This window comes from Pagrus major, chromosome 2 (assembly GCF_040436345.1).
Source record: "Pagrus major chromosome 2, Pma_NU_1.0".
NCBI lineage: Eukaryota > Metazoa > Chordata > Actinopteri > Spariformes > Sparidae > Pagrus > Pagrus major.
Window position 1 is genome coordinate 16,329,275 of NC_133216.1, and position 72,089 is coordinate 16,401,363.

Here is a 72,089-nt window from a genome sequence, read left to right on the forward strand (position 1 = left end):
CAAATGTACAGCTAGCAAACAACACAGATGTAGTTTATGTCACTGAAAACCAAAGCTCTTTGTATAAACACACGCACAGATGTTGCTTTCAGTTGCAGTGAACTGTGGCCTAGTCATATGTGGTGGTGGTGTTGCTCCAAAGGAAAGCCCGATGTTAGGAAAGAAACTGTTTACATGTAATGCCCGAGGTCCTTGTGAAACTTTTTTTAGTCATATCAGACAGTTAGGATTGGTTTCCATGTAATCCTAGGTTGTTGGTTTTTTTTGGTGCATGTGAAACTTTGACCAGATGTGAAAGGTATACTCAGGGAGTTGAAGTCATAACAGAGAGTTGGGGGTGAATTAAAGAGAAATGTGTTTGATTACTTTGTTTCATACAATTTATAGTAATTCATCCAAGCTTTTGCCTGCTGTCTGACATCCTGCTGCAGAACAAGCCCAAAAAGACATTTCATTTATTTTACTTCCATCATGTAAAGAGATATGTGGGAAGAAACCTGTCAGTTACATAGTTCCACACTGGTAATATTTATGTAAACTTTAATTGTCTCCAAATGTTTGGTGAAATGTTAGTTTTTTCAGTTATTTGAAGTATTGGATTTCATTGTATCGACTATGTGTACATGGACCTGCAAGACTTACTTTAATCTTCCAGATGAAGCCAGACAAAAGATCTGTGCTCTGGACTGATAGCTCCCAATTAATTTGATTTAATAGAAGGATGTTTCGGTCACAAAGAGATCTTATCAGGCAAGACGATTCAATTAAATTTATTCTGAGTTATCTGTACAGTGTGCTGATATTATGTCTGACTTCGGCAAATGTTTTTTTTTTTTTTTGATCCAGCATCTCGTTAAACTCGTTAAATTTTGAGATGTATGTTTTCTGTGGGAGAGAGGAGCTTCTGTTGGTGCTGACTTTGACCTTTTTTACTTTCAAAATCTTTTACATGCACAATAATATACATAAAACACTCAAGGACGGGGAAAAAATGTAAAAGCATAATATGTCTCCTTTAATATTTGACACAAACATACAGCACTAGATAGCCTCTGACTTGAAACAGGATGAATATCTGTGCAATCATGCAGAAGCATCTTTTGTTTCTAGCCCCTAAAATGTTACATTTCTACCTTTAGTCTATTCAAAGTCAGCGACACACACAACAACTTTCAGTAAAATCCATCAAGATGATATAATCATTGGAGTTATTGGTTTTGTTATGAATAATAAATAATTCCAAACATACTGACAAAAAAGTTATTAATTTTTTGGTGTACATGAGTGAAGAGCTTTGTGGAAGTTTTAGTATTTTCGTGTGTGACTTTGTGCGATTTTGCCTATGTTTGCCATAATGTGATACTATCAGAAATGTATTCATCTTAATATTGTGATAATAATTTCAAACATATTGTCCAGACACAACCCACAAGTGCATCATGGGATAAAGACAAGGTAGTGTTGTGAATAAATTATAAATTATTACCCCCCTCCATGAAAGGATTTGTTCCAAACTGTCATCTTCATGCGCAGACTTTATGTTGATGTTGTCATTATTATGACCACATCCTGTTTGTTATTTCAGTGCACATGGATTTCTGCAGCATTGTGCTAAAACACCTGCCGTCCTGTTGTTTTCCTATTTATATTTGACTGATATTTAATGTGCTGCTCTCATATAAGGTCTGTTTACCTGGCTGCCACTGAGAATCACCATTATATCCAAGACGGTAAAAATCTAACTGGTGTGTGCCTTAGTTATCTGAATGTACTTTCCTAATTTTTATGTTTGTTATTTGTCTTGTGCTGTACTGTAAACCCTCCAACGTGAGCGTAGGAGTTGAAGAAGGAATGAGTTTCAGCTTGGGGTTTCATGATTTGCCTTTGTAATCCCTGCGTGAAGTGAAATAAAGATGTGATGGATTGTTTGAATGCTTTGGAATAAATTTTAAACAACAAAATGTCAACTAAAACTAACGGATGAGCTGCGTTTGCATCATTAAAAGCCAGGTACTCAGATGTATTATTGAAGTGAGGGTGAAGTTACCTCAGCTGTCCACATGATGGTGTCATATCAATTATATATGAATTGCCAAGAGAGGAAACATGAGGACGGTCATTTGGTAATGATAAAATAAAGAACAAATAACACATTTGCAGCATTGTTGACAGAAAATAATGTCACATTATACTTTTAGTTTAGCAAAAGTTAATTAAAAGCTAGTTTTACTTCCCTTTTTAGCATTCATTTTAAAGTTTTAAATATATTTCCCTGCTTTGGAGCACATTAAGTTTAATGTAATATACGGTGCATATATTGTAGTATCGCACAGTATGGTGAGCTGCCAGAAATGTGAATAATGAAATAGGACTGCAATTCACAACACTGTAATACAGTTCATCATATACAGTGTATTACTTCAGTATGCTAAATACACGATCCCAAAAACAAACATAACAGAGAAGGTCGAGAGGAAGAATTGCACACGTCACTTGTACACAAGCACTGGCTATTTAAAGGTAAATAGGATTTTGACATATTCATTGTGGCAGTGCAAAAATGTGGCCTTTTAAACACTCGCCACTAACCATATCCTACATTACATCATTAGTGGAGCTGTGATCTTAAGTGCATTTTCTGCACAGTAAGTTAAAAAAACATATACTCAGTGGACCAGTAATGGAATCGATGAGTATTGATTGGATTGATTGCACTGAATATGGATCTTGGTCTTGTCTCAACTGACTCTGCACTATTTTGTAGATGAATATCTAAACTATCTATCTTATGCATTTGTGTTACGCTCACATGCAGCCACTTTAGTATGTTTTTTCTCTGTTCTTTCACGTCTCTCAAGCTTCCTCTGTGGATGAGTTTCATCAGAATAGGAGTGTCTTCTTGCGGCGGGTGGACAAACGACTGGACTGTAAGCTGTAAATAATGAACATAATGACTGTTCTCCCAGCCCCAGACCGACCACAGACAGGCAGAGAGCCATTAAAAGCATGAAATAATCATAACAACAACACACGTAATCATCAAGATGATCAACCACCTAAAGGAAAATGACTACTTATGGAAAATGCTTTAGAAAGGCTCTAGGAAAAGCAAACCTTTTGGCAGTATCTATACACTATATCAGTGAACATATTGATTAAACAGTTGATATTCTATAAAATACCAGACAGGTTTGGGAACGCCTTATTTTGTATGACCAACAGTCTAAAACAGGGATGCCCAAACCTTTTCCCTTGAAAGACCAAAGCTGAATCTTCTGATGGAACACAGGCCAAAAGCAAATACCTTTTGTGTTGCGTTGTAAGAAGGTACAATAAGGAAGCCTTGAGAGGCAGGTGAGAAAAACAATTCTGGTGATTCAGTTTCCCAAATATCAGATCCCAAATATTTCAAGGATGTTTTTACCTAACAAAAAGTAAAACAACATTAACAGCTACTCATATCATAATTTTATTTATTTATTTATTTTTTCACTAGAAACATCTGGTGGGTCAAATCTAACATTATGGCGGGTCAACTTTGGCCTGAGTGCCCCACTTTGGACAGCTGGCCAAAAAAATAAAGATACTTAATACAAAGACGTAAGAAAGAGAAACAAAAAACAGAAACAAAATCCTCTTGTTTGAGAAACTGGAACTAAAGAATATTTAGTCTTTTTGCTGGAAAATTGACTCATACTGTTGATTGTCTAAATTGCTGGTGATTCATTCTCTATCTATTGACTAATCAATTAATCGACATATAACATAACATAGGCTTGAAGAGAGAGAGAGAGGGAAAGTTATAGCCACTATTCTAAAACTGGCTATAACTAATGCCTTAGGGCTGCATCTGATAAATTTTGGGATTATTGATTAATCTATTACTTTCTTGATTAAGTCTTTGGTCTATAAAATGTCAACAAATAATTTTTAAAAAAGTCCATGAGAAGTTCCCAGGATCTAAACACAGAAGCTCTGAGGGGCAAGTGAGACATTTATTATTTTCTGGTGATCAATTTTTATAAATTCTTAAAAATAAAGTTTCATGTGTGGATTCAGAGCAGAGTGAAAAAATGTGTTTTTTCGCGAGAAACTTGCCCCTCAGGGCTTCCGTAGCTCAGGTCGTGGTCTTCAAATGTTTTATTTTGTCTGACCACCAGTCAAAAATACAAAGATATCCAGTCAAAACTAAAGTAGTAGAGGAACCAGAGATTTTTAGCTACTTTAGTCACCATTTTTTCTTGATTCCATGATTATTCAATCATCCAAACTGTTGCTGATTGATTTTTTTGTTCAATCAGCTAATCGTCGCAGGTTTAGCCTGATATAGACTATAGCATTTGTCATACTCTTTATTCTTAAACATAACCCGATACATTTACATTAAGAAAAACTCAAGAGTAAAACAAATATATTCTGCTCCTAGTACTAGTTGTATCATTGTCATTGTTGTTATTATTGTGGTGTTACTTCGCAGCAGCCCCCTCACGTTATGCTGAAACAAAACGACTTTTCCCATCTCCCGGCGGAAGTGGTTAGTGGAAGCGCTAGTGGACTGAACAGCTAGCTGGCTAGGGCGTTGCTAGCGGCAGAAAGTGGGATTTTGGGAACCTCTCCGCGAGTTATACTCCTGTACAAATGACGCCTCGCGTTGGAAAAAAATAGCGTTTGGTGTTCGCTAAAAGTTTTCAGCGCCTCGGTGTGTTTTCGTCGTTGTTTACAGAGGACTGGCGAGACTTTATGTCCCGTTAGCTGGCCACATAAGCTAGCCCGCGTCCATCCACGGGAATTCTGCCGAGAAACGACTGAATTCTGGAAACATGGAGTCAAGGAACGTCGCGCTGTGCTAACCGACTTCACTGGATTTTCTTTGCCCCAAGGAGACTTTTTGAAGGACACAACGCGGAGACATATCGGAAGCCAGACAACATTCATGCCGTGTTGTATATATATTTTCAGTCGTTGGCCGGCTCATTGTTGTGAACGGGGAGTTTGCTTAGTTTGCACTCGAAACAAGAGCATACGAAGCAAAGTTTTCTGCTGAAAGAGCTCATCTGTTTTGTTAGCGGGTAGCTGGCGAGACTCAACAGCCAGCTTGCCGTGAGAAAGGACTTCCTAAAAAACAAAAAAAAAAAAAAAAAAACCCAATGTGCTTTTTTTTAATCGACCATCTGACCATTTTTCTCGTTTTGAATCTATAACGTCTTACGCCGGTATAACATTAGCTGCGGTTGTTTTGCTAGTGTGTAACACGGGTCGTTTAAACTCGCTGTCGAGCGATTCTCATGGTCACGGGAGAGTCGTCCTCCCCACAGCCACAGACAGGCATTTCTGGGAGCAGGGAATACCAAATGGGACTGGAGGAATTTCCAGCATCTTCAACGATCATTTAGGAACCGAGGCCATTCAGCCGAGCAGGGGTGGTGGCAGACGGACTGCATCGCTGGGCCAAGGTGTCTATTACATTGGAATACAGATTGTTTACACATTTCATATCGGCGGAAAACTGGGATGTGAATGCAAAGGATTCACACACGGAGTTCATACATGCACGACAACTTGTGCCAGCTGGCGCAGTTTATTTATTGTTGTTGCCAAAATATTGTTTATTGCCGGGGTGGGATATCGTCTGACTGTACAGCTAATACGACAGAGGGCCCGATTCATTTTTAAGGTCTGCACTGTATATTCCTCCCTGCTGTTGCATTTTGACAAGGAGTATTTGCTAAAAGACAGCACACAGGTAGTATTTTTTTGCCCTCTACAGTGTTTGGACGTGCCTCGAAGAAACCCCTCAGTTAATTTATGCTCAACACCATTCTCAAAATCCTTGCCTACTTCAGACGAATGCCAGAGAAGGACGCCCCAGGAAATCGTGTCATCACACTCTGGAAAATGTTAATCGGATATAATTTGCTGCAAATCTAGAACCGGAAGCCCAATGAGTGACACACAGTCCAGCTTCACTGACAGGTACAGTGTACAACCATCTTTCTATTCCATGACAGCACTCCACTTTCATAAATTGAGTTTTCAGAGCAGTAAAATACAACATCTTGTTAAAGTTCCTTGATTGGGTTAGGATGATCTGGATGTGAAACACAAGCCACAGTCAGATGAAAATATGTTTTACATGGTCCAAGTAAAGCACTTCTTTGTGGTGATGTGCTCGGTAATAACTGTGTTATACAATCTAATTACTAAGGGAGGACATCAGAGATCTTGATGGAAACTCTGCTGATCTCAGCATGGGTAATGGAGTTCAGTGCAGACAGTAAAGTACTAGTTGTCCAAGGAGTGAGAGAAGGCCTGCCACTGTTTGTGTGCCAGGGAACAGTCGTCTGTGATCCCTGTACACCTTTCAACATCACTATTACAGCTAAGCCTTTAAAGCTAACCTTCTCCAACACCTATTAAAACAATCTCTGGATTTAGACAAAACCCTAGCTCCGTCGAGTAATCACCTTATCCGAGGCATCTGTCAACTCAAAGATTGGACACTGAGACCAGAGGGCTAAATAATGTGTCATGGCCTTAAGAGCACACTAAATGGCAGAGACGGATCATCCGTCGAGATATGAGTTGTCATGAATTCCTCTATGTTTTTGTACCTGGAGGATAAAGAGGTTTCTATTCTCAATTTGATTTGCTCTGGCAGTGAGAAGTGAAGCTGCTGCATTACATCACATCCCACCTGAATCCCACATACCTGCGAGGACAGCAGGCCAATAGACTGGAATGTGCTCGGTAGATTCAGAGCAGAGGGAAGCTTTACTGCACAGGTTGGGATCTGAAATATCCTCATGGCTAGGGCACCAGCTAGAGGCTAAAGCCCAACCCCATTTTGCATGACCCCCCTCCCCCACTGCAATGATGGCAACAGTGGCTGGCACCAACTGCTATTATGGTGCTGTTTGTTTTGTGTGTGTGTGTGTGTTGTTTGTTTTTTTTTGAAATAGTATTACCACATCATTGCACATGGCACTATTACTGGCTAAACCGGTGCAGATATCATATTATGTCTGGTTGCTTGGACAAATCGGTACATTTCTATCACCTGTATTGAATTTAAACTGCAATTCATAATCAAATAAATCACAGAGATACCCCTGATGCCATGAAGCACCTAATCTGAGGTTGCCATTGCTGTTAGACAGTGCAGTGTGTCTTATGTAATATCATACAGTCTATTTGGTCAACACAGATTTGCTGCTGCATGAGAAGTCTTGAGTCGGTGATACACAAATCTGCTTTCTATTCATCTTCCCTTTAGTCAAAGCGTGTTGATACCTCCAGAGTAAATTTGTTAATCTGTTTGTTTTGGTCCTAAAGGTCATATTTGTAACTCTACCAGTAGAGCATGATGCAGACCAGCCATTATGATAATGCAAAACAAAAAATGCAAAACAGTGTGTGTGACAGCAGTCTGTAGGCCATGCAAGCAACCTGCTCTGTCCCTCTGTTGCAGAAAAATTAAAGCGGGCCTGTGATCTGAGTTGTTGTTTATACCTCTGCAGTTCTCGAGGTTGTTTTTCCACAGTGGGTGCTGATAATGGCTTTATTGATTAGTGCTGTTGTCTTTCTCCCTCCCTCCTTAAGTCCATCTCTATATCCCTGTCTTTACGTTCCCTCCCTCTATGCATGTGGTGTTGTGCATTTTGTTTTCGCTCTGTTGGCCACGGTGGGAGCATGCATCCAGCATCTATTGGGGTTGGGCCGCCAGCCGATGGGTCAGTTTAGTGTGCTGTTAGCTCTTTGTCATAGAGTTCTGCTGATCTCCACGTTTTTCCCACCCCCCCTGAGGCCCTCCCGGGAAGTGGTGCTGGTGACATCACTAATAGTAAACAATAGCTTTCAGTGGGAGCAAACTGGCTGTCCGCTGTATGTTCCTCTCCAGGTCTGTCAGTGTAGGTCAGGTACATTCAGGGAGGCTGGTTGGAGTATGTCTTCACTGTTACCCTATTGGAGGCAAAGTGTAAGGTTATGTCTGCAACTAACAAGTTTGGCATTAATTGAGTTGATTGATTATTATTGATTCAAATGTAACTATTGAGCATATTTAATGGAAACTGTCATGCCAGAATGGCCACAACAAAACAGAGCCCACTGTGATGTCTTCAGATTGTTGAATTAAACGGAGAAAAGCAACAAATGTCAGATTCTGCATCCAGCATATGCTTGGATGAATAACTCAAAGGGTTAATCGATAAATCAGAAGTCCTCATGATCAATGTTTTCATGAGTACCTCTGACAGCTGCTTGTATGCGTCTCTTGTATTTGGCATCCCTCCCTTATAATGCAGTATGCCCCTTCTCCATCTAGTCAGCACTGATGCTGGGGAAGCTGTGTCAGCTGCTCTGAACTGTGCATTAAAATGAGTATCCAGAAGTCATTTGAAGCTCTGATCAGAACTGCAGCTCAGCATGCAGTGGAGAATGGAGGTATTCATATATTTTAACATATTTCCTGCAACTGAAAGGATGAGATAAAACTTTTGCAGTTGGGAAAAACTTAACATTGGGGTCAAAAAGGTTTGCAGCTATAAGATACCATGTCACATCCAGGTAGGGCGGGTTAGGTAGGGTACACACCTTCATAATTGTATGTATCTTATGGAAAGTAGGCAAAGCCAGTTGCTGACTAACAAAGAACTCCTGGATAATGCCATGATGTTAATTTGGGGTTATAATGCACTTTGTTGAGCTGTCTCCCGATTAATAGATTAAACATCAGTCAATCCACAGAATATTAGCCTATTTAGCAAAAACGCCAAATATGTCATCGTTCCAGCTTCTCCAATATGAAAATTTGGAAAGAGTTTGATATTCCCCGAAGGTAGGGGCAGACAAAGCATTGACTAATTTCTAACCATTCCTTAACCCTGGTTATGGTAGCCTGAAGGCCTTTCTTTTACCGTAAAATCTCAGTCACAGCATTTTTTAGGTTGTCAGCATGCCACCCAATTTAGATCTTTTTAACAGTATGGCCCTGTTGCAGTACGGTGGTTGTGTATACGAAAATGCCAAAGAAACAGTAGTCAAACAACAGCTCTGCCATAAATCTTATCTTTATAAAGAGTATCATGTTAAGAATTGGTTCAGATTGTGTCAGAGAGGTCTGGATTCAATTTCATTGTGACGTTGGAGGTTGTGGTTTTTGGTGGTGCTGTGTTATACGGAAAGGTGTTTCTTTGACTTTGCCCTCCATGGGCAAGTATGAAAGCTCGAAGAAGCCCAGATTGATCCGTTGCAAATGCATAGTTGTTAGTTGTCATAAGGTGACCTTGTTCATTATGGTATTTATAGATTATGAGTGGCTTCATGACTTTCATACGCACAGCGGAAAAGGAGAAGCAGCTTGTTGGCTAACTGGATTACAGTATTGATTTGTTATCATTTTGTACCACGGCCGGGTCTCTAATCTTGTTATGAATCTGTGTTTTTGTCACATTCAAGATTAAAGTTATAAGTTATTGTAGGTTGCATTGTGTGTCGAAGACTTGGAAGAGAATATTATTTTTACATTTAAAGAAAGAGAGAAAAAAATATGGCATTTATAAGTACAGCTACTCTAGATGTTATATCTATCCGCCATCACCACAGCCATCCACAGAAATTCAGGCATTAATCACTGGTTAAAAGGGAAGCTAGTTGATCCATAACACTGGTGCTCTGACTTCTTTCCATAATCAGTCGCTTCCTCCTGCAGCGGCGGAGCTGTGTCCTGTCTTATGTCTCACCTGACACATTTATTCCATCTTCTCACTAATGTGAATTATAGTTTTAAACGCCAGTACTAATTAAGTGCTGCGTCATCCTACTATGTTGTGATCTCACCTTATGCCACTCTGGAGTTATTCTCCTGTTGCAATTACAGTTGTCAGTGATGCATTGAACACGATGCCCTGGAACTAGGTTTTGGTATTGATGACATGGTCACATTTTAGTCAAGGTGGGCAGTTTTATATTCAATCAATATCAAGTTATCCTTTTGGTTGAAACCTATTGACAGTCTGCCCCAGATGACTGGCCAGATTTTTAGATTTCTTTATTTATTGGATGTAAATGAGGACCTTATGAAGACTCTGCTCACACCTGGACGTCACTTTGGCAGGCACACACCAACTCTCACCATACTCTGGTCCCATTTCACTATGTTTCACACTCTCTCTCAATCCCATCCATCTTTTATTCCAGTCTTTACTTCAGTCATTCCCTTTCTACCATCATCTCCACATTTTTATTATGCCTCCAAGGTAGGGAGAATTTACAGCTACAACAAATTTGCCTTCATCAATTTCAAATTGGACAGGTGGAAATGGTTTGACCTGGGTCTCTTTTGTGTGTCTTTTTGGGGGTCTTAATAATTCTTCTTTTCTTATCTGAGTTACATCCAGCCTGGCGAAAAGGAAAGAAATGGACACTGGGATAGAAGAAGAGATAGAGATGGCAGAGAGGAAAAGAAATAGGCGATGCCCCAGGGGTGGTGATGTTGGAGAGTTGGTGAAGTCTGGGCATTAGCTGGGGCTCTGAGTGCTGGGGGAGTTGGGGGGTCTATCACCCATCCCTGTGATGCTGATGCTTGTGGACACCCTCTACAATCCTGCCCTGTTTAGCCAAGAGAGCTTCAGGGCCTAAACATTACTTTCACTTCACAAAAGACAGGATGACTACAATAGAGAAAAAGGGGACAAGGGCAGAGAGCTGTCTTACCCGAGTGTCACGTCCTCACATGTCCATGTAAGGGGTTTGTTGCACTGAACTGGGCTAGTGCCTTCAAGCTAACTGTGGCACTTGTGAAGCCATGATATTCTGCAGACTGCTCAGTGGCCCAAGACATGGGAGGCTGGAGATATATCTGATATTTCTTGCTGTTAAACTCCTTATTTCACTCCACGTTGATTCTCTAAATATACATATTTTATAAGTGCACATGTACAGCATGCTCAGTCTTTGTCTGATATACCAGGCAGTAGATAGTTGACGTTAAAAAGCAGCATCTCCGCTGTAGATGATTGGATGTGATTTATGTGACATGTTGAGACTCCCCTTCCCTGGGTCTCAGAATGGGGATGCTCTAATTGAATGTTGTCTCTGCATGCTCGGAGAGGCTGTATCGTCGAGAGAGAGACGGGCAACCTGCTGCTGCACTGTGATTAATCTTACTGCCTGTTTCTGCTGATTCAGGGGTGACTAGACAGACTAACACACCCCTACACTTTCTCTACAAGAACACACTTCAGATCACTTTCTGTCACCAAACTGCAGTCAAGCTAAGTGGAAGACGCAGCTCTCTGAATGACTTCAATCCGCTTTGATAGCATGAAGGCGAGGAAGAAAAAGTGAATGTACTATAAATCGTTGCACCTTTCACAATCTCAGAATATTCTTGCGAATGTCCAATGTTTTCCTTCAGTGATGAATCACTCAGTATCATCTTGCAGATTTTTTTAATGAGAGTAGTGTAGTAGATGGAACATTTTGTAGCTTTGGAGAGAATGAGGCATCAGTAATGTGCTTTTACCACAGGTTGCATCAGCTTGGATATCATCTTAGGTCTGCATTTGACAGACATTAAAACATTTTGAGATCATTGCAGGATACCAAATCATACCCACAAAGTCTGTCATTCCAGGGGTCCATGTGCAGCTGGCAGAGGTACCCTACCCACATATCCTATAGTGTATGACTAAAGTTAACAGCTAAATTGATCAACAGGTTTATATTTTGATCATAGATTGTTGTTGTGTTCTAAACTTATTTAAACTTATTTTTACACAGATTTTAATGAGTCATAGTCATGTCCTTCCTTTCAAGATTTTAACTCCATAACTGTTCTGCTTTCTGGCAGTTCGGCCTTTTGCCAGTTTATGGCTATTTTACATTGGAATGATGTTCTCAGTTCATGTCGTATTCTCTGAAACTGTTACCACAATGCAGTGAATCAGGGCTCTAGAGTTTTTATTCTTCTTGCACTGTTGAGTATTTAGGTGCACCAGCACATAATTTAGATGCACCCAATAAGACATTTTAATGTAAAAGAAATGCAAAAGAAACAGGAATAAAGTTACAAATGCATGCGTTTTTTCACTTAAATCACTGCACAAGAAATGGTGATAACTTTAAACTGTTAGCCCGAGCAGATATTTACTCAGACTCGGTGACGTATATACTTATACTTACATATCTGAACAAATATTTCAAGTGTTCCCTTTATAATGATACCTTGATTATTCAAATACACCTTGTAGTTGCAGAGGTACACTCTGCTAATTATGGCCATGTCATTTTCGAGGAGAGACCCAAAATGGAGGCTTCTTAACAGGTTAAGGGTATTTTGTATTCTTCAGTTAGACAGATATCATGATGTTGATCGTTGGATGAGTTTCTTGCAGTGTATCGATTATTGCAGAATCGTTGTATCGTGATACTATTGTTATCATGCATCGTAGCGTTTGTTGCTCTGTTATTCCCACTTCTATTAAAGTGAACTTAATTTGAACTTATCAGACAGTTCTACTTGTTTTAATGCTTGCCTTTATTGACTTAGCCATTATATCTACATAGCTGATGATTATTTATCAAAATCTCATTGTGTCATATTGTCACAATATTGATATAGAGATTTTTTTTTTCAAAAATATTTTGATATTTGATTATCACCCAGTCTTAGCATTTATGAATAGCTTTTGAGAAGGTTTCAAAATATTGAGATGTATACTGTGTATCGCAATATACCCTAAAGACCTCGCAATATTATTTTAAAGCCATGCCGCCCAGTTCTCAACAGGACAACCCTTTTGAAGATCAACCTGAACTAAAAAGGATTAGTAAAGTTCCCAGGTTTAGTTGCAGGGCTCATGACCGGCAGCAGTGTGGACAGTGTAGCATGTTGAACCACCTCTTTTCCTTTCCCAGTACTGGAGGACAGCAGACAGCATAGCGTGAAGAAATGTCTATCCCCCGGACCTCATGTCAGGAATCCTGATGAGGTTTATTGGGGCAGAAAGGGCACTGTTTTCCCCCTGAGGCTGTAGCTTGAGCTCCAGAGCTATTGCTCTTGTCTCTCAACACGCCACACCTCTCTCTCTCTCTCTCTCTCTCTCTCTCTGTCTCTCTCTCTGTCTCTGTCTGTCTGTCTCTCTCTCTGTCATACACTCACTTAATGCTACCTTTCTTTAAAATCAATATCACAACATAAACAATGGTACATGGATACACTGCTAAGGTCACACGTTGAGAGTGACACAAGTGTTTTGATATTAGAGTGTAATACAGAAGGGTGTTTAAAGGAGTATCACTGTGTGGGTGTAGACTACTTCTTTCTCAGTTGCAGGGAGTGGAAAGCGATGACGTCATGCTGGCTGTGTGTTTGTGTGTGCACCCACATTGTGTGACTCAGGTATATAGATTAGATAACAAGCACAATGTCTGTGTGTGTGCTCTCTCCCATTGGCAGGCTGCGGGCATGAATCAGGCTGCTCAAGAGACTGTATCATTACACCATTGAGATAGACTCAGAGCGGTTTTAAGGAGGTGGCATGAATGGCTGGCTGGCTGAAAAGAAAATATTACTAGTTCCATAGGGTGCTCAGCAGACCAGTGGCATGAATCAGCACAAAACCCAGCTGAAGGATGCCGTCACTACAGAATTACACTCCAGCTCTATCTCCATTTTCCGGTGTAATCTAACATCTGATGATGTTTTGCAGCGTGCAAGGTTATCTTGGAATTGAACACACCTCAGCTCAGTCAGATTTGTGCAGCCTGCAGGCAACTCCCAAAACAGTCCTCTCCCAGTTTCAGACGGGCCCCACCTCTCCCAGTCCCAACAACACCTGTGCTATGAGCTGTGTCGCTCTGCTTCTAGTAGGAAACTCCAGATTACTGCAACAACTCCATACATTACAAGTCTGACACTACTTTAGTATAGTATAACTTGGTTACGTCGGTTGTGTCCAGACAACTTTTATCCTCGTGATTAGTTTGAGGTTCTTGTTTTTGTCTTGGCTCTTTTATATATTGAATAGTAGTTGCACATAATTCAACTCAGGTTTGAACTTTAGTCATTGGTCTATATTTGCTTTTACTGATTGGAAGAGGAACTGAGAATAACTTCAAGTGCTTCCCCTGAATCTTCCATGAGTTGGTCTAGTTCCTTATTGTTCGCTGTTTTCCTTCCTCTTCAGTTTGGGGAGATCCTTTCACAGAAATGGCTGTGTGTCAGAGAGAGTCCCGCTCCCTCAGGGCTGTTTGTCCCTCCCTCCTTCGCTACTTTTTCTCGCTCTCTCTCTCTCTCCATGGTCTGGTCTGGTCCCGGGCCTCTCTCCCTGCCACTGTTGCTGCAGTTGGCCCCGCTCTGCCACAGTTTTCCATCAAAACACCAAACCTCAATGGAGCATTCAAGCCCAGGCCCGCTCCAGTACTGCCCCTCCCTCCTATCCCACCCTTTTCTGACTCTGCCTTCTTTCGCCCTTTTCTCACTCGCTGCAAGTTTAATGGCCCCGTCCAGGAAGAGGTCCCAGCTCAGACTTTTATAGCTGGATCTGAAGAATTGAATGAGCTGAGGAAAATTGATTCCTAAACGCTGTCTGTAGGTTTTCAGAACATAGTTTCCACTAGATCAACATATCATCTCTTGTCTAAAAAAGTGTAAACTTAAATTCACACAAGTAGACCAGCAGCAAGTGTTTGTAATACTCGATGTCCAAGTTTGTTTGTTTTCTTATGCATTACCAAGAAAACATTTTTAAAGTGCTGCCTGCAGCAGAGCAAAGCTTCTACAGGCTGCGTATTGATCTAGCTTGACTTAGTTATTTAAGCCTATGAATACTGTTTTACGGTTCACGTTCATGATTTAATCACATGCTTTTCAGGGGTTACATCCTGATAATCACTTTTTATTAAGCCCAAGCTGACCTGTTAAAACTGCTAGTTTGCAGATTAACAGTCCAAATCTTTAGAGTATACTGTCAAAGAAGACTGAGTAGCACTCTCTCCCATTTGAGAATGTAGGATTTTTTTTTCTTCAGCGATTAATAGATAAACAAAATTGCTTTTGAAAATTAATTTTCTGTCTGTCGCCTACCAATGAATTGACCCACCGTTTTCTCAATTATTTAGTTAAGTTGTTTATTGTTCTGTATACGGTAATAGAGTGTTAGTATGTAAGTATTAGCATCAGGGCATAGAACAATAAACTAGTGTTGTCTACTGGACAGGGAATTCACTGCCAATGTGGAGACATTGTGATAGTTCACTAGAGATACACTGTGAAGTTATGTGAGCCATGACTGAGTGTCAGTGATAACTCAAGGAAACATTGCCCTGGTTGACCAGTCAGCTTTGCAGTGACTGGATTCTGTTTCCATCCAGATACACGGCCACTGTAGCAAACTTCTCCTCTACTGTCACAAGTATACTGTTTTGTTTCCCATGGAAACTACAACGGAGTACGTACAGTACAGTTGACTGCTGTGGTGGAACGTATGACTTAACAACCTCAGCTATTAGCCTGAGCTAAGGTAAAATCCTCCCAATGAACAGTTATGAAAGTTATTCAGCCACCCTCATAGCTATGACACCAAACCTATTTTGGACAGCAATGCGTGCGGTCATAAACATGCATTGCTCAAGTAATTGAAGATTAAATGTATCGGAATGACAACTGATACATCAGGGTGAAGCCAACAGTGCTTTTGCTTGCTGCTATTATATGTTTACTGGGCTATAACAAAAAAGTTAATATCAAAATATCATGATTTTAAGATAAATTCTGATTAATCTAAAGAAATGTGTGTCTAACTTCCAGTCTCTGTGGTTGCCAGGAAATTCAAAAGGGCAGGACAGTGCATAGCAGTGTAAACAGAGAAATGCAACATGATAATTTTACTGTAAGGCATGAGTTAACATGTCGACTTTGACAAGACGAGTAAACTGTAAATGTGTATCTATGAACCCTTTCTGTATCTGAAGAGAAAGTGAAACCAAATGTGAATTCATGAGGCTTGTAAGGCTTTCCGTTTATTTGTGTTGCCACTACATAAATCAGGCGTGATGACTTGAGTTGTCATTAGCTGCTTGTTACATACAGGCGAAGAGTTGCTGCAGAGTGCTGTAGTAGACACTGAGTTTGTGGTGATACTGCCTTGAAATACAGTATGGTATTTGTGAATTTCTCATTTTCAACCAAAGAACACTTTTACTTCCTCACTGAAAGTACCTGCCTTTTTCTGATTTCCCTTTGCCATTTCAAAAAAGCTGTCATCATCTCTGTCTCAGAGAACTCTCACAGTAGCTCTGAGGAGGAGGTAAAAAGCACAGAGTTTGTCCTTGGAGACTTATTGTTAAATAACTACTGTAAGTAGGCTAATATTGTGTGCGTGTTAGTTATGAGGACCCTATTCTCTACTGTGTACAGTAGAGCCCAACCAACACTCGAGTTTGTGGGCTGATACGGATAGTAGGGAGTAAAAACATTTTCTGTCAGTATATTGGCCAATATACACTTATTCTTTGCAGTGATCCCTCAGATGTTGTTATCAAACACTTACGACAAAGATAAATGCAACCGATGTATTGGTCAGGCTTTTGTCTATAGGCACAAACAGGGATACATGATAAATGAGTTTAACTAAATTCATTTTGCATTGCTGCAAAGATGGATTATATAAGGTGGCAGCACTTGTCAACTTCCTGGATACTCGTGTTTGTCCATTACTTTTGTTTTGCTTGATTGGTTCCCACCATCTTTGTCAATCCTTTTTGTCTATGCAGTTTTTAACACAATGTTGCCCTACACAAACAATTGTATACTCTGAAGTACAGTTTCTTTTGTCCTGATGACGTTTCTTCATCTTTTTCAGACATGTTTGACTCTCACTATCAGTAAAGCTTTGTTGTGTAGCTGTGATGCCTGTTTTTTTTATTTTTCCCCCACACTCAGTTTAGCTGGTTTAGTGTGGAAATCAGTGTGACAGCAGCACTCTCATCTACCAAGGCGGAAAGTTGTTCTTAGTTAGAAGCTATATTTTTTATTTTTTATATTTATTTTAGCCCACCTTTGTCTTTATATTATTAGTGGAGAAGTGGTTGTCAACAAGGGCATCCAGACCTTTTAAAAGCGGTTAAGAGTGATCCAGATCTGGTTGCCAGGGGAAACAAGGGAACTTTTACTGTCAAGCCCTGGAGTGGTGTGTTTGTGTGTTTTCAACAACTTCTACCAGAGGCCTGGCAGTTTCAGGCTTCTCTGCAGCAGGATATTTTTGGTTTGTCATTTAGAAACGCTACCTAGTATGTGAAGAAATGTTACAGTAAATGTATTATTATGGTTTTGATATCCTTGAAATACACCCAACAGAAAGTCCTATCACGTCACAATGCAAAATTTTTCTGTTGCTCTTTTTGGCTAAACTGACATAAATGTTCAGGCTTTTCACTTAAGTACATCCTTCAGTATCATTAATGTTGTTTCTTAACATGCTTTTTCTTTCCTAATATGTGCTCTTGTTTCCGTTCACTGCTGCTATCTTTCTTCATAACCTCTCTTTAGGCCTGACATGTGTCTTAGGCAGGTCATTTCATGGTCCCATGGTTATTTGGGATATATACCGCATGATATAATTGGAATCAAAATGCCTTCTCAGTTCTCTTTGAACTGTTCTGCTCTCTTTTAACAGTGACAAAACACTACTACATTATTTTTGAGAGCATGATTCATAAGTAGGGTTCAGCATAGACATTATAGACAGCCTGATGCATCATCCACGTCTTAGAACTCAATTTGCCTGTCATGTTTTCAGTTGTTCCTGTACGATCAACCAAGAACAACATCGGCCTACTCAGTTTTGCCATCCCCGGGCTTGTGCGTACACATGTCCCAGTTCAGTGTGTGTGTTTATGTGCTGACTTTTCCATCTCTCCAAGTCAGAGGTTTCTTAGGGAGTGGGCTCCTTAAAGCTAGTCTTTTTTTTCTGCTGTAGGCTCTGGAACTTATTACAGTCTGAGGCACTTTCATAAACGGGCCATTCAGCTGCCCCTGCATGGCTCTGAATGGGACACACTGTCGCCAGGAGAAAGAGAGTTAATGTGGGCTAGTTAGCCGTGAGACCTCCCTATTACGGAAGATCGGTGTTCTAAAATGTGGAGTTAATTCTTACTAGTGTTTTGTAGTATAACACTAACTGTGTTTCGATTTTAAAGAAGAGCAGTTCAGAGTTACATCCCATTCCTTATTGCCTTTGTCTATTTTACATTTTCAAGCATTTTGTAGACTTATTCAGAAAGTTTTATGGCGTCAAACCTTACTTGAAATGAACCGTTGTCCCGACTAGCAAATAAGATGTGGGCTTTACAATAAAGTATGAAAAGGTATTTGTTTTGTAGGGTTTCCTGGCTGAGACATCAACCTTTTCCATGCTTTCTACTTCATCACAATAAAAAAATAATAAAACTGAATCTAAATTTAGGCTTTATGGTATCTATGCAGCTATATAACTTTTAGCCCAGTTGAAGTGGTTTTTCATACTACATGAAGAAGAATGGCAAAACATGGCTCACTCTGTCTGTAGCTGAGGGGCCACAGAGATAGTTGGCACTAACTTTATGAGTGCTCAGTAGATTTTCCTTTCAGTGGAAAGTGCATTACTGATAAAATATATGATTAATATTGCATTGGAATAGATTTCCATAAGGTCCCTCAGTTAGTTACGGTTAACCTAGAACATAGAGGGGCTTATTACAGATTTTAACGTGTGGCATAAGTCCGATTTATTGTTCATGGATTACTGGAGTCAAAATTGTTTCTTAAGTAAGAATTGCCCGGTCCAGCAGGGTCAGGTTTTGTGACATGCTCACTCCTACTGATGCTTATTTGCACTCTCTTTTCAGTCCACTGCACTTCTACGTTAGGTCTTAAATGTAGAATTTAAGTTAAGAACTTTCTGTGTATAAAAAATTCACTCTGAGCTAACTTGGACTCCATAAGGCTCTAGCCTTAAAGATGAGATCAAACACGTACTGCGAGAATTAAATCTACAGTGCAGTATCTGCCGTCTGCCAAACAGCAAGTCAATACACAAATCTTTAACACTTCCTGGAAAACATCACCTTTTTCTAACCCTTTCTTTCTGCTGACGGTAGCCCAAAGTTATTTCATCACTACATCTCTCTGCGGCAGTAATCAGTCTTGGGGCATGCTGCCTCGAAGGAAACAGGCCATGGATGTGATTCGGATATGATTATTACAGTCAAGTCCTGATGTCTGTCAGGAACTAAATCACGGCGCACAACTACACACACACACACTCACACAAATGTGCACACAGCTGAGATCTGAGAGGCGGAGGACATTTGACCTGGAAAAGGCTTTAATCTGCAGCTGAAGAACTCTGATGCTTGATCAGGATTATAATGTTTACCAGTATATGGGCCTCAGGAGAAGCTGTCAGCTTGGCATCTTGTTTTTCATAAACAGCTCTGCTTTTCTTGACTTTATTATAGTAATAGTTTGTCAGGTCACTTCTGTCAGATATTGATAGTTGTTCTGTTTTATTTTGCAGGTTTCCCAAGAAAGCAAACAGGTAAGAATCTCTATTTTCTTATATTCTGCTTATGTGTAGGTAATCCTGTGGCCACACACACATACACTCCAGTGCTCCAGATGAGGCAGGTTTTACTCAGACTGGTGTGCTGCAACACAGAAGTCTTCAGAGTTTGGACCAAACATACCCTCTCCACTCCCCCATCTCACTCATGTACACACACACATACACACACAGTGTTAGGGACAAAGGGGTCCCTCTTCTGAGGGCGGCCCATCACTGCCTTTCACTGTGAACAGAACAGTGGCCTTTCACAGTTGGGGCCGGTATATGCAGAGGCAGCCATACATAGCCTCCCGAGGTTCAAGCCGGAGTCTGGCCTCGTAGCACCTCCTCTGAGGAGCGTCCTTTCTCTGGCCTTGCTCCCTGGGTGCTCAGCAGAGCGGCTCCACATCCTCTCTGGCTGTCACATTATACAGTAGACACACTCAGCATGATTCATACACTAGGAGGTCCTCTAGCCACATTATTCTCAATGCTGAAGTGAACAATTGTTGGGTCTGTGTGTTGGTGTAATTCCTCCTGAACCTTCACTTGCCTGCAGCTTGTGCATATGCAGGCAGGCAGAACAGAGTGATGCAGTGATACTGCCTTTGAAAAAAAAATCCTTCTCATAAAGACGACAGGTTTATGTAGGGCTGCAGTTAACGATGATTTCCATAATCGATGAAACTGCTAGTTATTTTTATGGTTAATCATTAAGTCTATAAAATGTAAAAAAACAAAAAACAAAACACGAAGCTGAAGATTCTCATCCCATTTGGGATTGCTTCTTTTATTCGACCAACTGTCCAAAACTACCCCAAACGTTAGTTTTATATGACAGCATATCCTGGACACAGGATTGTTTGTGGTGGGTTTACCTGTTTCTCATGGGTGCTTCTCTTCCTCTAGAACCAGCAGCATTCTCAGTAAAGACCACCCCCCGGACAAGAAACCCAAAAGTGACAAAACCTCACTTCCCTCCAATGAGTTTGACCCTACAGGTAACTTCCCATTTTTCCTCTTCAGCCTTTTACTCCTGTTCTGTTCTTCTTATTCACTCTTTTTCTTTTATTCTCTGTCACATACTCTTTCCTCTTTTCCATCCTGTCCCTGTATCTCTGTATGCATCACTTTATCTGACGGCCTCATACATTTTCTGTCTCTCTCACCCATTCTCTTTGTCTTTCTCTCCCTTTTTCTCTCTCTAACACACACACAAACAGTCTCATAAAACAATTGTGCTGATGATGGTTTGCTCAATGCACAAGGCATGCTGGGATGGTGAAAGGTGGTGTGTGTATCTTGCTCATGTTTTGTTCTCTCTTTGGCAACTTTACATTCATATTACTTGTGTGGTCTGACCTAAGACAATTGTGGAGCCTAACAACTTGTTTTGAACAGGAGTTGGAATTGTCTTTCTTTTTGAGTTATTCAACTAAAAGACAGCATAATGTGTCTTTATCGGCTAAGTCCCCATTACACTGCATTATAACAACTGGCAGAAGCTTATGTTGTGTTACGTGCTACAGATTTTAAGCCGATAAGCCCAGAAAGGTTTGATTATAGCACCTTAAAATCTGCAGCTGCATGTTTAACGTCCACACGGTTCCTGTAGTTTTGCATAAATCAGCGCACTGTGGGTTTTGTATGCTCAAAGTGGTTGGGTGGTCTCGATGCATACTTGAAGGGCACAAAAGCCACTAAGCCTGTTATGCACTCCAGTTTCCAGTTTATTGCAGTGTGAGATTGTTAGGGTTCAAAAACAGACTGGTTTGATATGGTGACACTCCCTGCGGTGTTTGTCAGCAATCAGGGCAGTGTGATTTGAGATATGACTGAAGCCTCTGTATTCAAAACAAAATAGAAAATCCTCTGCACCGCATGGTGGCTTATCTCTGTATGATGCAACAGAACATAGACACGGTATGTTCTCTCACTGGTTACACAAGACATGCATACTGTTGCGTGTTTGTGTAGCACCAGGCTAAAATCTTTCTCCATGTATTTCTCTGATGGTTTGGTCCATGTTTTGAATGAGGCAGTGATTGAAGTAGTCACAGAGAAGCAATGACGTCCTTAGATTATTATTTCTAGAAATGATTCAGATTTGAATTTATGTCCTGAACTTTTGCATGCCTGCATGTTGTTAGTCTGCTTGTTTTTCGTTTATTTTTTTGTTTTTAGTTTTCTGCAAGTTGCATGAACTCTTTAACAATCTTTTCTCAGATTTCTTCCTACTTGCACCTTTTCTGTCATGATTTCAAAGTGGTTTGGGTTTATTAGGGATGGGCAGGAGGAGTCAGATACTCACTGGCTCATGAGAGTCACATGTTTTCATAATAATAATATGTGCAGTTATTAGGTTATTAATGATCTCTGAAGGCTAAAATTATATTGGACATTAAAAAGGGTGATTATTTGTATTTGTTGGAACACAACTAGTTCCTCCTGTGTTGCTGGCAATGTCAACTCCTTTGCCACAACTTGTATAACCACCTTCTGGTGTTGATGGACAGGCTTGAAAATGCATTAAATTTAAACTGCAATTTAACCAGCTGTCTTTTCATTGTGCTATAATGATTGCAATTTCAGTTTACTATTATGAAGGTTCTGTTCTAGTTAGGAAAGCCCATTGAGGTTTTATCACAATATTTCTGGATTGGAAACCCACATATTGTGTTTATTTTATGATAGTTCTGGTACAGATTTAAACCTCAACTGCACTTAAATCACTTAAGCTTGTGATTTTAATGCAGAACACAAAGTTTGGAAAAGTGGGGCCTCTGTCATTGAAGGCACCATGGCTTGGTAGAGTGACCCCTATAGGTGTGGAGTACAAAGCTAGTTTAACTTTAGTCACAGCGCTCCTGCCTATCCAAACCATTATGTTTTATTAAACTACCTATTTGTTCATTTAATTTTTCTTCTCCCATGATTGTTTCTCCCTCATGATTTTCTCTTTCCTGTTTTGTGTTTCCTTTCCTTGTGTCGGTTCTTGTTTTGTTTGTTTGTGTGTGTGCGTACGTTTGTATGTATGTGTGTTTGCGTCTGTGCTGTCTGCGCTGTGGTCTGCGTGGTGGGGGCTGTGGGCAGAAGCTCTGGTGGTGCAGAAGAGTGGCAGCAGCAGTGTGCTAGCAGAGGGGAAGCCTGAGTCCTGTGGTAAGATGCTCCTGCTGGAATGGCTGGTGTGACAGCTGCATCTATACATGCTGCAGATCCTGGTGTGAAATTGCCACTAAATGTTTGTTTAAAGCAGAGTGATGAGAGTAGAGTTTTGTTTATTTTCAATCATGAAACTATTTGACTGCATGGTCAGAAGTCTGAGTTTTAAGCCCCTCTGAGAGTCAGCGCCAAGAGATCAACTCAACTGGTGTGTATCAACATAGGATTTACCTGACATGTGCTCCATGTTTACACTCCACTCCAACATGATTGGATGTGCTTTGACTTAAAGCTGCAACTAACGATTATTTCATTAGGGATTGATCTTCTAATTAGTTGGCCTATAGATCGTTTGAAAACAATTAATGAGCCCCATATGTGAAGACCAAGGTTTTCTTCACTTGAAAATACCAAAACTGATAATTATTTAATTCACTCTTATTTAAGACAATGAAAAGCAGAACATGGCTGTTACTCTGGAATGACTGAGAAGTCACTTAATCTCTACTTTGAGATGTCAGTGGTGGATGGGATTGTTGTTAAAATAATAATATCTTTTAGCTCAGCTGCAGAGTTTAAATCTGAGCAATACATAGTGCTCAATGTAGCCATCATAATTTAGATAATCATCTAGATAGGATGACAGAGGCTGAAGCCAGCGCTTCCCCTGATTATCCCATCCCATCAGCCCTTCTGTTTCCAATCAGCAAATCAACTTTTTGGTCTGTGTACTTGTTGATCAGTACAACTGGCTCAGGGATTACTTGACCAGGTTGTGAGATGTTTGGCTTTTAATACTTTAAAAATAAACCATACAAACTATTCAAACCACATATTTTCCATTGTCCATCTTTATGCTCAGTAAGAGTTTCTGCCAAAATACAGCTAAACACACCACTTCCATCTCAATCCATGGATGTTTTAGTAACTTTTTCCAGTAGTGAAAAATGATCAGTATTGGAATCTATTGCAGAAGACCTTAGCAGCTGTGCTCAGTACTACTTAAAAAATAGATTTTGGATTAACAGGATGCAGTTGCACAGTTTACTTGAAACCATAATCCCAAACTTGAGTCAGATTCTAATATAAATGTGAATTTACACTTCATCTAAATGTGATTTAAAAATTAAGCTTAGACAGAAAATAATGTTTCAAGGACTTACTTTCGCTCAGAGTAAAGCCAAGTGCCCACTGAACAAAGAATTAAGTGACATTAAGATTTCACATGTTAACAGGATCATTATGGAGCCTTTTCAATGGGAGAATGTCATCATAACCCTGTTCAGCTGCTCTCATTACATTGTCTGGGACATTTTTTCAGAATTTCTGTTATTGGCTGAGAGAATTTGTCAAGTAATTTGAGAATTCCAATAAAATGACCTCTAGTGGGTGCCTGAACTCACATGCAGTGAATTATCAAAAGGCTGCCGTCAGAAATGTTTCTGCTGGTGTCTAGTTTCTGACTAGGACAGAGTTTATCAAGATAATCTACTATCATATTCAACAAAGCATAGTTGTTATTCCTGTTTAAATCAGTTATCTCCTCTTTTTGTCTCGTCTTGCGCCAGTGTAGAACTAGAGACATTTACTGACGTGAATCTTTTATCACTGAACAGCATCAGAAGCTCTGAGACTTTTGGATTTAAGAAAAGTAGACAGACCTTTTGGTGTCTTGGCTTCCTTGTTTTTGTGATTGTGGGGCTAAAGGTACACTGTCAGTATTAAAGGTCAGTTTGTTGTCTTGAGTACATTCCCTCGTGTTTCAACAAAGGGTGCTGATTGCGGATCAGCTAAACCTCTGAATAATACATTAGCGTAGATGGATTAACCTGATCAGTGATCATGTCAGCACTCCCTCTCCTGATGGTCTATAAATACCAACCAAAGATCTCTGATACACTGTGAAGCCTAGAACAAGATCAACATCTAGAGGCAAATTCACACTGGCTCTTTAACCCATATGGCCTCATCTGTTTCCTTGACACCCCTGCCCTCTCCCAATTTCCCTTCCCCCTGCTCCCTCAGCTCCACCTAACCCTCTCTCTCTCTACACCCCTCCCCCCTGCCTGGGGCTTTTGCCTCCCATAACCTCTCTCCATGTATTAGCTCCTGTTCCTTCCACTCTCCAACCCCCACCCCACCACTGCCCTTATCGATTGACTCACCTCTCTGGTGGATGCTGCACTGACCGAGAAATCTGGGACACAACAAGAAATCAGTTCAAGAGTCATCTCATTCATTCTGGTTTACTTACTGTATAAAATAAGCATTATAGAGATGTTTCAGGATCTCCTGCAATTGCTGGAAAATCAACTTTTTTTCGAAGGTTAAGTTCACCCAGAAATGAAAATTCTGTCATTATCTCCTCACCGTTATGCCAATGCAAAGTTGATTGAAGTTTTGTAGTCCCCAAGACATTTCTGGAGCTTCACAGCAAAACAGCGCTGCAGCATTCTCCTAAACAACTGAAGTAGATTGTGACTTGTTTTAAAACGAAAAAAAAAGCTGAAAGACCAAAACATACAATGGCTCCGTACATCGTCCGGTGTAACCCGAGTATCCAGAAGCCCTGAGCTCCCAAATCGATTCGAAAAGATAATATTTACACCCTTGACGCAGGCGCTAATGCTTTTAGCTCAGCAGCTACAGAGAAGATTTCGGCTTTAAAAAGCGTTGAAATATTGTCTTTCCAAATTGATTTGGGATCTTCGGACTTCTGCAGACTTGGGTTCCACCAGATGTATTTAGATATTATGTTTTGTTTTTCCAGTTGTTTTTTTTTTGCGTTTTTAAAGTCCCAATCTTCTTCAGCTGTTTAGGAGAATGCTGCAACAGTGTTGTGCTGTGAAGCTCCAAAAATGTTTTGTGGAATATGAAACTTCACCTGACTTTCTATCAGCATGACAGTGGTGATTATTACCAAATTTAAATTTTTGGCTGAACATATTTTCTTTTTGAGCATTTTTGCATTCTTTGCATTGTTTTTCTTTTGTACTGTCCTGTCAGTTCAGTCATTGTCGACCAGACATTAGGTAAGCTCTTATCTCCTCTCTCCACACTAATGAAACGCTGCATAAAACAACCTGACAAGTAACATTCCTCCTTCTGGCCTGTGCAACTATAATCAAAAATATCTGGGGTGCCAGATCTGTTACAGACATCACCTCACATCAGAAGTATTTACATTTTTAAGAGGATCCTTTGTACTTTTTTGTTGTCTAGTCACCAAAGGAGTTGTTTGCCAATGTTAAAATGTCTTAATTTAAATATATATGTATATATATATATATATATATATATATATATATTATGCACAAATACATAAACTCCTCCTAAAAAATTTAAGGCTGTTTAAATGTTTAACGGTCAACCTTAGAACAAGCTCTCTTTACTGTACACATTCAAATTATAAGATCTTATCATGTTATTATGACAACAGAGTCCTAGACTCCTGGGGTGGGATTATGTGTTGATTTGTTAAACGATAGTTCACATTTTTTAAGTTGGGCCCATAATTACATGCCCATACCTACTGTACATGTAATTGTTACACTCATTGATACTGGCTACAAAGAGATTTCTCCTTAAAAGTCAGTCAGTTTTATTATATACATACACATGACATGTTAATATTATTTTAAGGGACTTTAAAAAGTGCTAACCTGTCCTTTAAATGAAAGGTCTATTCCTCTACCCATTGGTGAAACTAGGGCTGGGCGATACAGCCTTAATATAATATTGCAATATTTGTAGGCTATATCGCGTTACACAATATATACCTCAGTATTTTGAAATCTCCTCAACAGCACTTCATGAACGCCAGGACTGGGCAACAAAATCAAATATCACTATATTTCTGACCAAAATAACTTGAGAAGATTGCGAAAAAATGTTGTCGGGGTGACTATACTTTCACAATATATTAACATGAAACCCAATTTTTGCACAGCATATGTAAGGCCTCTCTCAAAAAAAATAAGTTTAAAAAGTAATGTTCATAGACTGTATCAACTGTCGCGTCCCTTCACAATTTGTTACTTATTTAAAATGTCTCCTTAGCATGAGTGAACTTTAGTTTCATTTTTCAGAAAGTTTGTAGTTAATGCACTGGCTTCAGTGAGTGAAGCACATTTCTTTAAGCGACTTCCTGGTCCTTTTGAAGACACTGTTATGTCTTTCTTTCCTGTCTGTCTCACTTACAGGTCTGGTCCAGCGATGTGTAATCATCCAGAAAGATGAAAATGGCTTTGGGCTCACTGTCAGCGGTGACAACCCAGTGTTTGTGCAGCTTGTCAAAGAAGGTAAGGAGGCGCTTCAAACTTAAAAGGAAGAAGAAAAAGATGTTAGAACAATGACAACTTCTGGTCGAGGACTGTAATAGAGACGTGGGCTCCTTTTTCATGCTCTGACACTCTGACATCAAAGTGTCATGGTAGTTTGCTCTGAACTTGCAGATATGAAGGGTAATTGGGTCTCAGCACCCACCACTACCACCACCACTCAGGCACTTACTTAGAGAAGTGAAGCCACTGACTATATGTTTCCTCCTCAGTAGTTTCACAGTAGCTTCTGCTTCTGCTTTATCTTGTTTTCTCTTAAAGAGGGGACTTTGACAGGATACTTATGTGGTATCCAGCAGTATTTTACTGTCTGTAGAGGATGATGTGAGCTGTTATCAGGTCACAGAGAACATTACACGGTCTGTACGTTAGAAGAGGAAGGAACCGATCAAGGACTTTTGTTGCACTGTCATCAGTGCTTGGCAGCCTTCAACTATCCCTGTGTGGCTCCCCATTTGTGCTTTTGTTAATGACTCAACACGGAGAGCAATCTACTTAGTAGATCGTTCATGTGAATAATTTATACAACTTATTTGATTTCATTGTGAACTGAGAAGCAAATAAAATTTCTTTCTAGTGTGTATCTGTAATATAGGTTTTAAACCTAAAAACAAGCTAGATGAAGTCTGACAAGGCTTTTGTTCATCGTGAAACAGATCAAATCCAAATATCTATTTACATATTATTACATATTATTATATTATTTCGTCACAAGTTATCAGTCATGCCTGTCTCTCTACTTGTATGTCAACTGATCACACAAGATTATGTCCTTAAAATCCCCATACTGATACAAAAATGAAGACCCAAAATGCACATCATTAGTATATTAGTAGAACTGTATTTGTTTTACAAAATACTTGAGCTGTGTGCTGCTGACTATAGAGCCAGACGTGGATCTCATAATAACCTGTCTCATGCCTAAATCCCTTTGTTTGGGGTGGAGCTGTGAAACAGGTCCTTCTCGTAATATAACCACTGTTATGGTCTTTCAAAATAGCACTCAAATAGTCACTTTGCAACATCTGCTCTGTCAAGGCTATACAGTGTATTCATTGTGCTGAAATATCAACAACTGTGCCATGAAACAAACGTGTGTCTTTTGTGTTTTCCTGCCTGTTTCTTCTCCGTCCACACCTCTTCTGTTGCTCTAATGCTCTTTTTCCTCTCTGTTTGCCAGATGGGGCTGCTATGCGGGCAGGTGTTCAGACAGGAGACAGGATCATCAAGGTATTGTGTTCATCTGCCTCTATGTCTTTAAACTGCTAACGTCACTGTTTTCCTGTCCAAGGCTGAAACAGAGGCTATATGCTGCCATCTGCTGGTCAGTCAGTATATCTGCTCTTTCCTTGCTGTACCATAAAAATGTGATGTCAAGTTGTGAAAGGATTGGATTTATTATCTGTTTATTCTCATCATAGTATCATTTCTGTTTTCCAGGTTAACGGGACCCTTGTTACACATTCTAATCACATAGAGGTGGTGAAGCTTATCAAATGTAAGTTCCTCTGTCTCTGTTCCAGCAAGCTTTCTCATTTTTAAAAACAAACCTTAAAGTGAAACTGACACTTTGCTTTGGTTTGTCCACTTTAGCGGGCTCCTATGTGGCCCTCACAGTGTTGGGGCGGCCTCCAGGGCTCGCCCAGATCCCTTTGTCTGAAGCAGAGTCTGAAATGTTGGGTGTTAGCATTTCCTCTCCAAACTCCCCAGCAGCAGAGCGCCCCTACAGTCCTCAGGACCGCTTCTCCTCCACTCTCCCATCATGGGTACAGTAGTTACTTGAAATGCCTTCTTTCAAAGTCTTGCCTCCACAAATTCCTTCTACATCATCTTTCCTCATCATCTGGGTTATCTTAAATGTGCTCTGCTCTCATTTTTGTGTTGGCTTCTCTATATCTTATCCTTTCTTACTAATTTTCTGTATGCTTAAATATTAAATGTAAGGTATATCTAAGGTCTGCTTGAATGCACCTCACCTGCAGTCTAATGCACACTTCCCCTATATGATTTTCAACTTCCTTTTTCATTTTTTCCCCACAGGATGATAATAGCAGTGTCTGCAACCAAAAGGTTGACATGTTGCAAAGGATGCTCTCCAGAGAGCAGCAGGAGCTGCAGGTTAGCATAACAATCACTGTCACTTCCTGTCTTATTTCCACTGTAACATTGTTTTACTTGCCAGGTGTTGGCAGTATTTGGGTGATTTGCACCCTTTATTGCATAGTTGTATATATATATAAACCCTGTTAAAGGAACATTCTGTTATTAACCTTGTTGAAAATAAAATAATCCGCTTTCATCAATCTTTAAATAGAACATCACTTAAGGTTGGAGACAGGTAGTGTGTAGGGGAGGAGGCAACAGCTGCCTTTCATTGTGCAATCTTGCAGTGTATAATGACTATACAGCCAAACGTTGAACCCTGATTCTACTATACAGACAACACAATACAACTAGTACTGATTTTTTGTTTTGATTTTGCTGTACAGGCCATGAAGGAGGAATACAGCAGGAACCCCTCCCCCAAACTACTGAAAGACATCCAGGAAGCTAAGAAACACATTCCTCAGCTGCAGGGTCAGCTCTTCAGGGCCACTGGGGCAACACAGGTGAAGCAAATGACCCCCGCAACTGACAAACTGCCTCCATGTACTGACATATACAATAGGGTATCCAGGGACACTGATGCACCAGCGGCATCCAGGCTGTCTTTGCATTATTTTGTGTAGTGCGTTTAGGGATCGCTCCAGACAAACATTAATCCTAATCTTATCAGAGGATTAGGCTTTCTCTGTGGGAAGCCACTCTATTGTGTCTGTGTGACAGCTTATTTTACATATACCACTCACTGAATCGGTTGTTATGTATGTCAACATAACAGTCTGCTCTCTTAATTTTACAAGTTGTATTTTATGAGATTATGCTCTTAACACAAATTTTCATATGTTAATTAGTAACAAGTCTTGCGTTCACTTGAATCCATAGGAGGCTGTTCCAGGCGGTGATGCAGATGATGGTAGCATGTTTGAGACAGACCACACTCCTGCCTTGAAGGGAGACAACAGTACGGACCTGTCCTGGACCAGCCCTCCTGTAAGTTGTCTACTATCAGCATTACTAACCAAGATAATTAAAATGTCCCTCTGATCTTCATATTAAGGCTGGTTTCAGACCAAATTTGGTGGTGCGGTGAAAATGCAGGTTTTCCCAAGAGGGCAGTCCGTTTGGCTGCGGCAGTGCCAGTTGTAAGGGGTTCTGCAGAAAAATGCAGCCAGCTGCGGGCAAAAAGTTGAGACAAACTAAACTTTTGAAGATACGCAGCCCGACGTCAACATCGCAGTGGCCAATCATATACGCTGGTGATCAGAATGGCAGCATGAATGACTGAAACCACAGTGGATTGTAATGTAATGTGTCATGTGTATTCACTCAGTTTGGCATTGTGCACGAGTTTAAAACATATCTGTGGATGCCGATGATCACTATAGCACTGGCATGCTTAACCTACCGTGGCAGAGGCTTGACCGGAGATCAGAGGCAGAGTAGAACGGGTCAGTAGCTGGGCTTGTTACATAGCATAGCTAAATGCTACAGAGGGAACCCAATGGTCATTTCTTTGTGTAGTGCTATGTTATACCTGTGATCACTCGGATTGGTCTTGTGCCTCCGTCTAAAACACGTAGTAATGATCTGCCTCGCATCCTGGTTGTTTACCATTAATTTTAACCCGTCAATGTGGACAAACGCTAGTAAAACCAGCATTCTAATAGCATAACAAGATAGCAGTCTCGCCTTTCAGCAAACTGATCAGTGGGTGTTCCCAACATGTCATACACATGGACCATGGTGTCACACTGCCGCAAAATCCTGTGGCATTTCGCCGCACAGATTTGATCTGAATGTACCCTCAGCCTTGATTCAAAGACTAGATAAGCTTTAGGGAAGAACATTCATGGCTAAATCATGCTAAATTAGATTAATCTGAATAAGACCTGCTTAGCTTTGACTACTTCAGATCTAGACAACACCAGTGCAAGAACAATAAGTGTAGGTATCGATTCTGTATCCCATTTTCTGTTGGTCACGCATGAAAACTAATTGAATTAATTACTTGGCATCTGTAGTTTTGGGGAATTCTTTTGTGAAATTGAGCGTGAAAAAGTTCTGCTTCATGTCAGCTCCAGGTATCTCGTGGATTTGGGCCTGGATCACCAGAGAGTCTGTGCCAGAGAGAGTCATCCTTCCCCAGCCCAAAGAGCACACCCAGGAACAGCTTCAACTCCTGCCACTCTCCCGAGGCAGAGGACACCACTGACCTGGTAGTTATACCCTTTGGCCATGTGCAAATTTTGATCAAGACATGTACTGATTTGCTCCCTCTCCTTGAGTAAACCTTTGGATATAGAAGTGTGTTTTATAGATAAATATTGCGTGTTTTTAGATATTACGTGAATAATATCTGTCAATGCAAGTATATGTCCAGTATGTATTAAAATGTCCAAATGGAGTATTTCTTTATGAGACACATTTACCACCGTCTTTTCTCCAGGACTCTCTGTCCCCTACCACAATCAGCAGTCCCTCCTCCTCCCGCCTAGTCTCGCAAATCATTGGTGCTGAGGATGACTATTTTGATTCAGACCAGGAGCAGGTATTTAAACACAGGCAATCTTCTTGACCAAAATTATTTAAAAAGGTGTTAGGTGGTAATCATACACATCTCATTGTAAGCATGGTCTAAATTTTGTCACCTGTGAAGTCAGCAAACACGGCGGTAAAGTTGTTGTTCTGATTTTGTTTCAGACTAACGGCCAGTGTAACAGCTTTAACAGCATCGAGCAGCTCAAGTCTCGCCCCGCCCACCTCGCAGCCTTCCTTCACCATGTCATCTCTCAGTTTGACCCTGCTCCTGTGGTAAGACCCTCATCCTTCGCACCTTGTTCAAATCTTTTAAGCAATAAGTTCCTATTTTCATGCAGCCTGCCAGACACTATCGCTAACTTGTTTTTCATTTTATGTCCCCAGCTGTGCTACCTCTATGCTGACTTCTACAAGCAGACCAACTCCAAAGAGACCAGACGGGTGTTCATGGACCTCCACACCTTTTTCATAGACCGGGGAGCAGTAAGTACAGTTTTTGTTCCCTACAGTGAAATATGGGCAACACTACAGGTCAGGCTGATCTAATGTTCTGCTGTCTTCTGTCACAGAATTTGTACAGCACATCACTAATTAGATTTTGACCAATAATCGGTAAACACTAATTAGACCAAGGAAAGCCCCAACATCTGTTGTTTGTTGTCTTTAAACGTCTATAAATCTGAAACATTTTTGACTTAATATGGAATGATTTACATGACCAAAACATTGTCTCAGTCAACACCAAATTGACTAAGACAGCCACATTTACAGGTTATAATAAGGTGATGTATGTGTTCCAAGTTGGCTATTGCGTCATTTGGCATGTGATTATGGGTGCCTCGATTTTGTAGAATCCAGTTATTCACTAATTATTTTATTTCTCCTCATTTGTTGTCAAAGTATGACACTCATTCTTTTATTTTTAGAATCTGAAAGTTCCTGTTCCTGAATCCATCTCTGCTGATCTCGGTAAGTATTTAATACTGTGCTGTGATTTTGGAAACGTAAACATTTTTTTTTGTTAGTGTCAACTTTTGTGCTTCTGTTTGCTCCTATTGCCATCCTCATTAAACAGTCCATGTAACATTTACTCAGCCGTTCATGCTACCAATTAAGGTATTAAGAAATCAAACACTCTGGTGGTTTGGAAAATATCGCTTAACCATAACAGTGCATATTTAGTGTTCACTTGCCATAACGCTTTAGAGTCGTGCCATACAGTATATGTGAGTATTTGTGTGTGTGTACATGTGTTTGCAGACCGGCGGCGGACAGAACTGATCCCAGAGGAGATAAACAGACACCATGTTCAAACACTGCAGGACTCTCTACTCCCTGACATTCAGAAGAATCTGGAGGATTTCAGGTGAACTTGTCAATTCAAAAAAAAATTTTTCCATGATCTTGGAGATTCAGATTTTGCGGATCTTATCATTTTGTATACCCAAAGTATCTCACTTAGTACACTGCCGGTATATGTTTGTACCTTTAGGCAGAAGCGCAGTATGGGCCTGACGGTGGCTGAAGTTGAGTTGGCCAGACTGGACCAAGAGAGAATCAGAGACCGTGTCACTCTGGAGCGAGAGCGCTCATATGCTGAAAACATCATTACCAAGATAGAGGATATCCTGTAAGTACACACACGCACACACACATATGCTGCTTGGATGCAAAGATACTCACAATCTCGCTTCTCTAATCATTATTAGCCACTCAGACGGTTTTTCTTCTTTTTATTGTTTATAGGTTAACTACTCAGACCACAGAGGAAGAGAAATGGTGAGCGAACTAAAATTGTGGATCATTTGGTTAATTGATATGAGTATTTCTCATATCACACAAGGGGAGATCATTTAGGGCTTCAAGGGCTCTCATGGCCTCTCAAACCATCTGCGTCTTCATAGCATTTACAGTCTGTAATGTGTCTCATAGTAATCTAAAACAATTACTGTGACACGGTGTATTTTATTAGACTTTAAAATAACTATTACAGAAATCTTGTGCTAAATTAATAACATCTGCTCGTGGTACTCATTTTTTAATCTTTAAAGGATAGCTTTTGACGTTTTGACTAAGAACAACATATTGGTGTCATCCAAACCCCATTCTACATCCTCCACAGTTAAGAAATGAAGCGCTCGGGCAGTCTCTTAAAGATAACATCTAATTTATGCAGTATGTTTATATTCAATAATTCAAACGTGTGACTGATTGAAACAGCCTTGTTTGAAATGCCATATGGTCGCAGCGCACTGCAGATGGTTTGTGGAGAAACTGTACGAGAAAGACTGGTGCGACATATGGTACAAGACACAATATGGACACTTGTTCTCTTTAGTTTTTAGCGTTCTGTTTCTTTGTTGGTGACAAATCAGAAAGGAGCGACCAAAGTCTTACTGTTGTTTTCATTTAGCACTACAATGCAGTATGTCATATATACATACATGAAGCACCTTGGTGTGAGGGTCAAGGAACCTCGCAGTCTGGAGTCCAAACGGGTCAGGATCAACTTTCTCCCCAAGATCAAGGTACATAACGCTACTCTTTGAACCTTGACCCTTCTCTCTCTCTCTCTCTCTCTCTCTCTCTTTATCATCTGCCTCATACTTGTCTTGTTTTTTTTTAAAAATCAGAAAAGCATCAAGACAGAAAAGGAAGGAGAAGAGAAGGTGAAGAAACCCAGATTTCCGAGCATACTTGGACCTCAGCGTCGGCCCAGCCGCATCGAAGCAGCATCAGGTGAGACAGGATTTTAGAATAAACCATAATTATGACATTACTGCTAAGTAAGGCTTCAACTAACAATTATTTTCATCGTCATTGTCATTTTTTGGATAAGTCTATTAGTTGTTTTGCTTCTAAAATGTCAGAAAATGGTGAAAAATGTCGATCAGTCCTAAAAAGTTGGAATTAAAAAATGTCTACTTTTTTTTTTACTTTCTGAAACCAATGAATTGAGCGACAAAAGTTAACAACTAATAGTTTAATCATTGCAGCTCTACTGCTGAAGCTTTTTAAAATTTGTACTTTACTTTCTGTGTATTCAGTTGGTAAAGCCTTGGATGGCCGCCCCCGGCCTCAAAAACAGTTGTCTCAGCCCACACTGGGAGCAAGCGAGCACATGGAAGCTGGTCGTCTAAGAGGCAGCCAATCGAGCGAGGGCTCTGAACTCGTACACTCCACGTCTGTCAACACCTCGTCTCCAAACAGTGCAACCTTTAGCTCCGACACTAGCCGAGACACTGATATGGGTGAGTTACTGAACAACTGAATCAAACACATCGGTAGAAGAAGACGACGGCTGGTCGTGTTGGTTTCTAACTTGTTACTTCTCTCTCAGGTGGGACTCCGACCTCAGGCCCCTCCAGGCTGAGCGACGGCCTTCAGTCCGACCCTCTGGATGGGTTGCCGTACCCTGCTACGCACTTTGACCTTTACAGCCTGGACCAACTGCAGGAGGATGACAGAGAAAGCGACAGGTGTGTCAACAGTCACATTTGCAGTTTTGCCTCTTTACATAGAGATGATTAATTTGTATTTAACGTGGATTATTCTGTCAATACTTCATGTAGAGCCCATGAGGGAACACCAAAGGCCATAAGAAGGTGAGATTACCTGTTTATGTTGACTTCTCTAACATAAATGCATCTAAAAAATAGTGGTAGTTATAGTAGTGTTGATTATTTTATCAGCCAGATGAAAAGCTAACTTTCTGTCTCGCCCCAGGCTTGAGGGACTGTGTCCTGCTGATGTCCAGAGCGAGGACGACCAGGGAACAGACTCTGAGCATGACCCCCCGTACTGGCAACAGCTGGTGGGGCGAGAGGTCCTAGCAGGTCTCAGGCCTCAGGAAATCAAGAGACAGGAAGTTATCAATGGTGAGGACATGGCTTCCCACTTCATGTGTTAAAGCCAGATCTATTTTCAAATAATTCCCTGTCAGTGTGCCTAAAAATAATGTTGTGTTAGATAATGATATGATATGTAGCAGCTGAACATTTGCTGGGATCCAACCCAAGCTGCTGTCAAATGTAAATCACACTGAGCCGTGAATTGTCTGCCATCTTGAGTTAACATCTTGCGTTTGTGTCTGCAGAGCTGTTTTACACAGAGCGTGCACACGTCCGGATGCTTAGAGTTTTGGACCACGTTTTCTACCAGAAGCTCTCCAAAGAGTCCATCCTGCCTCCTGCTGACATCAAGAACATTTTCACCAATCTGGAGGAGATTCTTCAGCTGCATGGTACACACATACATCCATCAAAACTTCTTATCTATGCATGTCTGCCCTTGATCCTTTAAGACGCAGTTAAAAAAAACTCAAAAGTAAGGTAGTGAGAATTAAAGTTTCAAGTAAAACTAAACTGCAACACAATGATAAAACATACAGAGCACCCTCAGTTTCATGTTGTGTTCTTTTTCTTTTTTATCTTACATACATACACACACACACATGCTGATGGTCCATTGGTGCATCTCCTTTGAATTTCAGCTTCAATACTGGAGCAAATGGCAGCCGTTCGGAAGAGAAATGAGTCTTCAGTAATTGATCAGATAGGAGACGACTTGCTCTCCTGGGTGAGTACAATTCTCAAGCTGAAATTGTATTTCCTCTTTTAAACATTTTCTTATAGTGAATACATTTCAAGATGACTGATGGCAGGGAAAAAAAGCAAAGAAATTGAACTGTTGCCCAAAATTGCTTTAAAGCGGGGGAAAAAAATGTTGCTGTTGGTGTGGGATTGTGTTTTCAGGCCCAATTCTGTTCATTTCGACTTTTCATTTGAATGCGATAATGGTTTTGTACAGAGAGAAGGGTTTCTTTCACACTTAACATTAAATCCTTACATGCGACACCAAAATCCTGAGGTCATAGAAAGTGTTAAAGGTTTGAAAAAAATGCTTAATTTTAACCATTTTTTTTCTTCTATTAGAAATAGGCTCAAATTTGACTAATCCTTGTAAAATCATCATCATCTTGTGTTTCATCTACACAATCACTCACGCAAACCAAAAATCTTTAATATTTGAACTTAAACAATCCTGTTGTCTCTTTGTCTTTGGTTGTCTTCTGGCACATAAATTATGTAATAATGATTAAAACATAGAATCAAAGGTAACAAGAACAGCTGGTAAAATATATACATTAACTGCTGTGGGTGCAAAGGAAGTCTGAACGTTATTTTTGCAGTCACAGCAATTTAGATGTGATGATAAATGTTTCAAGAGTTTGGAAATAAAGTTCTTCAGAAGTGCTTGAATTCTACTCTTACAAAGCTTAAACATGACAAAGGAACAACTCTGCCCTCCTCAGTAACAAGAATTGTAATCACAGTGGAAGCATGCAAGTGAAACGGAGCATGTTTCTGTAAACGGTAATGTCAGACAGTGCCCCAGATTTGGCTGACATCTCTGCATCTCGATATCATGTGTGATACATTAGATGTGAGGTCACCACATATCAGCTGCCAGCCATGTCTAAGGGGGATAATTGGGGTAAACGGTCCCCTGAGGGTCGGATTGTTCGATCTAGTCTACCAACTTAAGCTGTCTCTGCTGCTGCGAGGACTTAAGCCTGGCCCCCCTTCTGGGAGTTGCTGCTCATTGTAGTGGTTAAATACTAGACATTTCCGTGGCAACTACTCCTGACCCAGATCGACTGAGCGACTGATCACCGTCACTGTCCTGTCTTGGGTTGGGTGGTTACAGTTCAGCGGTGGAGAGGAGGAGAAGATCAAGCAGGCGGTGGGGACGTTCTGCAGTAACCAGCCATTTGCTCTGGAGATCATCAAGACCAAGCAGAAGAAAGACTCGCGGTTCACTTCGTTCATCCAGGTACTGACATCATGCTCACATATTGCAGGAAAATTGTTAAACAGAGATAACATTTGAGTGAAAATTATTGAATGAATGCATCAAAGAGAAGAGTTTAACCCAAGTTACATTTAGTCCTGCTTAGTCACCTGACACATACTTCTTGAAATATGTACTTAAGCTGTTTGATGACCATCCAACCTGATTTTTTTATTGCTTTGCAGGAGGCCGAGAGTAACAGACTGTGTCGCCGACTGCAGCTTAAAGACATCATTCCTGTAGAGATGCAGCGGCTCACCAAGTACCCCCTGCTACTAGAGAACATCTCCAAGTACACAGGTGCTGTAGTGTTTCCTTACCAATCAGAGTTCCTTCACAACAGTTTGCAGTGATTTGTTCATGTTGTAATCAGCTTATGTGCACAACATTGTAATAGTGCAAAAATTACTCCACACACTAACCATGTGCATGGCCTTATGATTCAAATCAAGATGTTTGAATAAACCAAAAATGTGGCTCGTAATTGATCCATTAGTCCTTTGTCCTATAAAAGGTCAGAAAGTACAAAAAATTTCCATTACAAGTTCCCAGAGTCTCAAAGCAGTGAATTATGGGGATTTTTGCTTTCAAAAATAACTTCAATAAAATAACCCAATTTTGTTGAAGATACATTTTCTGCCAATGGACTAATTGCAGCCTTATAAAAGAATATAATAGACACAAGCAAGGCGTCTGCAGGTCCCGAAATAGTCTTTAAATGTCTTAAATTCAATTGTATAAATATTAGGCCTTAAAAGATATTAAAAAGTCTTAGATGCCAAAAACATTTTGTCTGATTTCATTTATCCATCACTTAATTTCTTGTGGTATAAATGAGTTGAGCTCTTCTGCTTGATGATGTCACAAATCTTTAAACCTACCACTCAACATAATACTGTCATTTTGCTTTATACTTACACTCACCTGACCTTAATCAATCTATAACCATGTTCTCATGTAAAACCTACCTCTCCATAGGACCACATACTATGTACTACATACCTTTATACTTACCTGTAGTGCTTGAATAATAAAAAGAGTCATTAGTCTTAAATTTGGTTAAAAATCATCTTGAATAGATCTTTAAAAGCATTACATGTACATGTCTGATACCTGTAGACACCCTGGGTATGACACTTGATGTGAACAAAGCATTAAATTAAGCACCAGCCTCTATGTTCTGGACTTGGAAACACACGAAGCCTTAAGGTACACTATGAATCTTTTAGTCCTATAGTCTTCAACTGTAGGACTTGTATGATCTTTTTGTTGTCACCACTCCATAACACAAAATACAAGCTTGTATTGCCCTGTTTACATGCAAAAATGTAAACATATGGCTTTAAAGTTAATCTAAAACTCATGTTGGCTCCCGTCAACTGCTATTCCTTTTATCAAGAGCTATTTCTGCTTATGGGCCTGTAAAAAAGTTACATAGTGCACCTATAATGCTGTCAACAGGCCTGCAGGAGCAGCCACCGAGCAGGTTTGTGCATTCATAAAAACCACTTCCAGTTAATGCAGGTACATAAACTGATTCCTCTGCGGAAGCCTTATACAGACATCAAAGTCTGTTCCACTTCGTCACAAATATTAAGTCAATCACAGACTCCATCACAGAGAGCCATTGATCTGCTTTTAAAAATGACAGCTTCAAACCACTATTATATTTATTCTCTTCACTGACAGTTTCAGACTCTCTTGACGAGTGATACTTTTTTTTCTGTCTGCAGTCTAGTTTATCACACTGATTGGATAACTGTAGAGCTTTGCTGCACCAGTGAGAGTGTATATCTGGTCAGATGGTTGTCGCTGTCAACTAGAAAATAAATTAATTCTTGTTCTAACTTTGGCCCGCTCTGGTGCAACTCCTCTGCGCGCGACCTTCATTAGCAGAGTTCAGTTATTGTATTCAGCCTCTCAGTCCTCAGATCCTCAAATCAATAGGATCATATGAGGAAATTAATTCAGTATGGGCCTTAATTTACTCATGTCGCTGTTAACCATGGAAACACGCATTGCAGGAATAATACCTAGTTTGCATTTTATAATCTGCATGTAAAAAAACACAATAGATAAAAATGCAAATCAACTGTTGAGGTAGAAGGAAGTGGATAAGAATGAAGCAAATGAAGTCTTTAGCAAGGATCTACATGGCAACATGCCAACCATTAGTGAATTACAGAGACAAATGGAGAGATTATCATTTTAATGGTCCTCGAGCGGTCGTGCACATTTTGGGAAATGTCTCACCCATTATTTGGTCCATCATTTTAGTCTTGGCTGGGGTTTGGGCCTCACACAGAGACAACGCACTAACGATAAAGTATAACCAGCTATTATGGGCTCATAATGCCCCCCTGATTTATCATAATTTTTGAGAACGATGGTGTGTTAATGGACAGTGGAAATATCAATTTCCCAGACAGCCCCCCTCTGAAGAAATGAGGAGGCCTCACTTTTTATTTGATGTCATAATATCTTTCAGAGAACGCAGCGGAGAAGGACAAAGTGAAGCAGGCGGCTGACTGCTGTAGAAAGATCCTCAATCACGTCAACCAGGCTGTGAAGGAATCTGAGGACAAGCAGGTGCGATGTTTTTTAAAACCTTCTTTCCATTTCATGCCATCCCAGAGACTTTTCTCTCATTCTCATCCTAAGTCCTCCACAATTTATTTTTTCTCTACCTCCTTTGCTCCCCAGGCAGTAGCTTCTTTTAAAAGACCGCTTACTTATCCCCTCTCCACTGTTTCTGCTTCTCTCCATCTTTCCTCTAGAGGTTGGAGGACTATCAGAGAAGATTGGACCTCTCCTCTCTAAAGCAGACAGACAACCCCATGATCCTGGAGCTAAAGGTGAGATTTCTACACAACCCTTTTAGCTTCAGTTAAAGCACACTTACTTGTTGTACACCCACATACGCTGTTTGAAATAACTGCTCGGTTGACAGGTAGTGCTGTGTGGAAAGTATTTGAGAAAATGTATTTCCTTGTTCCACCTCCAGAACTTGGATCTAACCAAAAGAACGATGGTGCACGAGGGACCACTGTCATGGAAAGTGAACAAGGACAAAACTATTGGTTTGTATTTAGCACATTATAAAAGAAAATATTGTTATCAAGCGTTGATATTGCTTCCAAAACAGTAAATATAAATATCCTCTCTGTCTCCTTTCAGAGCTGTACACACTCCTCCTGGAGGACATCCTCGTTCTGCTACAGAAACAAGATGAGCGTCTGATACTCAAGTGTCACAGTAAAAACCTGGCAGGCACTGCAGATACCAAACATATCTTCAGCCCCATCATCAAACTCAACACTGTGCTGGTGCGCTCCGTGGCCACAGGTCAGTTAACACCTAATCGCCAAATCTGTTTTTCTGTTCTGCCTTTTACAAACAAGGCAGAACAATTAGTTGATGAAGCCGGATCGGATAAAATCACCCAAACAACAGTGTCAGGCTACAGAATTGTCGTTAATCTCACCCTGAACTGTCTCTCCTGCCAGACAACAAGTCCTTCTTCGTCCTATCCATGTCAGACAACGGAGCCCAGATCTACGAGCTGATGGCACCCACAGTCTCAGATCAGAGAACGTGAGTCCCTTAACTTCTGATTGATGACTAACATTTTTATTGCTCCAGTTGCTAAATGTGTAAAGGTGATAACTCTTCCTTTTTTTTTTCTTGCACAAGGTGGCAGCGTCTAATCACCCAGAGAGCTGATGCCATGAAAGTCAAACCTCACAGCGTCATACCATTACCTCAGACTGAGTATGTTACTTCATCGTCTTTGTAATGTAATCAAATCAGTTGTTTCTTCGAGTTTATTAACATAACATGCTGCTTGTGTTTCAGTGGGGAGAGGGATGGTGTGGAGATCATTACCGCAGGTGTTTCCAGGCTGAGTAGAGACCCAGATCGCACATCCACTGGCAGTACCCAGTCCACAGGTACCTGGAGCCACTTATTTCTTCAGTTTTCCTCCTTATTAGTTCAGATATTCTCTTGTATTTAACTGTGTGGATAATCCTCCTCTGATTACACCTCCTTAGATAAAGAGAGCAGTCCAGCCACTAGAAGTGTGATGCAGAGCTCTCTACCAGGTAATAATCCGTTCGAGGGGGTAAAGGCAGAGGAAGAGGAGGAGGAGGAAGGTTTCGTGGACCCAGAGCTTGCTTACCAAGTGGCTGAAGACAGCAAAGAAGGAGACTCGTTTAACATGTTTCCCTCCAGAGCAGACGAAGCACTGAAAACATGTAAGCACACAGAGCTGATGACTCAAAAATCAAGCGTGACACATGCAGCATATTAATCAGCTGTACACAGATAACTGTTAACCTCTCACCTGTCCCTCAGTGGCAGCATTAAAGCAGGTGTTGGTGACCCAGCTGATGTCCCAGGAGGCTGCAGAGCAAACCAAACGCTCCACAGGGGCCCGCCTCCTCAGGACCACCTCTCTGCGGACCCCCGTAGACAGCCGCGCACGGGTGATGGTCCACAATGGCTCAGAGAAGAACAGCTCCCAGACAGAGGACCCGACTCAGGACCTGGGCTCTGGGGACACGGGCTTCTTTGATTCTCCTGAAGATTATGGTGAGCCGGGTCGGATTTAAACAATTGATTTGTCATTATACATTACATTGTAGGTTTAAAGAGATTTTACTTTGTACTCAGTGATCTTTATCTCCTTCTCTGATCCCCATGTTATGAGAACTAAACGGCTCCTTTTGATTCTTTCAGCAGGATATTTAGTCCTGGAGGGTTACGGTGGCCCAGGGGAGAGCAGCACAGATGACGACATCTTGGCGTCGACCACGGGGAAGCAGCTGCGCGCCTCACAAGGCTGCGCCGCCGACTCTGGCATCAACTTGAGGTTTTCTTCAGCGTCACAGGCCGGCAGCCTCTCCTCTTTTAGCAGACAGGTCTTGTCCCACCTTCGGAACCTTCAGGCCAACCTCAACTATCTGAAGGTGATTAACAGTCAAGAGCTCACCAACACATACCTATAAAATTCCATATTTATACACATTGTGTCATTTTTATTGCCCGATCTGACAGTGAGTCGTTTCTTTCTCTTGCAGGAGGTTGAGGCCAAGTACAATAATCTAATACGCCAAAGGCCAGAGAGGCCACCAGCGGCAGACGCGGATGGAAACAAAGGTATTTCAATTCATGCTCGGTGTCAACATATGAATCACTACATCTTAATGCATGAATCACTTCTGTGTCTGGCTTTTTCTGATCCTTCACCTCCAATTTTTCCCCACAGATAAGAGATAGTGGAAGTCCGTGCCTCAGCTTTTTGGCTCTGGTCCCAAAGAGGAAGTACCGACTTAGTAGTCTGTTCCTACTTCTTGTGTCCTGGACTTTCTGGACATCCTATAAGCTTGTCCTCTCACTGCTGAGCCCCCTCTTCTTATTTTCCATCGCCGTCGCCCGCGGTTGCCACAGAGAATAAAAGACTTGAGTGTGAGCGGAAACGTTTGAAGGGTGGAGTCATCTTTGTTGATGCCGCGCCCCCCCCTCCATCAGCACAAGGCAATCAGCGAGGTGGGATTGCCCCCGAAACCTCACCCCTCTACCATCTAACACCCATTTCCCCCCGGAGCTCCCTGCAAGAAAGAGAACTTATACCAAAATGTACAAAGATGTGTGTTTAGAATATATATATATGAAACACAAAACAAGAAAAGGAAAATTTTAAGATAATGTATTAAGATTTTTTTTATCCCAAGATGTATTTATTTTCTTTCTTTTCATTTTTTTTTTTTTTAAGTGTTTCCCACATTGCTTGCATGCTTAATGGCCATGGTGTTACCTTTTTGGCTGCTTCTCCTGCTTCAGTCACACAGGGTTAGTGTGAGTGTTGAGTGCACGCTAGCATACGAGCACGCTAGCCTAGCGTACCCTGATGAAATGGCAGGAATATATTCAGACTGATAGAGGCCAGAGTTGCACTGGTGATGGATAGATCCCATTGTGTTAAAAACTCATACATTGTGTTAAAGTCTAGAATTTCAGATAAATTCTAGGTGTGGTGTTAACTAGAATGAAGAGTCCGAAGGCTCTGATCTGGTCCTGTTGCATTTCTGTGATGCCTCCTTCCTCCTCCTCCTCACTGTGAGGGGTTCTTTACCCTTCGTCTGCTCCTCTTCTCCTTCGCGTATGACTCTCCCCCCTTCTTTTCCCTGTGAACACTTATGGGTGTCATCCTTCTCCTTTTCCTCACAGCCCAGTGGCTTTCATGCTTATTTATCCCCTCCCACACTCTATATGTCATGCTTCCTCATCTACCCTGTAGGGTATCTTGCCCCATTCTTCCCCCCTCCCCTACACGGAGCGGTCATGCTCTTTCTGTATCAGCTCCTGACAGAACTGCTGCTTCTTCCTGCTACTGTTGGTGATGCTGATCTGACTGCCTGATATCCTAATAATGTCATGAAGTTCAACATACTGTACAATGATCAAGTTGGAAGGTTATGCATAACTTTAATAAATAAATGGTGCCATGCCACATTCAAAAAGGAAAAAAAAACTTGCCTGTGTGTTTTCTTTTATGTACTGGTATTTTTATGTGACATTGACCGCATTGTCATGCTGCTACAATGATGGTCAGTAAAACATTTCACTTGTACAGCACTTATTGAATGACAGTTTCAGTAATGGAGAAATGATTGAAGACCATTTTTTTCACTTAAAGCTTGATGAGAAAAATCAAGGACGCCTGAGCATTAGTCATGATGGATCGACCAGTGTCTTTATTAAAAAAAAAGTAGCTTATCCTTGAATTCTTGCACACCCCGTTGGTAGAAAGACTCCATTTTTATCAAAATGACAAGTAAATGTTCAGTTATGCTATTAATCTATAAAATTCAAAGAACCAAGATATCATGGTATAACTGTAGGTTACTCACCTCTTTTTTTCTCTTAGTTGAATTATAGTTCCTGCTGAAGAGAATCGATGATCTGTAGATTTAAAGCTATAGCTCCCATGATATATCTGTACTTTATAAGCTGACCTCTTTGTATCAGATATAAGCCATTTTTCAGATGTCGGATGATGATTAGATGTCACCTCCATTCACCTTCTTGTAAGACTGTATGTTGCTATGATTCCCCATGTTCCAGGGAATCTAATAGGCTATCTCCTCATATCATCACACTTCATGACTCGTAGATCTTTTAATTATTTGGCCCTTTTGACTAAAAATAGCTAAATTACCAAACTTGACTAAATGTTTTATTACCTCTGCCAAGGAGGTTGTTTCTTTAAGGTGTCAGTTTGTTGGTTGGTTTGTCAGCAGGATTACACAGAAATTACTCAATGGATTTCCATGAAACTTGGATGGAGGATGGGTCTTGGCCCAGTTGACCCCATTAACTTTTGGTGCAGAGCCAGGATTTTTTCCCCCCCACTTTCCTTAACCATGCCAGATTGGGTGTTTTTTCTACATTTTTGTTAATTTCTCAGGGAACAATGCATGGATCTTGATTTGTTTCAGGCACATTTAGGTGGCGGGTATCTATGAGTGAGCACCATTTGATGGAAATCTAGATTTGCTGAGCTTAAATTATGGTTAAGCAGTTAAGGTGATATTGGATTAGGCTTGACTGAGTTTAAGGGCAGAGGTATGTGCTCTACTGAGTGCCATTCTGTTACTCAAACCTGCAATAAGGGATTTGGGAGCAGCTGGAAACAAGCTGAGAACTCAACAAAACCAATGTGACATCCATGTTGGCCATCAGTTGCCTATTTCCACATCCAACAGACACGGAACAACATTGTCATTCATCTGGAGTCATGTCTCTATAGACACCTGGCCAATATAAGTCCAATAATCACCCTGCTTTAGCTTTGTAATGCTCTCCACCAATGTCATCTAGGAGAGAAACATCTGGCTGTTCAGCTGCTAAGCGCTCCATTTTGTTTACCCACTCACTAGCCAGCCAGCTAGCTTTAAGTTGCTTGCATTCTCTGCTGAAAACAGCTGGCCACTGCAGTTGAAAACATTTCTGGAGCTTCACAGCAGATCAGCGTTGCAGCACTTTCCCAAACAACTGAAGTAGATGGGGACTTGTTTTAAAATAGGAAATAAAGAAACAATTGAAATGGCCCTTGATTGGGGTAATCCAATTTCGTAGAAGCCCTGAGAATCAGCCCTCCAAAGCTGATTGTAAAAAGGCGTTATCGACACCCTTGTTTCAGCTGAAATCTTCACTGTAGCCACGGAGATAAAAACGTTCTATCTGTATTGGGTGGTTAGATAATGACTGAACTTCCATTTTTGCCTGAACGTATGCTGTAAAAGTGAAATGATAAAGTTCGATTCGGCCAAAATTGCTATGTGAGCATATATCGAAGGAGGGTGGTCTTTAGAGTGTAGGCCCACTGTGTGAGTGAACAAACTACAGTAGCTATTCAATAATGTGCAGGAGCGTTTTGAGATAAAGTAATGTAATCCTCTTGTAACACAGCTGGCAGGAGTTCAGTATATTGTTCATAGATACAGAAGGGCTTGAACTTTGGACTTCAGAAAGATGACCTCCTGCCTGTGAGGCTAACCAGTGAAGTGAATGACACATGAAATGTTGAGCGTGTTATCGCCCGAAGCCATTTGAAATTTAAACACATAGGGTTGAAAACACGGACCAGTCAGACATTTTGGAGCCTTTTAATTTGATCCCCTTAACCGACGTCAAGAACTTCCTTTTGACCTTAACAGAATGAAATGCTTCATGTGGACATTTGGCAGCACTAAATGTCAGGAGGGCGAGTATTTTTAAAGGAGCCACGAGAGAGGTTTGATCCAAGGGCACCAGAGAATGTGATGGTGATTACCAGCAGGTGGCAAACTTCCACCATTAAACACCAAGTCGAGAAGACCCACCCTGAAACCTGCAGTGACATCAGAGTTTTAAATAACCCAGGGTGCCTATTGATTTTCCAGATACATTTGACTCTAGCGTCTGACAAATAAATGACTAAGACTTGTGATGATCAAGAACTGCATCTGATTTGCCTCTTTAATGAGACAAAGCTGTGGTCAGAAGGAATCCAACAGAGGACTGTGAAGCCTTTGCTGTGACTTTGTCTGGGTTTAATGCTACCAGTAGTAGTGGAGTCACATCGGGGTTATGCCTGGCAGCAATTTTGCTTGGTGTGTCTCAGTGGAAAGCAGGAGGATGCCTCACAGTCTGAATGACATGTTCCCTCTTTTCTCTCTCCATCACCCTGACTGTAGGCATGCTGCAGTGAAACAGAGAGAGGAGAGGGATAAGCAGGGAGGGAGAGGATACGTTATGAGGAGACAATGAGAAGCCAGACAAGGTATGAATGGGGGAAAGTGGTTAAAAAAAGAAAGGGGAAGGAAAGACGATGAATTAAGAGTGTGAGAGGAAGCAGGCGAGGGACGGGGTGTGATAAAGACACAGGGAGGATGAAGAGAGGACAGAGGGAGAAGAGAGGGGACGGTAATTGATTGTCTCGTTTCTCCACATGCACCTGTCACCGAGCTAATTGGAGTGGCGAAGACAAAGAGGAGAGAGGTGTCAGTCACATCAGAGCCTTTCAGGAGGGCAGTTCATGTCAAGCTCCGATGAGACGAGCCTTTTTCTCCTCCTCCCCCTCAGCTATGCCACAGCGCTGCTGTGAGTCAGACAGGAAAGTAAAGCTTCATCCTTTCGCTGGAATTGCGAAAATTGGTCCTGTGTACAACCAAAAGGCAAAAGACTTGCATTGTTGTTTTTTTCTTTGTTTCATCTTCACCCACCAGCCCTTTTCAAGTCGTGTCATCCTTTAAATATAGTGTAAAAACAAGAGCAGAAAACATTCACCCACATGTTTTCAGATACTGATTTGCATGAATTTTGGAAACATTTTCCAGGCTGAAAATCAGGTTGACGATTTGATGTGTTTACCTGATGCCGCGCAGCTATAGAAGAACTGTGGCGGATGATTATGGAGCATCATCTTTGGTTGTTGCCATGGGGCTTAATTCAGAGATAAGGATGCTTGACTAAATAACTCACCTGTGACAGGAAGCAAACAGATAATCTGCTGGAGAATGTGGCCTTTTTCATTCATTCATCTCCCCAAACAGCGCATATAACTGAAGTTCACACACATTCACACATACACATATATAAGCATGTTCTCTGTCCATAAAAAAAGAGTTTTCTCATCAATATGCTAATGCCTCTACAAGTGCATCTATTACCATTCTGATGTTTCAGGTCTTATATATTTACGCACCAGCTTGTCTGTCTGCAGCCACCCGCTCATCCTGCATCACTGTATAGAATTGAATCCAACTCCATTGTTGCTGCATGACTGGTGTCGTCACATAGAGAAGTATTCAGTGCCACCACCCATGCTAAAACTCAAATCATGCTCGGAATGGGCCTCATTCTCCATCCTGCGCTCTTCATTTTATGGGTTCGGTGGAGTGCGCTGTTCATCAATATTCATCGGTGTTTGCAGTGGGATGCACCCACGCAGCATCCTGAGCTGCTGGGGTTTTTTTTTTTTTTTTTTTTTTTTTTTAAACCAGTACACGGTCAATCACCAGTGTGATCAGCAAGACTGCGCGAGGTCAAACTTAAGATCAGTCAACGAAATAATTAGTTGTATCCTTCAGTACCTCTGCGTAGCTTTTCTAGCAGAGGCACGGCAGGATTGTTTTCCTTTGCAATAAATCACTGTCTCGTTGCGTGGTGCTCATCACAGACTATTATATTTCAAACTGTGGAGGAAAAATAAATAAAGAAGAAATAAAGTGGACTGCTCCCCAAAAAAGTTAAAGTTGGATTAAAGTGAATCAGCTATTCAGATGGTGATTTATGGCTGTGGTTATTTCCTTTTTTGGGGGGAAGGAAGGTGAGTGTGACTGCTTGTCAAACTAGAAAAATTTGTTTGTTTTTCTCTCCCTTCTGTTCGCTTTCAGATATTATTATTTTATTTTGAAATCAACATTATGTAGAAATTGGCCCCCCCGCAGTTTGTAAGTGCTGCACCACTGTGCTAAATACAAATTCCAGATCTGTAACAGTTTGTCAGACGTAATGTATTTGCTAACTACAAACAAATCTCATTACATCATAACATTGTTATGTGTTGAAAACTTGTATGTTGAAGTAAAAGTATGTAACGCTGTGATCCTACCCTCTCACTGAAGTCACATAGTGCAGAAACAAGTGATGGGGAGGCGGAGTGGCTGAGACAGAGGCACCATTCACCCTGTTACAAGACACTGAACCATCAAAATGACTTTGAAGCTGTTAGTTTAAGGCAAAAAAGTTACATAATGTTGCTTTAAAGAAGAATTGTATCATGCAGGTCGATAGAGCTGGGCAATAAGGCCTTAAAATAATAATCTAATATTTTTAGGTTATATCGCAATACACCATATGTATAAAATGCTTAAAAGCACATTTTGAATGCTATGACGAGGTCACTCAGAGCAAAACTGTAGCACATATGTGGATTGAGAGGTGCATAGGAGAAGATTAAGGGTAGTGACAACATTGAGCGACAATGTTGTACCTCTATCGATATTGCGACAATATCACAAAGAGATATTTGATAAATAATCATCAGTAATGTGGATATAATGACTCAGTGGGTAAAGGCAAGTATTAGAACAAGTAGAAACAGTCCGGCAAGTTCAGATAAATACATCTCTTCATTGTAACGCAGCCTTTAAAACCAATAAAAGACAACACTCATGTCATATCATGATATATAACGATATCTAAAATCTAAGACCATGTATATTCTCATATCATGATAACGATTCATCAATACATTGCACAGCTCTGCCTGTCAAGTATTTAAGTCAATACTTTCTTTTTTGAAAATCACCAGTCTGATGCCTGTTTTCAATCAGGCTGTATGTCAAATGCATGTCATAATCAATGAAGGACATTTGATGGACGCTTGTAAGATGGTCACCTCAATTGTAACCTGTTTCCCAAATGGGAACCCCTGACCTTACGGGATTGATTTCCATGCTGCACTTCTCCCCTGCCATCGAGTGGCAGCCAATATCAGATGGATTGGACTGAAGATCAATGCGCTCTCCACACTCTGATTAATCCATAGCCTCTCTGGAGTAATCACTGTCCCAAGCACAACAATGAGCCGCGCGAGACGTGGAGAGGACGTGCTAAGCCGATGCCGAGAGATGAATGAACTGACTCCTTCAAATGGGAGGAATATGCTAAAATATGTGCAGCTGAAAGAGCACAGTCATGTCTGCCAGTCAACAAAAAGGACACCTGAACCCATTCAGAGGCTGCTGCTGTGGGACACTTGATAATCAACCTGTCCAATAGTAAGTAGGCACCTGTGGCGTGGCGTGGCTTGGCTTGGCGTTAACCCTGTCTAATTACCACACCTCACTTTGATGGAGTATCCGGGTAAAAAGGCTCCAGGCAGGCCAGCTGGCATTGGGCTCCCTGGTTCAGTCTGCTGTGAAAGAGAAACCGGAGAGAGTGCAGCACAGGCGTAGAGCTGCTGATCTGTGACTTGGGACCGGGCTTAACGTAGCTCAGGGCCGCAGCAGAAATCAATGGCGCTTTTGGCAGGCGAGCTTCTGCTGATTTTGGTGACCACCACTGGCAAGGTACGCAGCCACTGCTCCTGTTCTGCCAGGTTGGTCGGGCAGAGAGTGGGTGTCTGGTTCTGTGTCCAGGGCCATGCGAACAGAGAGGAAAAAGGAAGAGGAAAGTGGAAATAATAAAATGAAAACACAGTGAGATGTTTAAGGCTTAAGTGGGTTGATAGACATATGGCTGGAGTCAGCTGCTCTGTGTTGTCCTGCGGGCACGCGACGGCGCCTCAGTTACAGTATGTGACAGCGATGAATGGAGGCTGACTGGCTCCTCCTGTTGCTGGATTTGGTTGAGAGGAGAAATCGATTAGTTATTTATCATCCTTAATATATGGCTGCCACGATCCAGACACAAAGGAGTAATTCAAACAAGAACACAACACGGAAGCATATGCCTGTTTTTAAGTATCAAAGGAATAGTTTGGCCTTTATTCGCTTTCTTGCGAAGATCAGAATATCGATGCCACCTTCATGTTTGTATGGGAAGCATATATAGTTGGAGCAAGCAGCCGGTTAGCTTAGCTTAGCATAAAGACTGCGAGCATAGGTAACAATATGCTTGCAACAATAATTAGTAAAAAAAAAAAAACAGAAGTGCAAAAGTGTTACAGGAAATTATGAGTCTCAAAGAAGTCACTACTCCCGACCAAAAAATAGTCCCCTCTACATTTTTGGGGACTTTTGAGAGAGACAGAAAACATGGGCAGGAATAAGAAATGAAACCAAGCTGGGAGTTTATTTGTGAGCTTTAGAGATGATAGAAAGTGGATTTAACTTTGGGCCGAGCCATGCTAGCTGTTTGCCCTGTTTCCAGCATAGATTTTAAATAGAACTAGATAGTTAAACCAAAGATGGTGCCCATTCAGAGGCCTAATGAGAATTGCTCCAAAAAAGTTTCCCAGCTTCCTGGTTTACTTCCTGGTTATGGGGCCCACTGGATATGAACAGTTGAGATTCTCCCGCTGGCCCTGCCTGCGAGTTCCCGCTCAGCCCGTTGATTTTATATTCTGATGTCACAGATTTTTAATTCTCTTCTCAGCTCAAGGAAAGTTTTACAAATAAAAAACCTCCATGGACCAAACATTTCATAATAGAAAGAGTCATAATTGACCTTGTTTGCAGTTAAGGAGTCGTGTAAAGATATCTCTTTAATAATGGTGCTTTCTGGAGAAAATTATTTTTTTGTGCAATACTGCGAGTGGTCACCAAGAAAAAATTGGAAGCAAGGCTGAGCAGTGCCCTCGTGTTCAGGTCTATTATGGGCTGAATCCCAAACGTCCACCCTCTGGACTTGCAGACTGAGCCGTCTCGCACTTAATTCGTACGTTCTGTGATGTCATGTCAAGTCTGCGAGGGGGTAAGACGGCAGGTTTTAATAAAATATTTGTTTTGCACATTCTTACTTAAGTGTTACAACGTCCCGTCCATATTGCAGGGAATTGTTGGTAATAAAATCAGTGAAGCCTTCTTGTGAACTGGATGAATTGTGGATTTGAACAGCGCTCAGCACTCGCTGACTGTCAAGACATTTGGATGCAGCCATTCATGGTTTCCATGTGAGTGTGGTGTCAGTCTTCTCATCGTTCTCTCCGCACAAAGACTGACCGAAAAAACGTTAAACTATTCCCTTAAAATATGAGTCAGAAACTGATTCTGTGACTGGATCTGTGGGAGGAAGAAAAGCAACATACATGAAGAGCTGTGTGTGATTTGAGAGAGCCTGATCTCACTTAGTTCCCAATGCCACATCCCCATACAGTTTTGATTAGCTGCTAGTGTGTAACAGCTCACATTGTTTTAAGAATATACCTGATGGAGACTGAAAGATTACATAATTGTTGCATAAGTCTGACAGTTTAAAGCTGTGTGTGGCATGATCCCTTTTTTAATTCCTGATAATACAACCATAGTCCTGAGTCACTACGCATGAGTCATCCTTTCTTGCATGGAGCGAACATAGCTCTCTTAATTGTGTGATTATTCTTGGCGAGCATGTGCGATTCGAACAGGCTTTGGCGGCGTTCTTTAAAGCCCACGTCCATAATTACAACACGCCGTCCCCTTATGAGTCGCTGATGCCCCACCGCTGGCTCCGCTTTATGTTTTAAGCATGAGCATGAATTTTACATGAGCGTTGAAGCTGAACAGGTTTGTTTTACATTGACAGTGTTTGTAAACAGAGAATTAAAAAACGGACTTCAATCTTGAGACATAAGGGAGCAAAATGCATGTTTTCCAGGTGTGGGAGAAGATCCCCGAGCAACCAGAATGAAATTTCTGAGGCTAAATTAATTCAGCAAGAGGGTTTTTAAAAATGTTGTGTGTCCAGAGGGCTTTATCTGACCAGGATTTAATTTAGCGTTTTTTTTCTTATTGTCTCTGCTCACTCTCCCTCTCTCAAAAATAAAACTAGTGTTACAAAAATGTTAGAAACATTTAGGAGTTACGAGAGATTCATTAATCACAGTGCCTTTCAAGACGAGATTCGAGTGCCTGGTGCATTGGAGCTGTTGCAGCAATGTGTCTTCTGTCCGGCGAGGCGTTGGGAGGGAGGGCTAGCGTCACATCGCTCAGCTTTCACAGCTCCGGCAGCATCTCAATATTAGATAAGGAGCGGTAATGCACGCCTGTCTGAGAGTCCTGAATGGATGCTGAGGGACCAAGCTTGGGTCAGGTGATTTAATCTACCTGGCATGCATCTGCAGAGTGCTGATCAATAATGCCCCAATGCTAATGTCAACGTTAGGAAGGAGTGAATCCACTTGAAGGCAAAAAAAAAAAAAAAAAAATCTGAGGTGGGAGTAACAACAAAACCTGACTGGAATTCAAAATGACTATTTTGTTTGGTCGTCTGTTGCCGAGCCCCCAAACTAGTCATTTGGAACGAGAGCGTCTCCTGCCGTCCGCCTTAACTCATCTGACAGCATCCTGCTGGCTTTTGAAAAGGGCATGAATTCGGTGGAGGCTAATAATCCCCGGTAAGGCCTGAAGGTGAGCTGTCTCTCAAGACCTACTGGAGCAGAAGTTCACACAGGGGTTCTGCGGAGAGTGACTCGATTCTGGAGCCCCGCTAATCCTGCTAAACTGGTTCACGAGGGCACTAGTTGGCAGAGAGGGGAGGGCAACTATTAAATGGTGGCCCGCAGAGAGGCTTTCACTCTCCTGCATTAACATCTTCACCTTGAAAATTGGATAAATGGTGCTTCTGCCTCTCAAAACAGCTTTTATAGCATATGGGCTTTTGTCAAGTGTTACGCCATTTTGACCTCTGGAAATCATACCCTTCACTTTATTCTTCCCTTTCCGAGCAGGAGCACCTGTTCTTGAGAGACAGCTTATTTAGGTAATAGCTGATCTGCAATGGTATTTTCATTTCCCTCTGTTTATAGAGGTCAGGCGCTGACAGTCCCAGCGTGCCAGTGGCTATGATGCAGTGGGCTGATTGCAAAAATACACTCAGTCAGTTCTAGAGGAGGGAGAAATTGTGATCTTTGCTATTTAACCCCTAATAAAGCCGGGACTGGTGATTGACACCCGGACCAGATTACTCCTGAGCTGAGAGGAAATGAAGATAAGAGCGAATGTAGCGTGAGTGTGTGTGAGCCTGCAGGTGAATCTTCTTAAATTCAAACTGAATTTCTTCATTTGGGGTCAAAGATGCACAGGCTTGAGTTTTACTCTGATGGATTTCTTCCTGAAAGGGCAGCTGAGGTAAAGCACGCTGCGACTCAGCGATAGCAGGTGAATGTGGACGTTTCCATGGCTGCCCTGTTGTCTTACAGATCGGTATTCAATCTTGCTTACGCACAAGAACACCTCCGAGAGTTTTCGTGTTTGTGTTCCAACTCAAGTACAGCCTCCCCACTTGTCCGCGAGCAGTGATTTGAGTCCTTCCTCAAACTATTACTGTCACTTAAACGCTCCCACCTGTCCTCATTGCTCATTTCTGCTGCCTTGGAATGAGTAAGAGAAACACTTAACTGCCCATTCTCCTTAGCCGAGTGCAATAAAGCTCTTCTGTGTGCCTGGGTAATGGGTCGCTACGAGTGACGAAATTGTCCAAACAAAGCACGTAAGTCTGGGTATCCCCATCAGGCACTCATCACGCTCAACAGCAGATTTCCTACAAAAAGCCATATCCACTGTAGCACATGCAATTCCGATCCGGGCGACGTCTAACTGAATGATTGTTTTGGAAACTGTCACATACAGTTAGCGTCTGGGTTGGCCTTGCTGTGACACCAGCGTGGAATAGGACTTCTTGGTTTGCTACTCCACATTCATGTCACTCCATTCTCCTTCACTGCTTCATTCCTGATTACCCCCCCCCCCCCCCCCCCCCCCCCCTCTCTTTTTCTCTCATCCCTCATGTTATGTCTTCCCATCTCTCTCTGGCCACTGGAAGAAAGCCAGAGCCATTAGCCTGCTGTCGGTCTGAGGGAGGACGGGGATCTATCCTGTTAGCTGATGTGAAATGAACAGCACCACTTGGGCACACAATGCACAATACTGGAGCACCTTTGGGGACGGAAGGTGACACGGTAGAAGCAGAGAAAGAGAGTGTGTTTGTGCGTGCACACACAGGACAGCATGCCACACAAGCTGACACAACGACATACTGTAGCAGCGCTGCACCAGTGCAGCAGTGGTCTGATTCATAGCTAATGAATATTTACCATCAGCCATGCCGTGTCTGCTCACAGGGGAAGCTGAGGTGTTGAACCACTCCGAGCTGAAAGTTGTAAATCAATCTCTAACACAAGCAGCTGTCAAGGTGAAGGGTTTGCTGTCCGTGTACGTGTAGACAGGCATTGACTTTACATATATGTACATATATTTATGTGTGTGTCATCAGATACATGCTCTGGCTTTTATCCCCAGTGGGCTCTGACAAGGCGCATTGTGACTGGAATCTGATCTGCCAGTGATGCCGTATATTGCTGCTTGGCTTTAATATATATTATCAGGTCTCAAGCAAGTCCCACGTAATTCTTTTCTTGGGCAAGTCGAGTCAAGCCAAGCCACAAGTTGTCAAGTCGAGTCCTTAGTTAAGGCATGTCAAGTCCCAAGTGAAGTCGGCCCTCCCTCTCAAGATACAAAGAGAAAAGAAAAGGTATTAGTACACGTATAACAATTAAATTACTGGCTAATTTATTTCACTTGTTCGAAAGAATGACAATGAATAGAACTTGTGTTATAATTATTGATATTAAGTGAAATAAATGTATTCACACAATTTCTATTAAAATGCTGCCTGCCACAGAATATGTGATTGTTAGAATAAAAGGTGAACTCATTAAACAAGTAGTAGAGGTGAAGTACCCACCAATAGATTTAGACTCTCAGTTGAATTTTAACAATCATGTTAAAAGTGCAATATGAAAGAATTTGCAACCTGTGCAATTAATGCAAAAAACAAATAGCAGGCAGCATATCACCACAGTAACTGGTAATTCGAGAAGAAGGGTTGCAACCTTATAAAACATCAAAAGTAACAAAGTCAGTACATTTAAAGCTGCATAAAACTTTCACTGTGCATTAAAGCCTCTGAAAACCTGCTGTCACATGTTTCTATAAGAACATTTTTTTATTATTATAGAACATTAAATATTCAATGCTAAGTGTAAGAGAGTGTGTGATCATGGAAGAATGTTTGAATGTTTGTTTTTGGTCCTACTAATTCATTTTTGGTTTGTCTAGATTTCGTGTGTTTTGTACTTTCAGCTTTATTTAAATAAAGCTCACTTTTGGTTCCCCTATTTCCTGCCTCCTGTGGGTTTGGGTCCTCTTCTCTTGTGACAAAGTGTTTTTTTGGTTACTCACGCAGTGTTTACGTGGTACACTCAAAATGTGTAATTTTGTAATATTCAACGTTACAGTACGTAAACACCTGTCAATAAGGTGGAGGTCACTTCTGAAGATCACTGCTGCAGTCAGGTTGATAAACAGGAGTGCAGATAAACCCACAAGACTTGGATTACACCTGGACGAGCTATATGGAGCCATTTTATGGGTTTTTTCTGCTGTGTATGTGCTGTGCCAAGATCTTCTCTGTCAACAGATCTGTATTTATTCAGATAAGAACAACTGAGGCTCATCAAGTTTATTCTTTTCTACATCAAAATTAAGATTGACACCGAGTTCAAGTTATCCGCATCATTTCTCCTCTTGTCGGTATTGTCTTGTCTAAAAATGCTGATTGGTGCAGAGACATGTGTGATGTCACTTTTTTCCCCCACTCACTTTCCACCAGACGCGAAGAGAGCACAGACAAAATGATGACCTGTTCAAACTTTGTCAGAAAATTGTGTGTTCATGTATGACCTCGCCACTCAGTAAAAAACTAACTGGGTGAAAAACGGTTTTCAGGACCTTTTAACTCTCACAATCAGATGGACAGGGTAATTGGACACCAGATTCATGGGGATGAGTGAGTCTGGTTTGCAGGGTTCAGTGCAGAGTTCACAGTGGTCCACTTATAGAAAAGGAACCTCTCCGTCGGACAAGGGAATAAGGGAGTCGGTGCCAGAACAGCTGTCAATAGAAAAAAGCTTTGAATGCTAATGAGGGAAATCGCTGACAATCCATGTTCTGATTTGTCAGTGAATTTTATTCTCTGTTAGCGCACCTTGCCAGCTTCCTTCAATCAATAATCCAGTAGGGATGCACCCGCTCTCTGACTTCAGCATAAATGTGTCATCCATTGTGAGCTGCACCAAGCACCCTTGTTCGCATCGTAGTGAGGTGACTGTACCCTTGTCCTGCCATTTCAGCATCAGCAGCCTCATTCACATCCATCCCGCCCACGCATCGCTGTAGCTCACTGGGGATTTAAGACTTTGTCAATAATGCCTATTGCAGTGTCAGTGCGCTGCTTAATTACGAATTGGCTCTCGCTCAAGTATGGCGTGTTTCAAGTCAGACGTGGTCATGCAAACATAAATTAAGGCTTATAGAGTTCACGCATGCTAATGGCAGATGGCTGGGAGACAGTAGCAGACTCTTGGATGACACGGCAACATTCAATTTAAGAACGCTATCTATTTTTGTGTGGCTTTAATTTCCATCTTGTTCCACATTTCTAGATGGCACTCAGTAAAGCATATACTCTGCAGCTGCACTGTGACCCGGCAAGCGCTATGCAGCTGTCAATGTGCCAGTTCCACAAGTCAGATATCCAGCCTCAGTTAAGAAATTCCTCCACGCTCCATTAACAACCTATTTCACATCAGGAGATGCACACGTCTATGACCGTGCCTGAAATGGAACATCAGATATGCCCGTTCATATTTTAGGCACTCTTAAACTGTAAAACTGCACAGCAAATCAGTCCTGTTCAGTGGCTCTTTGGACAGCACATCACCCACTGCACTGAGCCTTGGAAAAACTGACAGTGCAGTTATATCTGCAGTGTCTGACTGTGTCAATAATGTTGAAATTCTTCTTTTATTTCCTGATAGGCTGTGTGTGATGGTGTGATGGTGTGATGGTGTGATTATATTCACAGGGGGGACACTCAAAATATAAGAAGTCGAGCAGTAATTCATTGTCCCATTACCAATATTTGCGAGACAAAAGATCATTCGAGATATCCTTATCAGACAGAGAACATGAGCATAATATTTAAACAAAACGCTTTTGAATATAGTGTTCAGGAATATCCTTTTCCCCTCTGAGTGAATGTTTGAGTGCAGAGACATGAAGCTGTCGCAAAAAAATAACCAAACACACCATATTCAGACAAACTGGTAGAAACTAAACTCTCTGTCATAGAGCCTGTAGAGCTATTATTGTGTAAAATGTACTCTCTCTAGTTTCGAACAGACTTTTGGTTAAATTTGTACATAGAGGAATAGACCATATTCACATGGCGGCCATTTTCCTCTGACATTACGCTCAGGGTAGGAAGCTCAGTGTTGTACCACTGTGTTTCCAAGTCGCATAAATCTGACAAATTCTTGTCATTTCACTGCTTCCTGATTGACCAGCAACTGAAAAGATAATGGAGAGTGAAAATCTGGATGACATCGGGCCATATTTCAAGGTAAAACAACATTAGCCCATTAGCTTCCGTTTGACAACAGCTGAAGTTAGCATTCAAACACTTCGTAGCTAACTTTACCGTTTGATCGTGGCCTACACGATGTCATAGGAAATTAATTCTAAAATATCAACAAACATCTTGGACACATCCTTCAAATCCAGGAGGTGAGATGCACTGGATGTAATGAAACGATAATGTTAGCTAGGAAGTGGTTGAATGCTAACGTTAGCGTTATCAAATATGTTGCTTTACCTTGAAATTTGGCACGATGTCCCTCCAGATTTTCTCTATTCATCATCTTTTCTGTTGCTGATGAATCAGGAAATAGCAAAATAATTTGTCGGATTCCCTGCATTTACATGACTTGTATCCCAGCATTCGAGCTTTCCACCCTGAGAGCGAACTCAGAGGAAAATGGCCGCTTTGTGAATATGGTTTACAGGTGTTGTGCTCAAACTCCAGTGTGGCAACTTCTGTACATGAATTATCTGTGTAGACATTCTTTACTCAAGGGTAGAAAAGTAGCTGACAAACTCTTTTTTTGTGTATTTGTACTTTTGACATCCCAATAACACGTTTTTGAGGTGTTTGTCAGATTGTTTTACTGAATCAACAAGTAAAGTTGTACCTAAACTGATTCTGACTTCAGTGTTGGTTACTATTTAAATCTATTTCTGTCTTAGCAACAATTTCAAAGACACTTCACTTGAAACCAGCCAACCGTTATTACAAAATACTAATTAATTTGCTTTACAAAATTTTTTTTCAGACTTACTTTGTAGCTATTATTAGACAGTACGAAAGACAAAAGTAATTCAAAAGTAAAAGGCAAAGATAGAAGCTGCCTCACAGGAAGTCCAAAGGTCTGAAATGTAGCAGGACCAGACCTTATGAGAGATAGGTAAAATAATAAAATCAGTTCTGACAGCAGAGTTCTGTTTAACATTTGCTCAAAAGTGTTACGGTTCAAAATGTACATCTGCTTATTTTTAGCTGTTTTTATTTATTTATGTTTTTTATTTCAAAAGCCTTTGATTTAATGGGCAGTGTTGGAGCTGGCCTCCGGTTATTTAAGATCACAGGATCTGAGTGATGTTTTCTTGGGAGGGGTCGAGGGGTGAGTGTTAAAAAAAAAAAAAAGCAAGTGGTCAGTCATGTTGTGTATTACTGACAGGCAGAATATGAAATCCAACAATGTCAGTAAATCAGGTGTTTTAAACTTCTTATTGCATCATTGCACATATTTCTATAGCAGTGTGTTTCTATGATGCACAACATCGTCGTATTAATCCATGCTCTGTGTTTTTGTTATATGATTAGTTTGATCTTAATCTACTAATCGTATTGTCTTTGCATGGCAAACATCGTGTGAAGCGTTTGTGCTGTAAACCATACTATAACTCTTACTGACTCATAACTTCATTTATTTCTACTTAGGGACTGTATGAAAAATAGTAGGGTGTCGGGGGTCAGTAAAGAGGAAGGTCTATGTTTTTTGTTGTTGTAGTGTTTGCTGAATGGAGGGTATTTATAGGAGAATAGAGGAGGGTCTTTTAACTGTTTCTCATCCCAGATTTCAGTTATATTTCATTCTTATCTTGTGAGGCTTGTTATAATTCATCAGTTACATCAAAAACTTGATTTCTATGCAGCAGAGGTCATAAAGGTGTGTCTGGCCATATGCTGAGGAGATCATTGCTTATAGGGTTTACCCTCCCTCCCCAACCAAGTAATATTCACACAGTCACTTACGCAACAAGTCAGCTTAAATCGGGGCTTTTGCACATCAACAGCTGTTTACAAGTCTTGGGGAGAACCAATACAAATGTGAGAAATGTGTATCAAGCCTTTTATCGCTTCAGAGGGAGCTGCGCAAAGTCTCATAAATTGTGATAAATAAATTGCCTCGACTGATGTAATAGATGCAAGTTTGAAAAGAAAACATTTCTGCAGGTGTGGAGTTAGAAAGAAGTGAGCGTACCAGACCTCTGTAGCCAGTGATGGAATATACACTGCAAATTGTACAAAGCTTACTTTACTTAAAAACAAATCTAGTAAAAAAGTAGACATAATAATTCTAAGTCAGTTCTTACATCTTAAATTTAATAGTCTACTTTACTTGCTTATTTTGAGGCAATAAGTTTACTTTACTGTACTTATTTTGATTATTTCCATTTTTCTGCTACCTTATACTACCACTTCAGTTGTAGGCAATGGTAGTTTTTACTCGACTACATTTATTTGATAACTTTAGTTCCTACTAAAGTAGCACAGTCTACGTGGTCCTGGAGATATCTATTGTTGTGGGAACAACCGCAGAAGCGGTTTTGAGCATTTCGCTAGATGTTTTAAGTGTGTCTTTCTGGGGACAGACTTAATCAACGCCATAGCGTCACCACACAACAGTTCAGAAACTTTACAGGTGTGTAGTTGACATGAAATGGAAGGCCGAGTTTGAAGATATGATCTGATGCGTGATACTGAGAACGCACGTAATAATGTTGTAATAACCACTGAGTACTCGTGGGTCGTTGACGGGCATCAACCACGCTGGTTGATATTATCCCATCGCAAGTCTGTCTCTAGTTTACTTTTACCTTTCATACTTAATTTAATATCAGATACTTTTACTCAAGTACTGTTCACTTTTACCAAAGTCATATTTTGACACAATCTTAACTTTTCCTCACACATGACTTTAAAGTAGGCCTACTCTTTTACAACTATGTCTACAGCCCGCTCCTGTCCTCTGCTTGAGGCTAGCATCTCAAGGCTACATTAGCCGCTACTAGCACACCACAACATCATCTGCAACCAAAGAAGATATCTGTTTCTGCTGTATCTTTATATCTCTGAGACACATAGTGACTCTTCCTCCTTGTTATTGACTGACAGCATGTCTGACAGATCAGCCTGTTATGATTGCATTTTGTGTCAGCGGGGACAAAATCCTGATCTGCGAGGTAATAATAATGATTTAGCCAATAAGTTTGGAACATCACAAATAACCTAATACATATTCGGAGTAGCTTTGTGTTTGGCCCGGAGGGTTTATGAAAAATTAATATCAGCTCTCGGCCTGCATTACAAGACACAAATATCTCAATACGCTTCCACTCTGGCCATATATAATGGAATGTTGATGATGGTACCGCTCCATTGAGTCCCACTTGAAACATGCTGATTTCATTTTTTATCAATAATGGATCATAAATTACTGAACACACAGCTGACTGCATGCTATGCAAATTGCATTAGTGATAATGCACTTCAGGATATGGCAATTTTGCTGCCGTGTTTGTGCATATTACGGAATAATTCATTCACTGCTGTTCCTGAGGCTATTTCTACACACACCTGTGGACGCTGTGGGGTTGTTTTTTGAAGAATAAAGCTCCTTGTGTAGTTGTGATCCAAGAGCAATGCAACAAGAAAACAACCCCACTGACTCCGTTATCATGGGAAAAAATGTCCCTCAACTTATTTTTCCTGCCATCCGTCTGTACGTGACGCGATTCTTCGATTCTCAAAGCAATTCTCTTTTGAGCATGTGGATGGGCTGCTCTTCAGTGTCTCTGCAGCCCCTCCACTGTAATGACACATGTATGGTTTGATTGGTGGGTGCGTTGAGGGTGGGGTGGTGGGCCGAGGTGAGGATGTCAAGATGTTATTCTCAGATGTCCATCTCCACCGCCACTGAGCTCGTGATCCATCTGTACAGTGGTGGACTGAGGATGTTTGAGGGGCAGGGGTGAAAAAATAAAGGCACCAGCTGTATGTGGAGGGGCACCAGTGCATGGAAAGTTGAGACATATTTATACTGAAGAGAGGGTACTTTTGGTGGGGCCACTGGTAGGGCACCCTAGAGGACAGTTTATTGTGTTTTCTCCACTGGATGGGAACCCTAGAGGTTACTTTGTCGCGTTTTCTCCACTGGATGGGCACCCTAGAGGTTACTTTGTCACGTTTTCTCCACTGGATGGGCACCCTAGAGGTTACTTTGTCACGTTTTCTCCACTGGATGGGCACCCTAGAGGTCACTTTGTCACGTTTTCTCCACTGGAAGGGCACACTAGAGGTTACTTTGTCATGTTTTCTCCACTAGAAGGGCATCCTAGAGGTTACTTTGACATGTTTTATCCACTGAATGGGCACCCTAGAGGTTACTTTGTCATGTTTTCTCCACTAGAAGGGCATCCTAGAGGTTACTTTGACATGTTTTATCCACTGGATGGGCACCCTAGAGGTTACTTTGACATGTTTTATCCACTGGATGGGCATCTTAGAGGGCACTTGATCATGTTTTCTCCACTGAAAGGACACCCTAGTTGGCACTTTATCATGTTGTCCTCACTGGAAGGGCACCCCAGAGGGCACTTTATCTTGTTTTCTCCACTGGATGGGCACCTTAGAGATTACTTGATTGCCCCCTGCTAGTGCCTCCACACAGTCCACCAGTGTGTCTGCACGTTACAGAATGGACAACCCACCATTCCTCCCACTGCACAGTGCACTGGTGTCCGTTCTGGCTTCTTGACGAGTGTAGGAAATGTGTATGGAAAAATAATCTTCAACATCCAGTCAAAGGGCAAGACAGAGCAGCAGTATGACCTTATTGTTCACCCATTAAATCCCTGCAGATCTTGACAGATGTAAAAGTGCAAGGCCCGGGCCAAAGGCTGTTAGTTGATTGGCGATAAGGTCAGTAGGGAACTCATCTGTAGAGGGTTGTATCGTACTTTTCACCTGTGCCGCTGTAGCTCAGGAGGTAGAGCAGGACGTCCAGTAGTCGGAAGGTCACTGGTTTGGATCCCTGGCTCCCCCATGCCGAAGTATCCTTGAGCAAGATACTGAAAGATATCCCAAATTGCTTCTGATGGGCAGTTGGCACCTTGCATGGCAGCCTCTGCCATTAGTGAATGTGTGTGTGAATGTGAAACAAGTGTTGTAAATAGTGGTCAGTAGAAAAAGCGCTATAGAAGTGCAAGTCCATTTACCTGTTCAGGAGGGAGAACACCTTGTTGATGTTCTGTCTGCGCCCTCTAAATGTTGCTGCATTCCCAGTAGACTTGGTTAAAGACATAAAAAGACGTGTTTACACTTTACCTGCCCTGGGGTGCAGTAAACAGGTAGGAATGCATTTATTTATAGCAAGTTGCATCGAAGTGATGTGCTTTGAAGACATCAGTCCTCTGTGCACACATTCTCATACACATGACAAATGTCTCACACAGCCACATTTAAAAGACGGACTTAATCTCGTTCGTTTATTTCACGTCAGATGAGCTTTTTTATGTGGCTGAGTGCTTTGACATGTTGAAAAAACGCTCATATAAATGCACCAAAAAGTCAGGAGCGTCTTCTCCTTCCCTCCACGCATGGTCAGGCGCGGTGTGAGGAGAGGAAGGCACCAAAAAAAAAAAAAAAAAAAGAAGAGAGAAAAATCCCCTCTGACCGTGAGTGTGTGCGCGCAAGAGAAAGGGACGAGACTCCGGCTGCACCTCAATCTGGTCTGCATCTTTCCACCGGACCGCAGTGGATCCAGCCGACGGACGGACTGACGGACTGACTGAATGTACAGGACTACATCCACTACAACACAAGATGTGAAGGAGGTGTGCGTGTTTATTCACAGGTCTGCTTTTGTTTGAAAGGGGCTCAGCACAACGCGAAATCACTGCCTGGCTCTCTTTTTTTTCTCTCTTCTTTTTTTTTTGCGCTCCTTCCTCACTGGTAAGTGGGATGCAGGATACGCAGCATCACCGGTAGAATAATCCTAACAGATAAGACCTTCCAGTTTCAGTTCAGCGGGCCTATCAGAAGATAAAACTCTCCGCCCGGTGCGGAACAGGACCGTGCTCTTCGGGGGATAAAGTGAGGAGGGGTATTTTCTTCCAACTATTTGGGATGTGGATGCTTTTTATTCGCCGGGTGCGCTAATAATGCCCCGTAAAACAGGAACCGATTTGGACATCTGAAGATCAGATTTAACTGGACTGCTGTTGATCTTATCGGTAACGCATTTTTCCTCTCAGCTCAGTGAGTGTCGGTGGTGGAAAGGAGAGGAGAGGAGAGGAGCGAGATCCAGAGAACTACACAGGAGGGGGAGAATTGAGTTACAGTGCAATTACGCTTTTCTTCGCAAAACGACGGGTTTTCTGCGAGCAGCGGACGCGTAAAACCAGGAGGCAAACTCACTGAGAATTTATTTCAGACCCGGAGAGGAGGGAGCACACGGATAAAAGGTGAGAAAATTAAGTTTTTAAAGTCCAATTATGCGCTAAAGAGGACGCGTAAAGGGGCTTAACGCCAGTTCGGCGGAGATACGCGCTGCGTGTCGCTCCACCAGGGTGCTTCATCGTGCAGCAGAAGTTGACATATCGATCATCCATCATGTGGTCTCGGGTTGAAATGTTGTTTTCTGACTCCCAAATACTCCACCCGCTCTCTGTGCGCATCCCCCCGTGTGTTTTGTGTGCCGGTTGCGTTGCTGTAGCCTAATTGTTGCACGTCGCCGAGCCCGAATGGAAAAGTGCGCCTGGAGAGCACGGATCAGAGTCTGAAAGAAAGCGCGCAGATAGTTAATTGTCAGGAGGGCAGGGGACGTTTCAGTCGTGATGGATGTGCAGGACGGCTCACACTGATAAAGTATTCACTCCAAGTGGAATGATTCCTATCAGGCGTCCATTCATCATGGGGAGGATCGCTTATCTGCGTGGTTCGGTGTTGATTTAACGCTTCGTACAGACTCTGAGCTCTCCCTCGTGAAACTGTGTTTTTTTTTATTCATAGGAAACAAATTATAGAACATAATGTGTTCAGATGTAGTGACAAACATTAGCGCGTTTTTGGCACCACCTTGCGGCTCAGTCCGGCACCTCATGCATCCACAGGTTTTTGCTGGGATTATTTATAGCATTGTAGTCGAAACCCCCCCCCCCCCATGTTTTTTTGTTGTTGTTGTTTATCGCCTCCCGTGCTGTAAAGTGACGCGGTGATAAATTTCAAACGTGGGGAAACGTTTGACTCCCCCCTCCCCAAGGCAGTAAATGTTCATAACCGCAAATAAAATCAGCAGATGTATTTTCACCAAATGCTTCTGAGCATGAAAGAGTTAATCTGCCCGCAAGTCAACGCTTTGATTATCCTCCTTAATGTGACTTACAGCTTGCTGTAAATTAACAACATATAATACTCACAGATGTATTTTGCTCCGAGTATAAATGTCATGTTTGTTTATGTGTTTGACTTCCCTCTACACCCCCAGCTTGTTCGCACAGATCAATATCTGATAATCATTTGTCTTTTTCTTGTCTCTAATTTGCTTTATTCCCCATTTTTCAGCAAAAATAGTGGCTCAAAAGTTTATTGGCAGCTGCAGGGTAACCACCTGTTAGTGCTCCACTGGTGCCAGCTGATGCTAGCATTTCTGCAAGCTCAAGTACTTTGTGTTGATCCCAAAATGAATAAATGCTGCATCCATAAACACAAAACTGCTTTGCTGGCTGTCCGGTTATAAGACAGATATACAGAATCAATTTCATGTTCATAAGTTTATCTGCAGCTCGGCAATTCAAGTTCACACAGTGTTTGATGGCTTCAGGAGAAGCCTGAAAGGAACACTCAGAGTTTGACAGCTCTGTAATTGAGAGTGGTGATAATCTCGGATTGCTTGTAATGCAATTAAGAACTGGGTGCATATCAACTGTTTGGTTTAGAAGCAGAGGTTTTGTTTTGAAGGCACCAGAAGGCGGGGATTAGTCATTCAGATGATCGAATTAAGAGTAATTCAGTGTTATTGGACAAACATTTACACACATTTCAGACTTCTCTTCCCACAAACTGTATATTAAAACAGGTTTTGTGAGATCACAACCCTTCAACTCCAAATTACCAAACTCCATCCAGTGGGATGCGGTTGAAAGCTGAATAAAAAGCTTAGAAATTCACCTCGTATTAAAATAGTTTTGTCAAACTACAATTTACAAGGTCAGAAATGAACTTCAGCACTGTGCAAGAGTCCATTTTGTCTATGGAGCAAATAAAAGCAGTTCAAAACCAAACTAAAATTGATCAAGACCACTTCAGTGATTCATATTGAATAACTGAGGCTGATAGTGAATATAAAATGTACAATCAAAGGCTTGAGATTTTTTTCATTTACAACTGTCTTCGCTGTTTGAACTGGTGGAGTGAATAGAAGCCTGTCAGATTCAGGAGCCTTCGTAATGACGACATCCAGAAGGATAAAGAGATCCTTAGATCCAGAACGACAAGTAGGCTTTGACAACAACTCAAGCTACTTAAAGGTCGTCAAGGTTAATTATGTTAGCTTCAATTTAGTTTCATACTGGTGTTGAAGAAAAATAAGCTAATTTCATGTAGATTTATTTGGTTAAATAAATTGGAACAAATAAACTTGATTGTAATGGCTTATGATTGATACATTATTCTTATTGTTGTTCTTCGTATTCTTATCATTTGAATGCACCGTTTGGACTGTGTTGGAGCTATTTGTTTGTTGTTAGTTTGGGTAATTATTTTGCTAATACCAAATAGTATTTTTTCTTTGATATTCTAGATGTTTGCTTTATTTAGAGTTTGATGGTATTTTCTTTTGCTTGTTATTTGTTTAGTCTAATTATTTTGTTTTGTTTTTGTCTTATTTAGGAATTCGGGTGACACTGTGGGCACTCAAGGTTATAAAGGCAGAAGGATAGGTGTAGGACCATGATGCACCTGGGTGGGCCTATGTTTTTTTAGCAGAGCAGGAGAGGCATGCAGATTTCCTTTGTTCTTTGTTTGCTTTCTTGCTTTTGGAAAATATCATCATGAAATCATGTAAACCAAAGAAACGTTGAACGGACATTGAACTTCTTTTGCCTGTGTACACTACAAGACACTTATATGTACACTTATTTGACAAATGGCGACTACCCACTGTGTTTCAATGGTATGCATTACAGTATAAGTTCGCTACAATTTGCTTGGAATAATTTTGAACAACAGAAAATTCAAGAATGATCTTATTATTAATGGTACTATTATGATATAGTACAACTGAAAGTTATTAAACAATGATGTAGAGTTATTTCTCAACCTCAAACAAACAACACCATGTATTCACATTGCTTTCTTTGTAAAAGCCCTTTGAGGCCAAATTATGATTTGTTATGTAAGCTGTATAGATACAATTGACTTGACTTGCTGCAGACAGAAAGTGCCTACAATTATCTTCCTAATCGTTCTGTTGATGTTACTCGAAACAAATCATCCACCTAAGACAAATGTTTGAAAATGTTTCATTTGCCTTGTTAGAGTACATTAAAAGAGTGGAGGAAGCATCAGCTCAGCACAGTTTGACACAACCGACTCCGGCATCAGGACAGTACAGACCAGGGTTACCCAAGTCCAGGTTCTAGACCAGCAGCAGACCTGTTCCCAACCAAGAAGGGGGTTCAGTTAACAGGTGTTGCTTGCAGGTAAAGTCTTAGTCACAGATGTTCAGACCATGGGGATCCCAGCTCTGCATTTTCACAAAAAATACCAGATTACTGTTTTTAGTGGCACCTGTAAGGCTTTATGGATTTGTTGTGCTGCACTTGGCGGAGGTGCAAATGCTGGTAGATTTCCAGATGTCATTTTTGTGTAAATGTCATTTTTTTCTGTCCTCCTGTGCCTGTTTGTGAAAATCATGGCTCTGTTTCATGGCTGTATTTTCCGAGATGGGAGTAGTGGTGCTGCTCACTTCACTCACTGGCTGCTATTTATTTGTTTGCACGCTCCAGAGTTCACTGGTTTGCAATGCGGTGTGTTATGAAACAGTTCCACTGTTTCAACATAGCACAATGTGGCATTGTTGACAGCTGGTGCACCTGGAGCAGTAGTTGGCAATTGGGTTCAACCAAAGGCCAGTTTTTTCAGCACACACAAGGCCAAGGCTGGTTTATTGTTGCAGCGGAAACACAGTCTTTATATATTATTATACTTCATTTATAATCATTTTGTTTGCTTCAATATTATTATTCTTAATTGATGTGTTCGCTCCCACACATTATCCAGCTTAGATGTTTATACCCAGTAATATTCAAACATTTACAATAGGTCAGGGGCCAGATTTGGCCCACAGGCTGCTACGTCTTGCCGACCTCTGTAGTACCATAAATAAATAACAGAAGTGGCTCAGGTTTAAATACTGTATACTTTGATATATTATAATAAACCAAATACATGTACCAGTTATTCAAAAAATGCCTCGCATAATTTTATATGGATGAATATGTATGATTATGGTAATTCAAATAGCATCTACCACTACCATTTGTTAAAGGTTTCATGATTCTATCTAAACAAATAATGGTGATTAATGTAGTGGCACTTTAAAAGGAGAGATGAACACCTCATTTGCAGAAACGGGAGCAGGCTATTTATTCAAGTGTTCATTATTATCTTGCTGATAAGCGCATCCACATACGTGAGCCACAGTTCTGTGAGAAATTACAATGATCAGCTGGGAAAGAAAAATCAGAAAGATTGAGCAGCAAAGCAGGAAAGGATTTGTAATTACCATAGAAATTCAATTAATGGTGTATGATGTCTCACGGTGTACTCTGCACTCTGGTCAGTCAGTGTGGTAATATAACGCTTTACTGTCCCTAAATTCAGTGATCACATCACAGTTACAAATCAGATAATGTTGTTACTTGTGTTACATAAGTTCTCCAATTATCTGCATAATGGGTGGACAGAAAAAAACATCAAATGTGCCTTTTCATGCTCGCTTACGCAACAGTCGCCTGACCTCTTCTTGATATGGGATTCAACACAGCAGCGCCGTTTAGTGCGTCCGTGGAGAGGCTCTTCAGCCTGGGCAGTCTTGTGCTGTCTGAGGAAGAACAGATTGCCTGACAAACGATTCGAGAGACTCCTCATGAGCTTTAGTAATAAACATGTCAGATAAGCTGGACTAGTCTACTTTATAGAGCCATTGTTTGGTGAGAGAGTGACCATGAGTGTGTTTGTTTGAGTGTGTTTGGCCGGTTACATTAGGGATGGGACAAAATATTGATAATGTAATGTACTGTATATCAGGAGGAAGAAATATATATCTCCAAATATCAAGGTTACAAAGTAGATTTTTTCTTTTTTTTTAGCATTTTACAACACCAGTGTTGCAAAAAGTCCCTTTTCTCTACTATTTTTATGAGTGAATAGAGTTATTAATTTTGCTATCATTATAGTTCTCTGGATGTCTGCCCTGGGGGGCTCCAGTGTTGAGCACTAAACAAGAGGAGGTGTGACTGTGACTTCAATTTACACATATTGAAAAGATTTTATTTAGTTAGCATAGTTGTATCACCAGCATTTTCCTGTTAAGTGCATCTTTGGGCTGGTTTTCACCAACTTTTCTGTCAGCTTTGTGCTATTACTAGGCTTGGGCCTATTTGTCCTGCCCAAATATCGTGATTTACAAAGTTATTGTCTTCAACAAAGACGACTTGTAGTCTTATTCAAATCTCTTGTCTTACCATTTTCTCCTGCTTTTATCCCACAATATTGCCAAACTTGCGAGCTGGAGTTCTACTTCGAAAACAAAGTCCTCCATGGCTGTATTTTAAAGCACTGCATGCATGCTGCTACATCAGGCAAATTAACCTATTATAACCTCCACCAGCCCTGTGTTTTTCAAATGTTAATGCACCACCACGACAGCTCAGCATGCAATTACTTTTCAAAATAAAAGCTCAAACTTACAGTAATAGCTGTTCGATATTTTGAAAAATATTGCATATGATGGCAAAGTATCGTGATATTTGATGATATCGAACATCGGTCAAGCTTAGGTATTACGTTATTAAAGACCATAAAAGACATCTTATGTCCTTCTTATAAGGTAGGGCTGATATATGGGAGTATGGTTTAGGTTTAATGCTATATTCTTAACTGGCAATTACATGACAATACGTCTCAAGTGATGTTTCGAAGTAATGTAAAAGTAATGTAATGGCTGGTTTAACAAATAACTTTCTACAGGAGGTAAGTAAGTAAAGTCATGCTTTACTTAAAACCTCAAACACTGGTCGGAGTCAATATGTACAGTGTTTGGATCCATTCGATTGCTGGACTTAAATGGCCTTGACTGGAGTAAATATATAGTATTTCTCAATTGTACAAAATTATCAAGTAATTTCAATCAGATGTACTGAATTAATTATGGCATTCTTGAGAAGTCAGCCTGAAATTCCTTATTTTTTGTCTTCATTGTAGCTTTGCGCTGTATCCTTGGCATGAATACCAGAGAAATGTTAGGATTACAATTTTTTTTTATTTACAGGTGTGTTATAAAATTGAACACATGATTCTCAGGGTCTGTGTGACATTGCTTGCTGAGTTGTGTTAAAGGTTAATTATGATCAACTGCTCTCTGCCTCACAGTGAGGGACAGAGTGACAATCACTAGTCCTTAACAAAGTCTCTTCTCCTGTGAGTGGGAAGGAGCGCCGCTGCCGTGCTCTGCATCTGTCCTGCTTCATTTAGCCAGCCGTCACTGCAGCATGCTCACACTCATGACTGAATGCTTTCACACACACACACAAACACGCTCAGCATACATTAGATAGGGAATTTTTTAAAATTGAGGCTATTTTGTCAGCCTGCTGAGCTGGCGTTCTGTTTTCATCCTTGCTTCCACAGGTCACGTTTAACATATTCATTGTGTTAATTCAGCTGGTGGAGCCATTTGCTCAAGGTTACGCTAACAATGTCCTTCACATGATAAACACAGCATCCTAATGGCACTCAGGTACACTTCTCCACCTTCCTGATTTCCACTTGTACTACACATTACCGGACAGTCTTCAAGGTTGAGTGTTTAGGGCACATCCTTGGAGGGCTGCAGTTAACTGCTGGCTGGTGTAGATCCACGGATGTTTCCTGAAGTGGGAGAAAGGTCACTTGTGCCTCAACATGTACATGTACCTTATCTTCTACCTATGGGTACTTCTTGCCAGTCTGCTTTGCTGTAGCTTTATCCTAGCCTGAGAATTTGTTTCAATTATTTCCCACTCAATCATTCTGTTAAAGTTAGACGAGTGTACTATGTATATTAAGACTACACAGGAGAAAGAATTAAATATCCAAAATACAAACAGAACAGACGAACTGACAAAGCCAGAGAGGAGGACCTAAAGGAAGGACATAAATAGACAGGGGGTGATTACTAGCAGAACACAGGTGAGGAGCAAAAAGGGCGGGAAAATGGACAAAGGGAGGAAATGAAAAGCAAAACATGACACATGAAGGCAGAACTTCAAAATAAAACAGGAAATGACAAAACCAAAAACTCAAACCGTAACACGTTCAGTCTGACATCATGTTCATGTGGTATTTTGTTTTGACCTAATGTTTGTTGACAGTAGCTGCATTTACATGGAGCCTACTAATCTGATTATAATCATTTAAAAACCTAACCAGAATAAAAATGCTCCATATAAACACCTTAATCACAACAGGCCCGAACTGAACCGAATTTCAATCAGTTGCAGCTCGCTAGTTTAAAACTTTTGATAAACTGATCCAAATGGAAATTTGTCCCACGTGAACGATCTAACCTGATTCACACGAATGGGTTGTTGTCAGGCTTCAGCGGAGCTTGATCATTTGAATGAGGTGTGTCGGAGCAGGGAAACATCTAAAACATGCAGTCAGTTGACTCAAAACATCCTGTATAACTTTGTCAGTCTTATCCGAGCCTATTGCCATCTTCATAACAGTTTTGTGGTGTACCCGTCAGGTCTGGCACAGGAAGATGACGGCATTATTAATATCCTCTGCAAAGACCTGATTCACCGGT

The 72,089-nt window shown here is 41.1% G+C and overlaps 1 protein-coding gene across 5 annotated transcripts; it reads left to right on the plus strand.

The window, feature by feature from the left end:
* The first annotated feature begins 4,604 nt into the window (after positions 1 to 4,604).
* arhgef12a (Rho guanine nucleotide exchange factor (GEF) 12a) lies at positions 4,605 to 44,117 on the plus strand. Of its 5 annotated transcripts, none has more exons than XM_073483365.1 (42): positions 4,605 to 5,743; positions 5,844 to 5,973; positions 19,560 to 19,580; positions 20,496 to 20,587; positions 22,680 to 22,745; positions 26,951 to 27,049; positions 28,269 to 28,318; positions 28,529 to 28,586; positions 28,682 to 28,854; positions 29,129 to 29,206; positions 29,578 to 29,697; positions 30,074 to 30,181; positions 31,267 to 31,407; positions 31,638 to 31,739; positions 31,892 to 32,002; positions 32,114 to 32,212; positions 32,656 to 32,698; positions 32,990 to 33,095; positions 33,222 to 33,359; positions 33,476 to 33,508; positions 34,143 to 34,257; positions 34,363 to 34,468; positions 34,777 to 34,980; positions 35,070 to 35,208; positions 35,302 to 35,334; positions 35,456 to 35,607; positions 35,826 to 35,972; positions 36,222 to 36,307; positions 37,439 to 37,564; positions 37,768 to 37,882; positions 40,071 to 40,171; positions 40,360 to 40,437; positions 40,587 to 40,662; positions 40,760 to 40,927; positions 41,089 to 41,176; positions 41,276 to 41,353; positions 41,438 to 41,532; positions 41,635 to 41,838; positions 41,939 to 42,175; positions 42,323 to 42,552; positions 42,664 to 42,742; positions 42,852 to 44,117. In XM_073483365.1, the coding sequence occupies exons 2-42, from the start codon at positions 5,942 to 5,944 to the stop codon at positions 42,860 to 42,862; spliced, it is 4,338 nt and encodes a 1,445-aa protein (XP_073339466.1). In that variant the 5' UTR covers positions 4,605 to 5,743; positions 5,844 to 5,941; the 3' UTR covers positions 42,863 to 44,117. The 5 variants fall into 5 exon arrangements, with proteins under 5 accessions (XP_073339466.1, XP_073339457.1, XP_073339474.1 ...); XM_073483356.1 differs by having other exon boundaries at positions 4,605 to 5,674; positions 5,768 to 5,973; XM_073483373.1 differs by having other exon boundaries at positions 4,605 to 5,453.
* The last annotated feature ends 27,972 nt before the right edge of the window (positions 44,118 to 72,089 follow it).

Excerpts from the sequence above, each read along its gene's own strand:
- arhgef12a (XM_073483365.1), top strand. The coding sequence starts at position 5,942 with ATGAGTGACACACAGTCCAGCTTCACTGACAG. Across the intron at positions 28,855-29,128 it reads CCTCCACTCTCCCATCATGG|GATGATAATAGCAGTGTCTG; the intron begins GTACAGTAGTTA and ends TTTTCCCCACAG. Across the intron at positions 33,096-33,221 it reads AAGAATCTGGAGGATTTCAG|GCAGAAGCGCAGTATGGGCC; the intron begins GTGAACTTGTCA and ends TTGTACCTTTAG.